Source organism: Heptranchias perlo, chromosome 4 (genome assembly GCF_035084215.1).
Source record: "Heptranchias perlo isolate sHepPer1 chromosome 4, sHepPer1.hap1, whole genome shotgun sequence".
In the NCBI taxonomy this organism is placed as follows: domain Eukaryota; kingdom Metazoa; phylum Chordata; class Chondrichthyes; order Hexanchiformes; family Hexanchidae; genus Heptranchias; species Heptranchias perlo.
The window spans coordinates 43,617,696-43,689,784 of record NC_090328.1 but is presented as its reverse complement, the minus strand read 5'-3'; the positions used below and the strand labels follow the sequence as shown (position 1 = coordinate 43,689,784).

The 72,089-nt window shown below is 42.2% G+C and overlaps 1 long non-coding RNA gene across 1 annotated transcript; it reads left to right on the top strand.

Annotated features, from left to right (window-relative positions):
- Positions 1-29,447: 29,447 nt before the first annotated feature.
- LOC137320480 (uncharacterized) lies at positions 29,448-59,909 on the top strand. Its single transcript, XR_010962544.1, has 3 exons — positions 29,448-29,554; positions 38,095-38,260; positions 58,448-59,909. It is a non-coding gene; the product is annotated as an uncharacterized lncRNA (long non-coding RNA).
- The last annotated feature ends 12,180 nt before the right edge of the window (positions 59,910-72,089 follow it).

The following is a 72,089-nucleotide window of genomic DNA, read 5'->3' as shown; positions in this document are numbered from 1 at the left end:
CTAACCTGGCATCTGAGCAGAAGATTCAAGTGCATTGCCCACTCCCAGGCCACCACCTATGCCTGCACTGGAAGATATTCGGTACTGGCCAGGCATGAAATTTCTCCCCTCCCCTCTGATTTTCCTCCCACCCTAATAGGCGGCACCACAGTCCCTCTTGGCCCTTTCCCACTTGTTGTGATTAACATTGGGAACCGAGCAGAGCATTGAAACCTACATGCATCCTGCTGCATCACACTATGTTTTATAAGATTTTTTAAATACATGGTTCAGTAAATCCCTAACGTACAGCCACAACTCTGCAGCTCACCCAAATTCAAAATGATAGCCCCTAGACGACAGCAGGCCTGTCACTGCTTTTGTCATTAATTAAATAATATATTTTAATTATATGCTAGTTTACCTCCCGTGGCATTGCCCATGGTACTTGAAGAGTGAGGCCTGCGTCAAGATCAGAGTTCCTGATAAAATTTGGATGCAAACTTGAAAAGGAAAAATTTGCAGGGCCGGGGGGGAAAGAGCAGGGAAGTGGGACTAAATGGATAGTTCCTTCAAAGAGCCGGCACAATGGGCCAAATGGCCTCCTCCTCTGCTGTAGGATTCTAATGATTTCATGAAAAATTAAATGGGAAAGTTGCAGAATGCAACTTAAAATCAGACAAAAAATTTGCATGAACTTCAAAGGGATAAGCTGCAACAGGACCGAGGACATTCACAGCGCTAAAATCTGTTAGGAGGTGGACAGAGGAGCTGCCACAATACCACCTATTGAATAGATGCCTGGATCATGACAGCCTATTGTTGACAGAGGTAGATAGGGAATTCTCATTACAGATGTTTACTTGAAATGTCGACAGAAAATGTTGTCATTAAGTGTTACTCAAAAACTTTGACAACCGAAAGCTAAATTAATGACAGCAAGTGCTCACATTAGAAATGTTTAATATAATATTGGTTGAAGGCATTGCACACTGAAGTCATGCCAATTGTAGTCTTCAGATGAAGGGGGCTCGAGGGCAGAGGATGACTGGACTAGGGTGTGCAGATGTAATTCAGTCCACATTTTGAAATCACACATTCTGTCTTTATTTTTATATTTCCATAATAAATTCCTATTTATAATAAAAACTGCCTTATGTAAATTTGTCAAGCTGTAATGACACCTTTTTGCCAGTGGTGGTGCTGCAGCACTTCTACTAGAGGGAGAGGGTAATTAAGTTTACATAGGCAGTTTCCATTTACTGTTGGCAGGAAGTGTGCGCAAACATAAGGGGGGGCCTAAAATCGGCAGCCCTTGCAGTGTGCTTCCACTGTAACTTCTCCAGGAATGTGCTGAGACTCAAAACAAGTTGTGAGGGAATTCCCCCTCTGCCCTGTAAGAAACAGAGCCTCTACCAACCCCTTAAAGGTCCAGTGGCGTATAAGGGAGTGGGGAGGGCAGAATCAGTGGCCAGCAGTAGACTGCCAACCAGCATAAATGGGCCTCACCTGGAAGTTCAGACCAGGATCTTGGCCTGAACCTCCAAAGGAAAAGTGGCCCAACTTTTATTTTAAATCATTAAAAGTGGCCTCTTTATCAAAAGGACCACAGGGGGCACTATAAACATCTGTGTGGGGAAGGAAGGGACCCAGTATACACTCCCTCCCCAGTAACCAGCAAGCTGCGCTGCTTTTCCTGGCCTCTCCACCATGGTGGGCACCTGAGATGTGCCCTAGTGGAGCGAACACTAGCTAAATAGGGAAAATCTACCAAGGTCAGCGGCGGATGTTCCCAGTGGCCATATCCTGCCACTTATGCAGGGGTGCACCAGTTTGTGAATTTTCGGCCTCAAGATTTTTAATATATTATAGGTATAGATGTTTTTAGTTGTTACATTGTTGATAGTAATATTATAAATTCTATTGCTATGAATTCTGATCAAGGTGCACTACTCTTTTGATTTGATATTTGTTCTTGGGATGTTGGTGATGCTGGAAAAGTTGCATTTATTGTCCATCCCTCCTTGCCCCGAGAAGGTCATAATGGGCCTTTTCCTTGAACCACTGAATTCCACGTGGTGATGGTGCTCCTACAATTGTGTTAGGTAGCGAATTCCAGATTATTTCCCCAGCAGCAATGAAGGAACAGCGATATATGTCCAACAGGATGGTGTATGACTTGAAGGGAAACTTGAATGTTCCCACAACATTATTGCTCTTTTAATGTTACTATGCTGATGCTAACAACCTCATCACACAGTCATAAAACTATCCTAATATACTATTAGCACCACATAATGATTAAGTCAAGTCATACCTCATATGACTGGACAAATTTCTTCTTCTATTTTGCTGTTTTTAGTGTGTGTGTCTGCGTTCCTGTAAGAGAGAGAGATGGCAGGAAAGAGGAAGAGAGAGATTCCTGGTCTAGTAAAGGTCAAATGGGAAACAGTTCACAAGGAACACTTAAAGATCAAGGGATCATATATGGTGTGAGGCAGCAGAAATGCGTAATCACTCCCTCTCCCCACAACAAACTCAGACATTTAAAGATCTTTTGAAGTTTGGAAGGAGGATCAGGCAGAGACTGTCCAAAACTCATTCTGAACAAATTGTGTTCCTCAAAAGTCAATCTGATGTATACAATCATATATTTCAAGACAGTATGAAAGCACGATTAGGCTGTAGGAGCTCCCTTGTGTAATGTACAAGGTGACTTTGTTCTCTCAGTCTAGGATGCGGTGTAATTCTGCATATACCAACTTTCCTCACATAGTTTAAAATCTTTAACAAAAACAAAGCCTCCCCACCATGTCGTTGCACAATTCACTGCACTGTCAGCTGCAAATGTTAAACAAAATAACATGCTTGAACAGCTTACTGTGATGTTGCCATTAATCTTTACACGGTGTGTCAGTTTTACTCATGATCGCAAGTCAACAGTGTTTACGTTTAGTAGAAGCAACATTTGGAGACATAAGCAATGAAAAAAAAAGACTTGGCCTGGACGTATTCTCTTTCTTCAACATAAATTACTTGAAGTAGATATTAAGAGATTATTGACCTGTATAGTGCTGTAAGACTGAGTGCATACACCATGGTTCTGAGGACCCAGTGTACTCTACTGATTAACCCTCTGAGAAGAGAATTTATTCGGCAGGTTCCACGCTATGTCTGTCAAAATTGTTTTCTGAGTATTATGCAGCACTATTAGAGGAACATGTTAAACCGCAGAATACTTGTTCACAGGTCCTCTGATTAAAGTGCCTATTCACCGGCATTGAGCAGTTTTCTGCAATTTTAATGCAAATGTTACGTAGAAAATGCACAGAATACAACTCGATGGCTATTCACAAAACTCCGACTGAAATCTCTGCAGATCCACAATGGTGTGGAAATGGAATATTAGGGGGCATGCCGATGAGAGTTCTACTCGTATTTAAAGATGTGTGGTGCACTTGCTTCAGCTGAAATCAGCAAAATTGTTACTGCTGAGTGCAGGAAAAAGCTTATATTTTTCAATCAGGAGCTAGATTTCCTTATTTCCTGGTAGCAAGCCATCAGTTCCAGCTTTTTGACTCTCCATAACTCAGGCAAAAATAAGACGTGGCCTCTTTATCAAGAGGGGAACAGTGGGCACTATAAACTTCTGTGTGGGGGGATGGGAACGCAGCATAACCCCTTCCCCAGGAACCGCTAAGTTGTGCTGTGCTTCCTGGCCTCTCCACCATGGTGGGCACCTGAGATGTGCCCTAGAGGGCCATGGGGAAGCCATAGAGCTTACCATGGTCTCCCAAGCAAAAGGTCGATCTTCAATACAAACACATAAGAACACACTTAGCCCATCAAGTCCGCTTTTTCTAATTTATGGAGAGTTCACATTAGTTCAAACAGTTGTGGACTCGCCCTAATGTATCAACCTTCCTGATATAAAAGAGAATTGCGTATTTCCTCCCTCACCACAAAGACAATAATATTAAAACTCCAATGTGGGCTCCACTGTTGCTTCAGTCGGTTCATGCACCATATGTTTGGTATGGAACTATACAGACCATAAAAGTCCCAAATCCAGATACTGATCTGTGCGGAGTTAGTTAATCGTAGTTGGGCTGTAATGGGGTCACTAAAATTGACCTCAGAAGGAGAAAATCATTTAGAATTCCCATTCCTGATCAATGCCCAGTCACACCTGTTGGAAGTTCCATGTACGAGGACATTGGGGGGGAAATTGGGAGATGTGTTTCTCCCCACGACAAAAAGGTTCACTAATGAAGAATGGTCATCTGGCTGAAGCAACAGAAGACTGTCAGTGCCTATGGAAATGTATCCCACATGGAGTCACTGCTTTTGGGGGCCAAAGAAAAAAAAATCTTGACTTGTTGCATTCCACAGATGGTATTGCTATGTGCAGAGTAGGATTTGCACTACTCATCCACAGAGTATTTGATGATCTGTGCTTACATTTATCCCTATAAACTTTAATTCCTTTCAAAGCCAAACAGTTGTCCAGTCATTATTTAAAGGAGTTAATTACCATAGCATTAGTTAGATTTGATGGAAGATTATTCCACACATTTATATCTCTGTAGGAAAAAAAATCTTCCACTTTCTAGCCATGCTGGAGGTTTGTCAATTGATTGTGTCTGGTCTTATAATTACAATTTAAGCTAAATTACTTACATATATCCATGTTACTCACCCATTGGAAAGACTTTGCATCATGTCCCTCTTAACTTTCTGTCAGTGAGAACATATCCTCCCAATTTAGAGTTTCAAAGGGTTAAAAGCACTTATTTCAAATTGTAACTAAATGTTCTCGAGATGTTTCCCAATACTTGGTTAGCCTCCCTGATATCAGCTTCATATTTACTGGAGACCTTTAGTGAATGATCAATAATCACACTCAAAACTTTTTTGTTTTTCCAGCATTCTTATGTTGGAAACATATTCGTTCATCCATTCACTGTGTGAATATTGTTCAAGTTCCAAAGTGCGTTACCTTGCATTTTTCATTTATAACACATTTACCAACCCTTAACCTGCTTAATTTGTCTTGATCCACTTAAGAGCTTTTAATTATCCAAATGCAAATTGTTTGTGTTAAAAGTATTAAATAAATGCAAGTTTGTTCAATAACTCCAAGGCAGGGAAACAGATGCTGAGCCAAAAGTATATTTTGAGAATGCTTTAATGGGGGAGAGAGGTGATGGAATGAGTGGTAAAGGAGCAGAATTTATGGCATCTCCCTAATCCCAAGTTGGAAGAAGTTGTGGCTCACTCATGATTTAATGTCAGTCAAGTGATCTGACAGCACTGAGGTGGTCACAGGGTCCAGAGAGATAGCGCTGGGTGTCACCATCATACATGTGGAAGATGAACCCATGCCAAGGGGCAACATTTAGATAAAGAAGAGGTGTGGGCCAAGGATAAAACCTGGAAGCAATCAGAGGTGACAGCGCAGGCCTGGGAAGAGAAGCTATTACTGTTGATGAGTTCAGATAGATACGAGCAGAGAGTTCTGGACAGCAGAGGAGAGGCATTGGAGGACACTGGAGAGAGGTCAAGAACGACAAGGAGGGTTAACAGTGGTCACCTGGCCAAATAATTTAGGGGGTACTTTCCTCTCGAGATAAAGTGGAATGAAAAATATAGATGTGAATAAACAGGTGAGAAAGGCCAGTAGAAATCATAAATGGACCAAAAACATTATTTCTAACGTTACTTTCTCTGATTGTAAAAAGTCTGAAAGGCAAGTTATAAAAAGAAAACTCATGATAATGGCTTGTTAAAGATCTGTGACAGTCTTGTGAATGACCAATAGAAAGAAATACGTACAGAATTCCAAGGATGGGGGGGGCGGGGGTGGTGGAATAGGGGGTGACAGTATAATAGAAAAGTAAGTCATAAAGCTTGCCTCCTGACCTGGCTTCTGGCTTGCCATTTGGACCGGGAAAGGACAACCTATTTTTCAGAAATATTCTCCAAGTTCTGGTCATTAAGATGGACTTTCAGAATATTTCCAGCAGAAGTTTTTAGGCATTTCAGTTTTCTTATCAAACTCGGATTGACTACATTATTGTCTTTTATAATAGTCAAGTGGCTTGTTTGCTGCTTGAGAAGTGTGAAATGAACATTATTTATACCTTGTGAATGGGCATCGACCACAGTAAAATCAAGTTCATCTGTCATTTTGACTGGAACCCCCTAAATGGACAAAAATAAGAGTTATGCCTTGATACAAAAAGGAGAAAAATATTCCTCTATGTGGCATCAGTGAACTCAAAAATATTACAAGAAATGCTGTTCTCCATATCATTTGTGAATACTGTAAACAGCAGGAGGCCCTGAACAGACTACTGTATAACTCCACTAATCACTGCCCCTCAGATAGAACCACATCTTTTTATCATCACCTTCTACCAAGTTGCACTGTAATTAATTTGTGTACTTTCTTTTCTTTGAAAAACCTTATGTGCAGAACTTTATTTAATATCGACTGAAAATCCATTGGATAGTCCCTGTCCACTAATTGAGTTACATTCACAAAGAATTCCAGTAGGTTTGTGAGGCATGGCCTATTGCTTCTAAATCAGGCTGACTTCCTCCATGTTCTTTAAATGAACATTGATATTCTGTAAGCATCCAGTAAAATGCCAAAGTAAGATCTTTAACTCTTTGCTTCGCACCCCCACTCCTTTTTTGAATTTTCAGAGTGCCCTGGTATGCACTCTCGGTGAGTGAGGCTCGCTCTGAGAAAGCAGAGTTATAAAATTACCTTAACATTTCCATTGCTCAGTGAATCAGTAACAAGGGGGCATAATTTTGGATTATTACTAAGAGCGTGAAGATGAGATTAGTCCCCACCCGCCTGATTTCTGCATGGAGGTAAAATCGTGGCTATTATTTAATTGCGCCAGATATTGCTGGAATGGGGCATCTCATGGCATATGCTGTTAGTTAGACTTTATTCTGCACCCTTCGGCTCGAATATTTTTTGTGCAGTAACTTGCTAGACGTGCGAGCTGATAATAGCATGGCAAAGGGGCAACTTTGACCTCAGTGAAAGGCGGGACCAACAGTGTATCTTCTTAACCAATGAGATTTAAGGATTAAGAAAGAAACAGCGGAAGAATGGACAAGGAGTGTGAGTTAGAGTCAAATCAGATACAGAAAGAAAAATAAAGAGAGGGAAAGAAAGATTGCATTAAGAGAGAGAGAGAAAAAAAAGACAGAAATGTAAAAATGTTAAACTTGACATTTTTAAAATCTCTATCAACAATTGACTACGTGCAGGAATGAGATTAAACTATTTTACTGATTGGCATTGCACCAACAATTATTACATCATTAAAAGGGTACTTATGCTCTTAATTACCTGACTTAACTTTCTGTGGTGAGTTTAATGGGCTATTAATGGGCAAATCCAGTAAATTCTTAAAAATAACAGGAAGGCTAAGGCATTTATGTGAAGCAAATGTCAGTAAATCGACCAGCAAGTTCTGGAGATCCACAACTCATGGCTTATCTCTTAATCCCCTGAATTTGCTGGCCCATTTACGCATTAATAATAGCATGTGTCGTTAGCACATGTTATTTTTCCAGCAAGTTCTGGCCCATTATCTTACATTTGTTAAATGGAACAGAAAAGTCAATCAATTAATGTTGATAATTGATTATTAGTACATTGATATATTTACTTTTTTCATTTTTTTAATCTATCCTCTCTTGGTGACTTCTCTTGGATATTGTTCTACAGGCATTGCCTACCGTCTGGTACCTGGCCCAAAGGGCAAATCATGTGGCAACCTGGACAATGACCGTCAGCAGGCTATTTGACTGAGGAAGCACTGAAGCTGAGCAATCGTGACCTCACCAGACACCCATGCATGTACGTTTTCCAATATGGGTCATTTGATAGTAATCAGATTGTAAGTGACCCTCCCTAACCTGAAGCCAAATGTAGTGTCTCCATCACTGTCCTGGGTAAAATCAGCCAACTCAGCACAGACTGGGGAGTGAACCTGGCATGATCTTGATCTATATGGCTCAGTATCACACATTATGGTTTCATTTGTCCACAGAAAAATCACAAAAGCTCTCATTGTTTTTTGTTTTTTTAAACTCACTTTTCCCTTCTTATTTCTCTGTTCTCGTTTTCTTTCAATAAGTTTCTCTGTTTTTGCTGTAAATGACATTATCATGCATTATTGTATCATTTACATTTTGTGGTTTTGTATAAGAAATAAAGGAAAACAAGAAAATGAAATAGTGTTATGACACAGGGACACAATCTGAAATCAGTCTTTTTTTTATTAACTAGCTCAGAATTTTAGCAGGCTTTAGTTTAATAGCTGCTTAAATAATATGTGTATCTCCTTTAATAACACTCTGGTGTGGGGTAACTGAGGCTATAGGATATGTAACCACAGTCTCACTGATCCACTTCAGTTTTCTACAGTACATCTACAAAGTGACCTACAAATGAACCACAGTGTATAAATGTAACAAATTTTCCTGTAAAATATTTCTTTTACCACTAAAGGATGTTGGAGATTAATGAACGTGTCTTATTGCCTGGTTTCTCTTGTGCAACCATACACATACTGATAAGATCGCGGTTTCTTTTCATCTTATTTCTCAGATAGCTTGCAACGTTAACACATGGGAGATTTTTGTTGTTCTTGTCTTCCAGTTGTGTATTTTTTCAAACAATCCCAAGGGGAGGAGAGGAATTTATATACTTCAGTTTCACTTTTTGCAGATTAAGCACTTTGGAAGTAATTATTTTTGGCATTAAGTGGAGGAAGAAAAACATTTCATTTAACTCATTACTAACGGAAAGAAATCCCTTTAAGCCCACAGGAAATTAATATTTGCCCTCTACAATCAAACCCTTTTACAAATGTTATACTAGCAGGGATGGAGTTCCTCCTCCTCCATCAAATAAGGCTGTTCTCTGCTCCTCCACAGTCATAATCCAATTGGTAATAGTGACTTGACTGATAACATTTTTATTCCCTGCTCCTAAATCCTACCTCCATCCCAGCTCTATTCTTTTTTTCTTCATCTGATATCATGATTAAAAAAGCAGCACTGTAGCTCCTTCCTTGGGAGTCCTCTTGCCAGCAGAAGTTATACCAATATTTTGATAACTCTCACGTTAAAGGGGCGCTGTCTTGATGCATAAGCGTTTGGTTTTTATAATCACTTTAAAACGAACACGGTTGCATTTCTTGCATGTGACATCATTGTGCTGTCTAAGTTATTCTCCCTCCAGGGTGACAAAATGCCCATCAATGTGGTATGAAGACAAGTACAAAAAATATTCCTGGTTATGTTTGTTGTCCAAGGGCTAACATGAGCATATTCTAGGGATTACTTTGCCTCCTATATTTGATGACAAAAGATTATGTTGTATCAAATTCATTTAGTGAACTATTTCAAAGTTATTGGATAAAAAGAACTTCCTAATTATCTTTTAATTTTATCTCCTGAGAACCTTGACCCTCTTTGGAAAAATCTAGCTTAAATCTAAAGGGACCGATTTTCTCCTTTGCTGGCATTAGCACTAACTCAGGCATAACATTTGGCACTAATTGTGGCCAAGTGTGAGTTTACAGTTTTTCCATGCTATTTAATATCATTGTTATAATTGGGAGATCTCTGTTGCTTTATTGTAGCTTCAGTGGTACTTTGGCTTTATTGTTAAAGCAGGATTAGATGTAGTTTGTAACATTAAAGTAAATCGTAATGCTCCCTTGTATTTACGTGAAATAAATCTCAGCGTTTAACAAACTGTTTCAGAAATACTTCCAGTGAAATATTGGAAAACGGTGGTCTCCATCAATAGACACCATTTTCTGCTATTTGCCACCTGTGCACAGAAGGGGAAAAAAACTCTGCGTAGGTCAAGGGGCTAATCGCTGGTAGTTAGGAATATTGAATCCATTTATTGCAGGCCAATTCTGATTGGATGTATTATCTTACCATCAGCAGAAACCTTGAACCACCACCACCATAATGTTTTGTGTCATTATGTTGAGCGATACAGGGAAGAATGGCAGATGTAAATTCACCTGCACAGCCTCTCCAGCTGCAATACCTGGACAATTCCCCACTGCTGATTTTGTAATTACAATTTTGGCACATCATTTCTTTAATTGATGTGTGCATGCAGTTGAGAACAATAATGTAAATCCATATGCCAAAAATTGATTACTGTCGAAAAAAAAACCTGCTTGATAAAAGTCTATTGGATTACTTCAGTGCCATTGACCTTCCCTCTGTCCTGATGGACAGATTGGGTGGCAAAGCACAAATGCCATTTACACTGACTGGCACAGTCTCTCCGTAGGGAAGCAGCACTGATTTCCTAGCACCAACTTTGGGAGGGGTTGAGGTAGGAATTCTTAAGTGTGCTGTGGCCCATGTAAATTCTCCATTCACCTTTGCAATTGTGGGAGGGGTGGGGGAGGGAGAGGTGGCAAATTCCTTAGCGATGAAGAGAAACTTTGTCTTCAAAGGGTACAATTACCTTGCTGTGAGGGAATCTCAAAAAACCACATCACATCCTCCAACAAAATTGGACTCATCTCATCCAGTTTATCTGATTTACCTGGAAAAGCCTTGAAACATTTTACTGTGCAATCACGTTCACATCTTTTGGACATGGACATTTAAATAAGCTTTGCCATCTGAACAACACTGGCTCTGAGTCCGCTCATATCGACTGGCCAAAATAAACTAACACCACAATTTATTTGTTTATAGCATGTTTTCAATATCAACTGGAAAATAACTGCAAGCTGCTCCAACTGGCACAAAGTAAGCAAGAAAAGACCCTGATGGCTAAGGACAAGGCCACAAATTGTGCAAAGAACGTACACAGACTTCTTCCTTGGGCAGGAATAAAAAAAATTAAAGCCATTTTTCTTTTCCTTCATTTTAACACTAATATTGTGCGTGGCTAAACTGGAGAATGTCCTCGGAACTGGAAAAGCTATTTAATAACAAAGTATATTAGACTCCTCTACACGTTCTCCAAACCCAGTGCTGCAGCTCGGGCTTCTAAATGTGGTTCCTCTAATTACGCGTATAACACATCCAAACCGTACTCTTCTAATTCCAGTTCATCCAAACGTTGCTTCTAAACTCAGCAAAAGGTTTGCACATCCAAAAAGGATTGGATGATTTTTTTGATCATTTTAAACAAACAAGATTTAACCCTTTGCCCTTTCTGAGCAACATTTCTCACCATAATTCCTATTGCATTCCATACGGGTAACTTAGGATACCGAAGGGTAAGGGTTAAGGTCCTTTCTAGGGCAATATGTATAGCGGTGAGTGTAATTCTGGCAATCCAAAAGAGAGCTCTTTAATGGCAGCTGTTTGCAAATTAAAAAACAAAGCCCTGTCATGTAATCTGCAATTTTTTTTATTATGAGCTTATATTGGATAAATTTCCAAAAGATATGCAACTTTTATTTGATTTTAAAAATTTCTTAATTTCTATGAGCCGTTGTGAACAATCAAAAAAACAATAAGAAAAAATAGAGACCGATAATAGCACCAAAGTATAAAAAGGAATGTCACGTATAATTTGGAAAACTTTTATCCTAGCCGTGCAAAAAATAAAAGCGGTCACAGTCCTCAAAGGGTTAATACTCTCAGCTACTCTTACTAAGCAGTCAAGTTCATCAAGTGATTGAGTCCACAGAGACACACGCAACACTCCATTACTCTCCAATTTTACTGATTTATTTTCAGAGGCGGAGAAAACTCAGCTTTTGACCTGGAAAACCAGCATGGCAATGTGCCCGCACCACCTTGCCACATTAGAGTTTCACCAGGTCCTGGCAACGAGACAGAAAGAGAGAGAGAGAGAGAGACAGAGCAGACAAACATCTTGGCATGGACTGTTCGAATAACCAGCAGCTGACTGTAAACCCTAGTAGAGCCTTCATGGATTATTCATGTGTAATTACAGATAGCTTTTGTGCAGGTTTAAATCATCCCCTTGGCCCATTACAGCCCATAACAACTGAAATAGCAATTGTCATAGTGTGGTTTGAGTGTGCGCTCTGATCAATAATGATGAATGGTGAAATTTAGCGACAAGCAGCACAAATTCTTCTTGGCTTGATCCATAAATCTGAACAAACACTGAGTGCTTCAAATGTGCATGGATTTCAAATGTGTTAAGACGCCCCCCCATCTTCATTGCAAAAAAAAAAGTCTAAGGGAAAAGCACAATTTGTCAATTCCAATAATCCCCATACTGTTAGCATTTTTTGTTTAAAAAAACAGGGTGAACCCTGGGTTGTTTTCAAGGTCAATTTCAGGTGAAAGGGAGGTCATCCAGAGGTCACTAGAGCTCCCATGCAGGTCAATAACGCCTCCTCGCTTGCATGGAAGACAAGATGCTCACACCCAATCAATCCGCTGAGGCTGAAGAACCGACCGTAATGAGCAGTGAACAAATGTACACTATCTGCACAAAACATGCTTTTTCCAGTATCTTTCCCCTTTTCATGTAAAATCATGTGCTGTCAAGTCCGACATTCATCCAGCTGGCAGCCAACAGCAAGAGCAAGAAATCAGGTTCTTGTTGGGGTTGGTGAAAGGTCACAGTTGACAGGCATGGAGGTTAAACTGCCGACAAAAAATACTGTTCTTTGCCGACTGCAGCCTTTTACCAAATTCACTTCTTTGTGTTACAGTCAAGCAGTACATCAATACGCTCCACCTTCCTTTTTATTATAAAATGATGCCATGGTTGATATAAAAAAAATACACACAGATCTTTTTGTGGGACTTTAATTATCTATTGGTTTCTTTAATTGAAGAGCTACATTGTAGCATTTTTATGACCATTAAAGTATAAATAAATGCTAAATTTGTTCAGAAAACAGACCATTCCAAAAGTGTCCTTGGTTTTAACCCTTTGCATCATTCAGCATTAGACTTTTACTAATTTGTTTTTTTTATAAATATATTGTCTGGCAAAGTGTAGGCTTAAAATCTGTACTTCATTTAGCATAAGATTTACTAGATCTCAGAGTTTATTTTTTGAGGTGTGCCTGTATAGTCCGCCAGCACTCAAAATGTAATTGCTGGATCCTTGGTCTGTGCTGAATCCACTGATCTCAACTGGGACAGTATTAGGGGCCCGACAGTTGGTCTTGGAGGAAAAATGCACCTGATCGTTCTGCAGCACCTCTTGACAGGAGTGTGCATTTGAGGCAGTTGCGTAAGGACAGGATCAGGCCCATCAGTGATGCCTTCATTAGTTGAGTTGCCTGCCAACAAGTATTGACTAAGTTCACATATGAAGAGTGGCCACTTCAGTGAGGAACAGTGACTACACTTCAAAAGTACTTAATTGGCTGTAAAGTGCTTTAGGACGTCCTGTGGTCATGAAAGGCGCTATATAAATACAAGTCTTTCTTTCTTTTCTTTACTAAAGGGCTGCTACTATCTGTGGAGCTATACCATGAAAAGGGTTAATGCCTTCAGGAGAGAGGAGAGAAAGATGAAGAAAGTTGGTGGAGAAGAGGCATCATTAAGATTCTTCAACAATGTGATACTTGCATAAAAAGTCAGTGTTTTGTTAATTCCCCCAGGACGATTGGATACATTTTAAATCTACAGTAAAACAGACTTTCAAAGAACGACACTAAAAATGCATTTCCACTTGCAGCTACTGTCCATGTTTACATTATCTAGCTCTTGCCTGGCTGGAACAGTGACGGTCTTACCCAGAAGAGAGCTGCGTGCTTGTCTGTATATTGGCAGGGACTGAGCTCCCTCTCAATAGTTAAACCATTTAAACGGCTGAGAAAGCTGGAAGTGGAGAATCCCTGCTCTCTTAACATTTAAATTGAAGATAGGTGGTATTACAAAGTGTTCATGGGTACTTTGTAAACCGAGATTGACACCACATTGGAATTACACTCCAGGCAGTGTCAAACTGAAGCACCGTATGACTACTCCCTCCAGGGAGTCTCACTCTGCTTTACTCCTGACCTGACTCTGGATTTACAATGCTAGTTTAATGTTGGTGTGAAGTTGAAATCACTTTGCACTGATGCTAAGCTTGCAGTGTAAATGCACCCTGAAAGGTTTCCAGCGTGATAGCATCATATTATACTGTATCACTGTCTCTGTGGGACAACATATTTTACTGGAAATGAAATGTTGTGCCATAAACCACAAGAGGCTGTGAACATTTATAGCAAAAAGGTGCCGGTAGTTTCAAGCCTATGAATGATTAGGTTTAACTAAAATATCTCCATTCTGTCTGGATAAGGTGCATAAATAATTCACTATAAATCCCTGTAGAGGGTACAACAGGAATTGTAAATTATCAACACACTGTCCCTAAACATTATCATTAGAGGCACTGAACCTCTCATAACAGACTTCGAGTGCTGCTCTTCATAAGAATTTCAGCTAATTCATTAACCCTTGAAGCACCAGTTCCCATCATTCCACAAGTTGTATTCTATGCATTATGCAGTAAACACTGTGTTCACTGCCTTCGTAGCAGTGAAATGTCATCCAACTTATATTCCAGCATCTTCTGGTTACTATTAATAGTTTGCCAAACCACAATATAATTGTGAAGACTTTCTGCTTTTGCATTACATATTGGCATTCCTCTGTATGCTACTATATTCATAATGTTTACAAGATACTTTTATTGGCGTGAGGTAGGTGGCTTCCAGAGGGTTGAGATTTGCCTTGAACATGAAAACAAAGCTACACAGTTGTTCCAGTTAAAAGACAGTAACAGCAATACCAAATAACTGTCTCACAGAGCACATAGAATATATTAAAAGCAGATTCAATAGGCCTAACATTATAACACATTCACTGTGATTAAGCTTAGCAATAACCTCACACATGCTTTGTGACTGTTTAGCACTGTTTGGTACCAGAGCTAAAGGTAGAAAGAAACCATGGTCTTGAAGAAAATTTACTGCCTCATATCACCGTCAGTGAGGACTTTTCATGATCAGTTCCTGGACACAGTATTGTTGTGGGACCTCGTTGACTGCTGTGACAAATGTGTTCCACATAAGACTCTATGTGAGCAATTTTATGAATTTCCACTCCCGATGTGGAGTCCAATCAGGAATTTGGACGCTTGCCCCCACAATTTGTTTTGTTCGAATTCCCGATATGCACTCCAGCCAGGTGAGGCTCCACTTTGGGAGTGCAGATTTGTTAAATATCCCGGTAGAGTCTCCTGTTGAACAAATGTGTCACAGCAGTCAATACGGACCCATAACAGCACAGTGTCCAGATATCGAGGCTGTCGCAAAATTACCCCTTACATCCAGTGCAGTGCAAACGTTTACAAGCTGTTCAAAGGTTCCAACTTATTCTTTATTAAAGCAAAGATTAAGGAACCTCCTGAGATGACTCAGTGGATAAGTGCACTGTGTGGTATGGTACTAAGCTTTTTGGACCAGGAGGTTTCGAGCCCTAATCTGTGCTGAGGAAACGGATATCAGGATTAGATTCACATCTGATAGCTACCACAGTTGATTAGCCAGCTAATATTCACTCTCCAGGCTTGCACATGAAGAACAATCAATGACTGAGATTCCAGAGAGCTATTTATTGTGTGTCAAATCATACCGAAGAATGAATTGTGTTCAGGATAAAGGGAAAATCAGAGAGAGGAAAATCAAATGAGATTAAAATAATAAATCTGTAGCACCAAATATGATTGGCACTATGAATGTCACATTTCCATTAGTGTCATCAATAATTCTACTTCTGTTTATAACATAGTCTGATATGACAATTTACCTCTTGACAATACTCCTTTAACTATGAATAGCCAGTTGTCAAAGTAATCCAATCTTTTACAGAACAATGATTGACACAATTTTAATGCCACAGTTATAGAGCAGAAAACTCAAAAACTAAAGATGAATGGTCAGAAATTGTAATTACAGAACCACCCCTTCTTAATATCCTGATAATGAAAGGCGTTGTGCACCCACCCCAAAATAATCACTCATCCTAAATTTCGTGCTGTGGGTTCCTTCAAGTCACCAAATTTCTCATTTCAGCCACATCACAGTGGGAATGCTCTGAGCAGAGTCCAGGGGGTAAATTTTAACTTCCAGCCAGGAAGGGAGTGGGGTGAGGGTCGCGATCTGTGATTGCAACCTTAATGAGGTCCATCAATGGCACTTACGGGTTTCACGCCCGGCAGACAGCCTGATTGACGGGGAGATGGGGGGGGGGGGGGACATGGACGACAATGGAGGGTCAGCCAGCATCTTGGATCAGGGGGGCGGGGGTCAGCAAGCATCGGTGTTCGGGGGGGGGGGGGGGAGAGGGCGGCCGATTGCAGGGGTCATGTCGGCCAGGTGAGCTTGTTGGGCCTGGATGAAGCACTACTGGTCCTCCAGGCCCACAAGTAGTGAAATAAAAGCACCCACTTCATGGAACCAGCCCTTCCCGTCTGCTTTCATCTGATGTGATTCGGAGGCGATGGGAAACCCGAACAGGTAAGCTTAAATGCATTGTAATTGTCCAATACACAAAATATTAACTACCCCAAGTATCTCAATGAGGTACATTGCCCCTTTAAGTATCAGCCGGCCAGCTTTAAGTGGGGGCGGGACTTCCTGGTGTCTGCTCTCCACACACAAACAAATCTGCCTGAGTTAAACCCAGAAGTGGGCATGTTGGAGCCGGGATGCGGTCCCACTCTGAAAACGTAGTATTTTCACTGTCCACCCGCCCCCAAACCACCCGTTCTTTGGGGTTAAAATTTACCCCCAGGTGTCTGTCTGGAGGGAGGCACATGATCAGCATAGCATTAGCATAATCCTCAGAGCAAGTCATCCAAACTATGACAATGTTCCATTTCTCCATTTCTCTCCCCTCCACTCCATTCTAAAATCCGTTAACTCACACTGGGGTACAGCTCCATGGGTAATGGAAGTTCCCTTTTACCTTGCCTAATCGGCTATTTTTCATGTAACTCTAGAAAGTGGGTGTCAATAGGTTCTTTGCCCATGGGGTCATTACCTCTAAGTCTGATCCTGCTTTCATCTGATAGCCACAAATACACACTTTCAATCTTGAATAGCTGGACACCAATAACGAATGGGATCCCAGGCTTACTTTTCTGCTGCATAATCCAGGACATTGAGGTCTCCTGTAACACTTCAATTAATGACCTGACTGAGATCAGCTAATTCAGAACAGACCAAGGATCCAACTTGTGACTTTCTTGGTTTGTATAGTAGATGATGTGTCTACCAAGCCACTGGAGGACGAAGAGTGCCTCTTTACGTTGCCTTTGCATATAGACACACGGTGGATCTTAAATCCAGCACTAATTGCAGCCCTATATACAGTGGCCACTTAGCAGCCGGAGATGCAGGTGCATCTGGACAAGCTGAGGAACTGCCTGTTCGCATCTCCCCACACTCAATGGGAAATGTTATCCTCCGTTCGTCAAAAGTAAAAACTGAAGCACAGTAATTTGATGTGAAAGCTAAGCGTACTTTTACAGCAAGCTAATTTAATAAATGAATTATTTTAGAAAAGATGAAAACATATAGTGCTGTTGTACCAACGCTCCTGTGTTGTAGCCAGTAAGTACAGATTAAGGTTAAATAAAAAGATGACAGGAAAGAAAAACCTGACTTAGGTTTGATTGATGCACTCTAATATTTGAAGTTCACTCACAGCTTTGTACTAGAAGGCCCGGGGTCACTACAGCCAGCACTCTAATGAGACCATGTGTGAATACTTCAGATTTATATGACTCACTTTAATCAGAATGGGAAAGCTCGTCTGACTGATAGGCTCAGAATTCAGATCTAAACAGAAAATAACATGCTCGATTTGCCCTGCAAAGGTGGGTTGAGCAAATCTCTGTGATATATTGGAGCATTTGCTGACTGAAAGTACACATGGTGTGGTTTCCTATTAACGTTGGCGAAAAAGAGTTTTGTGCTTAGCGGGCACAGTCACAGCTAACTTGTATAAGGCCAAGAAGCAATAATTAAACTTCAGCTGCACTCAGCACTCAGATTATTGCACTGCGGACTGCCAAGCATAAGATCCGTGTAAAATGTTGTTGACACCGTGGTTTTAATTACTATACCTCTCAGTATATTTTTACAGATAATAGGAAAAACATGACTATGATTTTTGTAGGATTTCTCAAAGGCGCAGCTATTTACAGTATACCAGTCAATCTCCCACAACGTTGCACACAGGGAGTAGTCTTCAGGTGAAGTAGGTTTAAAGGGTGGGGATAATTGGATCTGGGCATGTAGAAGGTGTTCAGTTTCCATTTTAAGGTCATACATTCTGTCCTTAGTTTTATGTAAGAATTTGATTTGTATTAAATAGCTAAACATACAGCAAATTTGGAAACAGGGAAGCAGAAATGGTTGGAGCATTGACGTTTCTATGCAGTACAGGCTGAGGAGCTGGGAGATGCAAAACTAATGTGCCATTGTGCCACCACTAATAGGAGGGTGTAATCACAGTGTGATTAGTTTACACAGGCAGTTTCCATTCTAAGTGTGGATATAAAAATTTATAATGGTAAAAATAATTGACAGGAAGTGTGCATAGACATAGAATCATTAATATTTATATATCTAGAAAACTTGTTAGTGGATGTGCAAGAGGTGAAACCATGGTCTGAATTCTGTTACATTTGCTTCATAGCATTGGATTTCCCAACTACAATTTGCAATTACACAAGAAAGTTCCTTATTCTGCTCCCATTTGCCACTATGCATTTATTTTATGATATACAACGAAGGAAGGGATAGGGGCTGATTGAATTCAGTGATCAGGCTCTTCCACAGCACCTTTCATTCCTTTAAAGCAGCTCATTGACCACCAATACAGTACTTCAATGATAAGTCTACTCATTATTGGCTACTGGAAGTGCCTAGTAACTTTTTTAATATACCCTGTAAAAATGTAGAACTCAGGAAATACTCCTTTCTTTATTTTAATCCATTTTTCCCCTGTAAAATCCTGTTCCCATTTTTTTGTTCAGCTCGGGTAAGATGTGGCTCCAGTATTTGTGGGTTTGGCAACCAAGATCATCTCAACCTCATTGTGCATCAGAATTCCAGATGAACAGGCACAAAATGTGCCCGTGCTAATTTGTATTGGCAACGTATATTTATGTTAACATTAACATATAAACCTTCGGGAGCACCATGTGCATCATCAGGGCTAGAAAAATTTACCAAATGTGATTTTTTTTCTTGTACTTAGATGGTTAAATCATGATAAGGGAGCTCTTATAATAATGTGCAAAGAAAGTAGCAGATGGTGTAGGGGTGTGTCTGTATCTCTGTTGATCTATTGCCCATTGCTGTGCAGAGGACTGGCTATTTCAGAATGTATTTGCTAGTATCCACACTCATCTTAATACTACTTAATGTCCTCAATCTTCACACCCTGCAGTCTCCTGCACTTTGGCTTGTCCACAAGACAAGCTCAATGGGAGAGGGTGAGGGTGGAGCTGCTCTGTGATAGAGGGATGCCTATGTTCCCCTCCCCAGCAGTCTCTTTGGTGATCATAATGGTAACTTAAGGCACTTTCTACACTTTTCCTGCAGTCCGTGTACTCGGTTGATATACTGATGATTAGCTGTAAGTGCACAGTCATTTATTTATTTGTCTACCCTACAATGAAAATGAATTAAAAAATAAAATACCAGCAATAATTATTAAATTGTTTTAATAAAAGTGTTTCAGATTTGGGCAACTAAAAACATTGTAAAAATACAATATGATTGCGATTCTTCCATACTCTCTACATAGAGAAGCAGATGGTGGGGCTCCAGGTTTGCTACACCAGCACTGGTGCTTAGATCTTCCAGCAGGAGCATATCACTGCAGCATAATCTGGATGAAGTGTGTAGTTTTCCCTGGTGGAATACTCCACCTAATGACCTGGCTGAGAACTGATGAAAGCAAACACAAACCGGCGTTTAGGTTTTGACTACTGACCTCCGCACCACTTAGAACTACAAGCAGAGCCTTAACAGCCACTGCTGTTGGACTGACAAAATCTTCCCTGGCTCTAGTTCGGTGTAAAGCACTGTCATATTACAGGGAAACACTTGACCTCGATGCCACTGGTTTTAGCCAATCAATCCAATGTTCTGTAAACTACCCTGGCTGTCTGCACAGCTCAAAATATTATTGTGATGTTTACACTGTTTGTAGAACTAAACAAAGCGATGTTTTATAAAATGACTCAGACACAGAGAAAAGCATCATAAAGATGATCAGACTCATTAGATCAAAACGAGCAGCAGAGTTTGAACTAGGACAGCATTTGTTTTACTTTTATACCACAATTCTGACCTCTAACCCCATAGACATGATTTTTTAGAAAACGTAATTGCTTCAAATGAAATCTTCCATTGTGAATTTTACCAAAAAAAAGGTTTAGAAGCGCACTTAGAATCGTAGAATCATAGAATCTTACAGCACAGATGGGGACCATTCGGCCTGTCGTGCCTGTGCTGGCTCTTTGAAAGAGCTATCCAATTTAGTCCCACACCCCAGTTTTATTCCCATAACCCTGCAAATTAATCCTCTTCAAGTACATGTCCAATTGCTTTTTGAAAGTTCCTATGGAATCTGATTCCACCACCCTTTTTTATTCTATGTCCCTATTTACAAAGTCAAGAATTCCATGCACTTTCTTAACTGACTTATCAACTTGCCCTGCCACCTTTAAAGATTTGTGAATATGCACCCTCAGGTTCCTTCGCTCTTGCATCCCACTCAAAATATTACCATTTAGATTATACTGCCTCTCCATGTTGTTTCTCCCAAAGTGCATCACTTCACACTTATCCCCATTAAATTGCATCTGCCCATTTCATCAGTCTATCTATGCCCTCCTGAAGTCTGCTACTATCCTCTTCACTATTTACTACATTGCCAAGTTTCGTATCATCCACAAACTTCAAAATTGTACTCCCTATACCCTAGTGCAGGTCATTTATACATAACAAGAAAAGCGATGGTTCTAATGCCAACCCCTGGGGGACCCCACTGCATACTTCTCTTCAGTCAGAAAAACATCCATTTACCACTACTCTCTACCCCCTATCCCTTAGCCAATTATGTACCCAAGTTACCACCTTTAATCCTATGTGCTTCTATTTTCTGAATAAGTCTGTTATATGGAACTTTATCAAATGCCTTTTGAAAATCCATATATACAACATCTACTTCCTTCGTCAACCCTCTCTGATACTTCAAGAACTTCTGGAAGAATTGACCACCATTTCCATTGTTATTCATCGTGATTATGTCATGCGCAAGTTGGGCGATGTGTTTTTGTGTCTGGATGACATAGTTAGCATTTATGATAATAAACAGAGCTCTGATTTTCTGCCTGACAGCTTCTTATGGATTGTGGTCTTTCAATCAGTATCGATACTGGAAATCATAAGGAAGTGATTTGATTTGGACAGTTCTGGTGATTGATATTAAAATGTAACTAAAAAGTTCTTTGTTAGATCCTTCATTATCTTTCAAAAACAGGATTTATTTTTGAAGGGTGTATTCTATTTGTTTTTTTTCCTTAATTTTATTTTGATTGGTCCTGGACCAAATACATATGGGCAGTCTCTAACAATGCAAGTTTGAATCCAGCTGCTTGGAGATGTGCAGGAGAGGCTTGACAACAATTTTCTCCCCTTATCCTTGGTAAATTAGGAAAAACTTAAGATAGTGGGACAAATTCCATTGGATGAGAGAAGGCTAAGAGGAGATTTAATGGTGATTTAAAAAACTATGTAGAATGTTTAATAGAGTGAATAGGGAAAAGCTATTTCCTCTTGTTTGGGGAGTCAGTAACAAAGAGTAATCAATTTAAAATTATCACCAAGAAAGTAAGGAGAGAGGTTAGGAGAAATTTCTTTACCCAGAGGGTTGGTGGAGCATGGAATGTTTTGCCACAGGGAGTGGTTGGAGCAGAGACCATTGCATCTTCTAAGGGAAAACTGGTTTAAATATTTAAAACAAAGAAAGATACAAGGCTATGAAAAGAGCCTGGGGCAGTGGGATTACTTTTGGATTGCTCTAGCAAAGAGCCTGCACAGATTCAATGGGCCAAATGACCCCCTTCTGTGCTGTAAACTTCTACGGTTCTATGATCTCTGGTTTATGGTGCACAACATAAGCAACAAAGTTCCTTGTATGTTATTCAGTTGATTCACCTGTTCCACAAAAGTTATATCCAATAGGAACACACCATATATTCTCTACATAAAGTGTGTTTCCGATTTCTTCTTTCTGGGTCATTCACTGCCATCTCCCACAGCCACATATCCCCCTTCACCTTGGAGGCCAGATGATCGGAATCACCGACTCCTCCATAGCTGTCATTAATCAGTAGTAGGATGTGAGATCATGCACAGAAGGAGGGATCCTGAAACTCCTTCTTGACTGTGTTATGCTGTGTTTAGCTCCATTAAGTGGCCTGGAAGGGAACTAACAAAACTCAGACAGGCTTGAATGTCAGTGAAGGTTAGGGTTCTAACTCATGACCTGTTGGCTGAAAATCCAATCCACCATGTTGTTTTTAAGTGATTTTCCCTCCAGTTTTCACCCCTCCCCCATTTTAGATGAACAAACCCTATTTTATAAGATTTTCATTTTCTTAAATGATTACATATTGTCTTATGAGAACACTTTTTAAGTATGAAAATTCCATAAAGTAGAGCTATATTTGTTCAAACGCTGCTTTACATGTGGAAACTAAAAGAAACAATTTAAAGGGATCCACAGGCTTAAATCCTTAAAGAGACATACCAAATCTCTTGCTTAATCCTATTGAAGAATAAATGTCATTGGTTATGTGATTTTGATGAAATGCAGGCAAATGTGCATATGCCTCAATTCAGATGTTTATGTCGTCTCCTCATACATTTTTATTCAGTAATTACAGCAATTAATTGTGGACTTAATAGCATCTAAAATTAATTATAAGTTTCACATCGTATTTAAAAAGATCAGAGAATGGGTCTTTTTTCCCTAATGGATTTGTGAAGACTTTACTATAGTTTATCCATTTAAAAAAAATACTCAAGTAGCACACAGAGCAAACCCGATAATCCTACTCTTCACCTTGAATAACTTCCAAAGGGGCTTAATAATAATACTCCACATCCCAATGTAGCAGAGGCAAACTTCTCAATTCCACTCATGATTTCCTAACTCGTTCTGAAAAACAGTAATAAATTGGCTCTCAACTCTTCTTGACCCTTTGACTTTTCAACCACTGCTACCCAACCACTAACTTTTGCTCATTTAAGCCAGAAGCCATATGATCATGCTGATCCTCTCCCAGTGGGGCAGAAGGTTGAACTCCTCTGAACGGTTTAGCTCCCCCTCTAGTGTTCATTGTTCTTCACATTATTCCACTGGAGAGGTTTTTTTTAAGCATGTGAGATGGCACTTTTCAACTCTCAAAGGAGCTTTCAGCTCAATGGCTGAAAATTCAAAATATAAAACATACTGCTCTACCTCCACAATGTCACAAAATAATGTGTTACACCCAAGACTTGTCCCTAAAGGCCTACAATGCCCATCCTCCATGAGACAGTAGTCACTAAGAAAACAAATATTAACATTTACTAACTCACTAACATTGTCACTTTTTCTACCCTTGAACGAAAAGCCTCCCAGTCCATATTGTCCTATTTATTATTGCAGTTAATTCCAGCACCAGAGCTGCATGTTAACTCCAAAGTCCCATAAAGGAGTATTAGGCTCAGACACAATGCACAGTACCAAAATACATGGTTCGGTGCATTTAACATATGAGAGGTTAAACGCTTTTCTTACAAGTGCATGCACAGAAAAAATACTGCTTCCAAAAAGCCTGCCCTAAGAGTCTGTCATTTTTATTCTTTTATCAGCTTATAAACTTGCAGCTCCAAAGCCCAAGCAATATGAGAGAGAGAGAGAGAGAGAGATGCAATCTTGACCTGTGTACGCTTTAAAACGGGGTTCAGAAAATCACAAATCATTAACCCTCAACACCCCCAAGATTTATGTTGGACAGATGAATAAATATTGTTCAATATAGACTAAAACATAAGAAGAAAAATTGAAAAGGGCCTTCACCCTCTCGTGTTTGAAACACTTCTGGCTGTCTTGTTCCATTTTCTTCATCAAGCTTACAATGTGAATTTTCCACACTGTGAAACACAATCTTATAACCGTTTTGTACCAGGTTACTTATACGGAATGAAATGTGTTGTTTTAGCTGTGGTATGGACTTATTAAATACTGATGTGAAAAAATACTATTAAATAGTATCCGTAATAATAATTGACATCTGTTGTTAAATCCTTAAGGCAAAATGAGAATTGGAGCCATAAGGCAGGGATTGCCTGGACAGGGATTCACTTAAACAATTTAAGTTACTGAAGAAAATGAAATGTTCCTTTACCTTTTCTCGACTGCATGAGTAACTCTACTAAAGACAAAATAAAGAAAATGGCCTATTTCAGGCCCTATTGCCAAATCAATGACCACAGCATGTGCCATATGTGCTATGGTCAGTTTCTTCCTTAAAGGGACCACTGGAGGCTGCCACTCGAAAGGCAAGTTTTAAGTTTTTTTTTTACTTACCTTATTGTGAACCCAGGAGGAAGAGGAATGAAGCCCTCAGCTGGCATTCGAGCCGGCCAATCTTGCTGCCCATCTCATTGGTACTATCCTAATGAGACCTGGGGAACCAATTTGCCTTGGTCCTGCCGCCATCCTAATTAGGCAAGTGTGGCATGTGCTGCACCGGGATCACTCCCTGATTCAGCCCATTTGTTAAGGAGTGATCGCACAAATTATTTTCCACACATCTCTCAGTGGCTCAGTCAAGAGCAAGTCAGCAGAATCTTAGTAGGATGTCTCCCAGCAATCCCCTAACCTACAGAATGGGGCGGGGTGGAGAAATCGCTAGCAGGAAGGGGAAATAACTTTGAAAATTAAAGTGTTCAGCATACCACACTAGGCTTTCCTGAAGAGGTGCACAAAAGCTGCTAGGATTGACTCTCCTGCTTATCTATCTTCTCTCTCCCTGGGGAAGATTTCTACCTGTGCTTAGTACCTGCTTGACCAAGGAGCCTGAAATCCTCCAGGACCTCGTGGCAGTGCAACCAAGGCAACAGTTAAAATGCAAAGTATGGCTGGGTGAATAACTTGTTGCAATATAAATAAAGATAAGGACATTTCTATTTCTCCTTATTCTGGATTTCAGTTGGATTTAAGAATTTTCACAACTATTTCAAAAAATTTCAAAACCATTCAATGAGTTAATTATATCAGAATTTAACAGTTCCCAGGATGCAATGTTTATTCAGTTGTGAGCAGCAACATACAGGTAAACAAAGCAGCACCTCATATTGAGCATATAGATCATCCATGGGCATGTAGTGTAAAGGATATATTGCAAAACAGTCAGAGATGGTAGTCACTTTGGATAGCGAACATTGATAAACTGAGTGAGAATTGAGATAACTGGGCATGTGATGCAATGAATTCCAGTCAGGGCACTAACAGGATACATCATGAAGTGATAAGGTAAGCCACTTCCCACAGGGTCCTTCATGCAATAATCTCCCACTCCCAGCCTGACTGGTGTGGAAGAGGAGGCATGGAGGCAGGGTTGTGGAGTTTCATCTAGTGGAAGAGGAATCACGGAGTAAGTTGATTCTTGCTTATTTTGCAAGAGATGCCACTTGAAATCAGGTCACAGTCAGGGAATGGAACTTGGTGAAGGGGGCGGGTGGTATAAAAGTAGTTTTTAATATTGGTTTTGTGTTGTGACTGTACGGCTGTCTCCCAAACCATGATTCCCATGCAGCCTGAGGCAACTCCAAAGTAAACTTGTTGGATTTGCTAAGGCTGGACACCAAGACAACCTACTTTTTTCTTAAAACTGAGCCATCAGCACTAGCACAGCACAAAACTAATATAAAGACAGCTAAAGAAATGGAAATATGATCTTATTCCCCCATCCATCATTTCATAAACAAAGTTTGAATTCTGATTTATAATTAGACAAAATAATGCAAAGATCCATCCAAATTCCTAACTTATTAAGATTTCAGCACATTTTTGTGTGTTTAACACCTTGCCCTACTTATATTAGATTGTACATTCCTGTGGCCTCACACTAGTCTGGTTTAGTCAATAAGCTGCAGCTCAACTAAGGAAGTGTCCAGCAGTCTTTCAAAGATAAATCACAGGATAACCCTTTGAGGACTGTAATAACATTTTTTTTTGCAGCAGTTTAAAAATAATTCAAGTTTCTGATGTTTCCATTTCTTCAGAGCGATTGATTTTGAAACTACTCGTGTTATTTAATAGTCAGTGCTATGATTGGCATTTTAGGTGTGATTGCAGTGGCCTGGTAGCTTGCTCAATGCTCAAAACCATGAAATAGAAATGGCTACAGATTTGAGTCCTGTTCCATTCAGCGCCTGATCCGAACTATATCTACCATGAAGATGTTGAGCAGGTGTTGTAACATCTCCTAGTGGGGGTTGGGGAAATGTAAGGGGGGGGAGGCAAAAAGCATCACGATTATATGGCCGCATCTACGGAAGGCATAAATTGTGGTCTCTTGCTTGTTAAGCAGATGACGTAAAAGGGATAAAAATACAAAAAAAAAGGAAACTTTCCAAACCATGAGAAATAATGCAAAAAAAAATGTACACTTTAAGGGTGAAATATCCAAAGGCAAAGCTGCATATTTCTTTGATTTAAAAAAAAGTTGTTTGGTCCTAAAAGTGTCTGCAGCCAGCTCCAACGAATCGACAGGAGTTTATTCGGCAGTAACTCCCCACCGTCCTGTCACTTTTACTGACAGCACTGGTGAGGTCTCAATGCTACTTTCGGTCTTCAGTAGTGCAGTCAAGTACTGACCCAACCTACATTTACTTTAGTAGGACAGGGGCACTGCTTCTCGATCGCAGATCATTACCAGGTACACGATGCACCAACACAGCACGCCTTCCCACAGGTCCAACAAAAACCTGAGTGCAGAGCATCAGTTATTTTCACTCATATTTCAATATGTTGTAGGGCATTGGTGCTTCGTGCGAGGCATGACACAGAAATAATGTTTGCATCCCACAGAAACAAATTCATTCCCAAAGTGGCAATGGAAGGTAAAAATACCAGCATGAATTAATCAGCGGTGTCACCAAGAAGGACAGGACTGAGGGCAGTGTCTATAATATCTAATCTACTAGCTTTGTTCCAGTTGTCCTTTCATGAAGGCAATACTTACAGAATCCCTTTTGTTCATGTACACAGGGGCATGCCAAAACTTTACAAATAAAATATATATAGTGACCCATTTAACTTGCTCCAGCCTTCTTTCACAGGATCTCACAGCAATTACAGACTAGAGCAGAGAGTGCTGCAGCAGCTCACTATCCCTTGATTCAGGGCTTACCTAGAACAATATGAATCAAAAGTATACATTGAGAGGGTTGGGTACAATAAGGGAAATTAATCTATTTTAAAAATGTGTCAGTTTCAAGGGAGTGTACTTTCCAAAAAATCAAGCCCTTTAAGTTACTAAAAAACAGTTGCTTGGCTCTCCTTAACTGTTTCACAGAGGAAAAGGCAGCTAGTGCTATTTTACAATGATAAAATTCTCATATCTTAAGAAAAACAGTACTTTTACAATTTCTGTATTCTTTTTAATGTTTTCTGATAAATGTTTGACTGTTTTAGTTCTAAGCAGTAATGGTCCAATCACTGATAGTTCAGTCTATAATAACAGTCAACATGAATTGAGCTACAATATGATTTGTGGGAGGGGGGAATTTTTGTTTTTAGAAGACTCAGCGTGTGACTCCTCCATGTCTGAAATGCAAAAGTGTATCATACCTCAGCTCAAGCACTTTGCTCGTTAATCTAACTTTAAATTCTAACATTTCAGATGCATGCAAACAATAAATAAAGCTCTTGAGATTCCAACTATTTTATCCAGTAGATAACTAGAAAGGCAACAATGTCTTCAATAAAACATTGACACTTTAAAGTTATATCTTCTTGTATTTAACATTAATTGTTGCAACAATAGTTCTTTTGGCCCTATCAGATTTGCATATGCAAAAGTAACGACACAGAGACTCGAGAACTCTTTTAAGACCTTTTTATTTACTGGTAAAGCAACTTCTTGTGGCAATTCAGTACTGGTTTGAAATAAATTCTGACTAATAGGGAACGTAAGCTGAGCTGCAAAGCCTAAAGGAATACAAATTGCTTGTTTTAATTACCCAGTAACTTTCACTTATGTATAATCTCCCTACAGGCCACTTTTAGGTAGGTGTGGAAAAATGATGTAGAAACAAACCAATAATCTCTTATTTGCTCCTAAATGAGGGCTGTGCTATGGTTCTAATGTAGACAAGTCATTTTGTACAAGCCACTAAACCCGCAGGGAACAGGGGCCTGTGTCGTAGGCTGTTCAATTCAAAGATCTTTGGCAATCAGTCACACAATAGAGCCCCTCATTTTATGCTGCTACATCATAAAAGTGCTCCTTTTGTTACATTTCCATCCTTAAAAGGGTCTTAATCCCTTTCTTTTCAGCTCAGTCTATGGTAAATTCCATAGGGACATCCCATTCGCCGCGAGGACTGAAATGACCCACTCAGAAAGCAGCATGTGAAGCTTTGAGCCTTTCTTTCTCCGCTACTCTCTTAAGAACATTAAATCGTACTTTTCATTCCCCTCACCATAGGGGTAACCCCTTTAATGATGCTGGAAAAAAAAATTCCTTCACTCTTTCCTATGATACCATTCTGCTGTCAAGCAGGCAGCTCCCTGGTTAGAAAATCAAACATGGCTTCCAGCAGGTGGATAGTGCAGAAGGTCAGACACTGCAAGGAGTTCGGATACAGATCAGAGGAAACCCAGGTTCCCACAGCAAATTAAGTCATCTGCAAAACCTTTATATTTATCTACTAAATTACTGCATTATTTACGATCTATGATGGCCTGTTCTCATCCTGTCTGCTTCTACTTTTTTGAAAAAGCTGATATAGAATGTTCAAAACAGAAACCCTCCAAATTTGTTAAATTTTTGAAGATAAATGCATTTAGTTCATCAAAATTTATATTTCTGATGTAGCCCTGAGAACGATTTTATTAGAATTTAATATATTCAACAGGGACTTTTTTTTAAACTGTGACCTACTTTCCTGGAATTCATTTCCAGGATTGCTCAATACTTTTATGAAATTTTATTTAAAAAGACACAGTATTCTGACGTAGCAGGATAACTGCAGCAATAGAGCGTGGGCTACTGTTTTCAAGGGTTCAGTTGGCATCAAATTCCACTGCTTGAGTATGATTTACAGGCTCTTGGCTGGGCCGCTAAACAGAACATCTTTTGGTAGCAGAATGTTCCATCAGAGGAGGCACAGCAGTGAGACGTGTATCTCATCAACAGAGCAAATGGTTTCTTATCATTCAGCTTGCGGTACCTAGGCAGCAAATTGTTCTACGTGCGGTAAGTGTAGAAATTCGCAGGGTTTGTCGTGCTATTGCACTGCGACAAATCACTAGCTCTCTTTATCGTAAAGCATACATTCTGCAAGCTGCTAGAGAACAGCTTCAGTGGCAGTTGTGGGGACTGCACGTCCATTCTTAGCTAAGGAGTGGTGCAGAATCTGGAAGTCAGATATAAGTGGGTAAATTTTCCATTCCTGCACATGAAATTTAAAATAATGCTCTGAAGGTCTATGTTAATTATTTACACTTTAATTTGCTGCTTTGTCAATTGTTTTGCTATTGTAATTACAAAGTGAATTAAAGTAACTTACACTCTAAGTCAACAAAGAAAACCCTTATTATATGACTTTAAAAGATGTTGCTCTGGGCCCATTTTTTACCACCGCCCGAATTGAGAGGCTCAAAGATCATTGGAAATTCATCGATCAATACTTCATCACTACATAAATTCATTACTCGGCGGGAGCTTCTGGCATTGGTTGTGCCTGCACAGGTGCCAGCAGCAGCCCTCGGGTAAGTCCGGGGGAGGGGGGTGGGGATTGATCGTCACTCCTGTGAAGTCGGGGGAGAACTCCTGCCTCTCTGGCTCAATAGGAAGGTGTTTTTTTTAAAGAAAATGTCACCTACCTTTCGTTGGCGGCCACGGGGGCTCTGAAGAATCCTGAGCGGGGCAGGTCTGGCGTCCGGCCTGCTCATCGGCAACAAATTTCTTGATGGCTTCTTTCAAAAGGTGTTAGGTGATTAATTTACATATTTAAGGTGTCTAACACCTGCTTTAGACATTCGCCCATGACATCTAAAATAAAGGGCCCCCCCAATTTAGCAAATGAGACCAACGCCTGTGCAGATTGGACACAGACTGTCTTAGTGGTATGCTATGCGCCTATTTTACGCATGAAAAACGGGTGAAAAGCATACCAATTTCCAACCCTTTGACATGGGAGCATAGTACCAGCGAAAATTTTCACAATCATTAATAGACTCCTGAACATTGCAAAACTTGAGGTTAATCACCTGAATATATGAATATTTGAAAGAAAATGGAAAAGAGCCTGTGGGTACGAACCACCCACTAGACTCTCCCAGTCATGTAGATAACAAACCTGTGTAAAATTTAGGTATCATTAGTGACCTTCACAAATTTCTGATCTTCATCTCACAGAGTGAGCTCATATTACATGCTGTACTTTGTGAACTGGGCTGCTCTGAAAGTGATATTTCTAATTCTGAATGATGTATTGATGACTGACATTTCAAACATATCAGAGGCAGCTAACACCCTCTCACCAAATGTAGCACAGCCCTATCAGAGCTAAATATTTTCTGCCAGTTACAGTACCCCCTTGTTAACAATTTTCATAGTAAAATTTGCTTGCATTTTTTTTTGTAGACGTCTTTTATTTCTACAACATAATAACGACAAAATGATTAGCGCAATGTAAAAAGGCTGATGTAGTATTCAAACAAATTAATTAAAATGCAAAATATGATGCAATATAATATAAAGAAACAAAAGCTGTTATTAACTTCTAGTTAATTTGTGGGCACACTCATATTATATTCACACTATAGTGAGTATGGTAAATCTATTGGTCTTTAGAACATCTTTGTTGTCCCAATAGCCATTTGCTGGCTGATGCTTTCTAACACCGTCTGACCTATGACATTCGTGACAAATTAGACACCAAAGTGCTAGATATGGCCGGTTAAAATGAGGCCTAAGGCCTGCCAAATCTCAGCCTTCCACTCAGTGAAGGTGTGAGGCAAATAAGAGAGAAGCAGCCGGACAGAAAACAGACATTGCAGTAAAAAGGAAATGAAATACTAATCCTTTAACCCTTGGCTTTTGTGGCTTGCTGCACAGCAACGTGCTTTCAACCATGTAACTACTTTAACCTTCTAAGGTGCTAAATCTACTCAGGTTTGACTGAAAATATGTAAAACTTTGTGTGTGATGAACTCAGTTCCTTTTGTAGCTTGCAACACAGAAATTGGTTTGTGCTGTATTTTGATCACATATTTGTGTACATTTGCACTAATTGTTGCTGGCACAAAGAGGTCTTGAATAGAAAAGACTTGTGTTAAAAATCATGGCCAATGTGAACTCTTGAGCTATGGAGTGCGATTGAATATTTAAATTGACCATGATGATGAGATAAAACTTTAATTTTACTGGACAACAGGGTGATCTTAAACAGTGACTTTAATCTTATTAGGCAAGAAACTGCAGAGAAAAATAATAGGGTGAAAAAAAAATCCCAACAGCATTTAACTTCAGTGGGTTCAGGTTTATTATACAAACTAAAAATTCTAATCCCTCATTAGCTACGTAGTGAATTAAAAATATCTGTTTGATCAGAAATTAGGTAGCTTTCTTTTAGTTGGTATCAAAATATATCATGCATGAATTAATTTGTCCATTGTTAGGCTGAGTAAACCTGTAACTAGTTGCCAATAAATGGTTAATACGTAATAGAGCATAGCGTCCAGTCTTTTATTTGCAGTTGATTCCACTTCAGTTTTGGACTAAAGGGTTGTAGAGAGAGTAGTGTCACAGTGCACAGGATGGAGCCTCATATCCCCAATGGTTCAAAGGTCAAAATAAGCATTTCTTACAGGGCCACAAAGATGACAGTTAAGCATGTCATGCTATTGATATTTTAAGCACAGTGTTCAGAGTAAATCAATAGGGTTAGATGAATTATTTAACAAAAAATAGTTCTAAGTGACGAAAATAAATAAAGAGGGATGGAATAACTATATAATTTCATGTAATGCACATTGTATTCCTGCAGTCAGAATTGTCCAGTTAATACTGTCTGTGGCAGCATGTGTCCAATATTAGTGTTCTGTGTTGTCAGCAGCAACATGTGCACAACCCATGGAATAACAGAGGTACTTACACAAGCAATTAATTTCTAATGTTTTCACAGAACACTGTCACAGCAGACAGAGCCAGCATTATGATGTGTAGACATCTCCTTCACACTCCAGCCTGCCAAACATTGTCATCTCGTGTATGACCCTTTAATACCCTCAATGAGAGATGATTTTCACTACTAATATTTGGACTGCACGTAACACCACACTTCTTACAGTAGAAAGCTTTTAAAAGAAACTCTTATCTGGCAACGCTTTAAAGGGGCAATATCTGGTTCAGGTACAGTTTGAAGATAAAAATGTAATAGCTATGAAGTCATAAAAGTCCAGTAACTTAAGTAACACCACAGAGAGTTTTATACAATAACACAACAGCAACAAGAATTTTAACATAGAAAAACGGCCTATGGTCCTTCACAGAGGTGCGAGGAAAATGGACGCCGTGGCAAAGAAGAGGAGATTGAGAGGTGGCCAAAGCTTGGTCAAAGTGGGTTTCAAGGAGGATCTTAAATGTGGAGAGAGAGGTGGCTGAAGGCAGAACTGCAAATGGCAGGGCGAAGGATGGAAGGAAGGCTCAAGAGGCTGCAGTCAGAGGAATGGAGAGTTTGTCGGGGTGGGATGTAGGGCTGGAGGGAGTTACAAAGATAAAGAAGAGCAAGGCAATGGAGGGATTTAAATACAAGGATGAGAATATTAAATTTGAGATCTTGCGGGACCCGGAGCCAATGTAGGTCAGTGAGGACAGGAGCAATGGGTGAGCAGGATTTGGTACAGAGTAGGATATCAGTAGCAAAGTTTTGAATGAGCTGCAGTTCGTGGAGGGCAGAGGACAGAAAGCCGACAAAGAGAGCATTGGGGTAAGTTGAATGTGGAGGTGACAAAGGTAGATATTGTGGATGTGTTTAGGTAGAGGTAGAAGTGGACAATTATGGAAGTAGGATTTCTTTTTGGTGGAGAGAATATGGGATTGAAAACTCAGCCTGAGTTGAACAGAATAATGAGGTTGGTTCAGCCTGAGACAGTGGCCAGGGAGGAGGATGGAGTCAGTGGCAGGGGTTGAAGACTGTTGCTTTGGTCTTCTCAATGTTAAGCTGGAGTAATTTCAAGATTCATCAGACAATAAGCCTGACAGAACAGAAGCAGTAGAGGGACCCTGAAAAGATCAGGAGGTCAACAGAGCAGCTCATGTAAGCATCAGGGAAATGTTAAGAGCACACCAAGCAATAAAGAGTTAACCTTAAGGAAGACTTCAAGGCTTAAAAGTCCTAAAAAAGAATGAAGACTTTCTTCCAGCTTCACCCAACTGCAATTTATGATCCCTTTAAGTAGCATTGCAAATGGCCACCTCCCGACCTGTACTATCCCATAATTTGTGAACAGGTTGAGAAAGCAGCAGTGATAGTAACTTCCAACCCAGTAAGCACTGTCCATATCAGCTATTATGCACATTTGAGGGTTACAAATTGGCATTAATAGGAGTGCTAGGTAGTGCACAGTTCCCAACCATTAATCGCATACTGGCAAATAGCTATTCAGGGGAAGGGGTTTCTGTGCACCATTGCAGTAAAGACATGCCTTAGGGTAGTTAAGTGTATAGAATTATGTGGTACGATTTTGTTGGGGGGGGGGGCGGTGGTTGGGTGGGGGGATGTTCCTGATGGGAAACCTGGAAGTATGGGTTTCTCGGGCATCCTCGCGATTTTGACGTAGGGACGTTTTATTTGTACGTTTCCCGCCCGACAGGCCAACCTGATTGACAGGCTGGCCTCAGTCAGACGGGAGAAGAGGAAGGAAGAAGACGTGAGCAGGTAAGTGTTAGATCGCAGGGCGGTGGGGGGGGGCATCCATCGCGGGGCGGCCATCGCCGGGCCGGGGGGCCGGGGGGGGGGGGAGGGGCGGCCATCAGGGGGCGGGGGGGGCCATCCATCGCCGAGCGGGGGGAGCAGACATTGCGAGGCGCGAGGGTCGGACTTCGCAGGGCGGGGACGGTCGGACATCGCAGGGCGGGCACGGTTGGAGATCGTGGAGCGGAGGGATCGGAGATCGTGGAGCGGAGGGGTCGGAGATCGTGGGGGAGTGGGGGGGAATCATGGGGGAGTTACTGCAGGTAGGCTTGTAGGGCCTCGGGGAAGCACATCTGCTCCTCCTGGTCCACAAGCTGTGCTATAAAGGCACTTACCTGCAGTTTCGGGCCTTCTCGCCTTCTCTCACGTGGCGTGAAGGAGAAGGCTCGGGAATCCCAGCCCTAGGGGTTTAAAAACAAAAAACCTGTCAAAATGGAAGCTCACAGCCTCCTTGAAAGCTTTTAATGACCGACCCGTCTCCTGAGAGCAGGTTGGTTGCCCGCCCCTCATCCCGCCTCCGTTTAAACCGGAAGTGGGCGAGTTGGGGGCAGGTTTTAGATTTTTAAAATTTTTAGTGCCCCCCCCACCCCACCTGTTTTTCCCATTTAAAATCATGCCCATGGTCTCCCAGCTTTCACTCATACTAAACTCTGCTGCAGGTTTGGCCGCTCACGCCTGGTACAAATGGGCAAGAGGTGTGCATCGCAATCGGGGTCCTATTTATGTCATATGGTGCTGATTTGCATATTACAAGTGGCCTTCCGTCTGAAACAGGTGGCCACACCGGCCGCCCATCTCAGGACCCTATTCGAGATTCCGGCAACCAGCATGCCAGAGTAGATAGGTCGGTAAGTGAGCTGATGCCACTTTTGGACCATTGCTGAGTTAAAATTGGACCTACCTTCTCTATGACATAACCAACGTCCATCGAGATTACCATGGAGTAGAAATTGGTCATTGTTGCGCCCGTTTTCCGGATAAATAGGGTTGGCAAAAATGACCAATTTGGCAGGGCTATGCCCTGCACCGCAAGGATGCCTGGAAAACCAGGATTTCTCAGGAAATCTAAGCGTAACTCACTGATGAGAAAATTTCATCGTTACTCTGTTTCAGGAAATCAGGGGCCCTGAATTTGAACCGCAGAGGTTTATCGCAATTAAAAGATGATTTTTATTGAAATTGGCGTTGGATGATTTTCAGGTGTCTCGGGCAGACACCTAAATTAGGCATTAGGCCCCTTTGCATATGCTAATGAGGGGCCTAACCCTGGTTTTAAAACCCCTCAGGGAAATTCAGCTGCCCTGAATAGAGCAGGCGTTGGGCTCAGGTTTTCCAGGTGTGGATGGAGCCTAAAGTGGCCTCAACAGAAAAAGTATATTCAATTTTATTTTAAATTCACCTGGGGCTAGGAGCAAAAGTTTGCATCCCCACGTTCCTTAATTTCTATGTCTGGATTTAAACTGTCAGCGGGTTTCTGTGAAATTATCTGCTGAAGCTACATCATTGAATAAATTTAAAACAGAAATAGACAGTTTCCTAGAAGTAAAGGGAATTAGGGGTTACGGGGAGGGGCAGGAAATTGGACATGAATTTAGATTTGAGGTTAGAATCAGATCAGCCATGATCTTATTGAATGGCGGAGCAGGCTCGAGGGGCCGATTGGCCTACTCCTGCTCCTATTTCTTATGTTCTTATGTAGCAGGCATCCAGTAAGGAAGATGAATATGTTAAGCACTAATTCAAGGGCTTCGAAATTGGTTCCCTGCTGACATCGTTCCCTGCGCAAGAACAGGTAGTCCCAAGGCCCACCAGATATTGGGCCTTGGGCCTCATTTAAATGAGACCGGCGAACTGCAGACTCATGCTGGGTGTCCCCAGGCAGCTCGCTGGCAGATTGGCAATGGATTTCGGGCTGCTCTTGTTGCTGACAGCGACCATCGGGTAGGTCCTTTAAAGGAGGGGTGGGTGGGGAAAAGGTGATCAGAATGAACGGAAACGATTGGGAGAGAGGTGGTCAATTGGGACAGGAAGGGAAGTGATCGAGAGGGAGGAAACCGGCAATGGTCTTCAGCACCGCAAGCAAGCTGGGAGGAGCCTCCCGGCTCCAATTAACAGGTAAGTATTTTTTTAAAACAAACTTACCTTTTTGGTGGCGGCTTCCAGCGGTCACTTTAAGGACCGCTGGTTAGGCTGCATGTAGACCGTGTTTTCCTGAACGCAGCCGGCAAAAGAGCGAGAAAGTTTGGGCGTACGTTACCTGCCCCTTTTTATGCTACGGCCGAATTTCCTTGATCTTTTACATTTCTTCCACGAAACCTCTGCCTCTCATTAACATAGCTCTGTCCCCATGCAAAAAATAGCTCATTCGAATTTGCGCCAGTTCTGAATGGACTGTAAAATTACGCCTCAAACTTTAGGTGCAACTGGATCCAGTCTTATTTCTGGTGTTTCATGATTTTTTTCAGAAATATTTTAATATTTCTCCTCACTGAGACTTAAAATGTATTTTCTGTATCTTTGAATGCATCTTTATATTATAAGAATGATTTGTATTAAAAATTGAATAACATCCACCATTGCATTTTCTAACACACGTGTGTCTATTGTGTGTAAATGATGCATTGATGGCTTTAAACTTTAATTTTCATGCATAAAGAGGGACTTAAAGAAGGAATATGGCATTAATTCGGCACTTTCTTCAGGCCCTGATTATTTACGCTGATCTCCATTTGTTTCACACCAGCTTTTAAGTTTTGGCATATGGTGATGAGATTCTCAGGAAATCTCGGCATTATTCGGAAAATTTCGCCATTAAACTGTTTCAGGAAATCATGGGCCCATGAGTTTGAACCACAGATCTTTTTTATTGAGAAACTGAGGTGGAGGTGAAGGATACCTGTTTATGGGGCCCATAGTGGCCTAATGGCATAAGAGGGAATTTTCAGCTCCCAGTGCTGAAACGATGGGACTGGAGCACAACATTCTTAACACTTGCAAACACTGAGCTGAACTGAACTTGTGGGATTTCTCAAGTTCAGTCCTAATTAGCCATGCATAATGAGCTGCTGCCCAGGTTAGATTTTGCTCTGGCAGAAAGGGGTAATTGCTTAAATGATTAGCCTTTAAAGGGCTGCAGGCAATATTTAAAGAGTTGTAGCTACTTAAAGGTAAGTGATCATGTAGGAGACATCATTGTCTCAGCCTTTCTAAAGGCTGACAATATTTTAAATGTATTTTTCAGCTTTTTCAAAGGGGAGGAAAAAAAACAAAGGAGAGACAAAATAAATGTAAATCTAGGAAAGAGAGTCTCTGAGCAATTGATAAAGCTGTACAGCATCCAAACGCTCTATATGATGGCTGGTGAAGTGGAGATGCTGCTCCATAAGTGTGAAATGGGCTGAACGATGAACACATCTATCATTATGTATGTTATTCTTCAACTTACAGAATCTTAGGGCTATTCATCTGCTTGCATGACAAGATGGCACATAATACAAGGAAGCCTGCCTGAATGCTCAGAAATTATAGGCCTCGACTCCATTGGAGTAGGCCACCCTAAACATCGTTGCAGATTAAGCCTGGAGGGAATAGGGGAAGGTGAAGCAGTAACGTTCCTCCAAGCTCAGAGCAAGTATCATCCACCTCTTGTATCTAATCCCCCCCTCCCAATCAATCACACTCACAGGCAGATACACAAACACACAATCATCACAAACAGTTAGTATCTTGTGATACAAGCTCAGTTTGAAGGCATATCTTGGCATCGGTAGTTCTTTTGTTCTTTTTTCATTTGTTCTTTTTTTTATCATTGTAGGCCTGGAAGAACAGCTTTACAGCACCGTCAGAAGCCCAGAACAAGATAGCACCTCACCGGCAACCCTCTCATCAAAGTTTGCAAGCGCAAGAAGAGCTACACACATCCTGTGTATGTGGATGTGAGGGAGCTTGAGGAGATAGCACCAGTGAGTTAAAAGGCACAGGTGAGATGGAGCAAGTGGTGATGCTATAGGAGGAGTGGTAAGGATCGCCAGACAGTTGCCATCAATCACCCCTCTGCATAAGTAAATGTAGCAGTGCAGTGACATTGGGTAGCTGTGTAATGCTGTTGTTGTTCAATGGGAAAGGCAAAGAATGCACTGACAATGCATCAGTTTTATATCTGTGTGGACATCACATTGGCTGATATAATGCTTGCTTGGAAGGAGGCAGAAATGTCGAGGAAAGAGGTGACCTTGACTGCTATTGGCAGTTATATCCCTATGCTGCAGGTTAGTTGCAGATGTCCTTGCATCAGATGGCACAGATCTGCAACTGGCTTCCCTGTGCCTCAGTTTGCAGAGTCAGTTCCCCTTCGTCAATGCCAGGTAGATGGGTCATGGCCTGTAGATGTGGTTGCTCACATAACAGCAGGTGTGGGCAATAAAGTTCTGGTACTTTCTGATCTCCCTAGCAGACCTCCTTTCATCTCATAATGACCAACCATGAAATATCATATTTGGAGTGCTTCAAAACCAAGCCCCATCATTAATTTAAACTTGACTTGCTGACTCTGTAGCTTGTGCTTAGATGCCTTGTCATTGGCTGAATTCCTGTGAACGTTTCTATTGTAAGAGACCAATTTACATGCCCAATTTTTTTTCAGTTCTGTTGTAGCCTTGTTGTAGTTTGAATTATAGTCAGCTTTCCAGTAAACTGGAAAATTGTTATTTTATGTTCCACATAAATATAGCCTACTGTTATGACAAAATTTAAAAGTAATTATAAAAATGGTCAAAATGTTATCAAAAAACAGCACTAAAAACTGGATATTAAAAATAATGCCCTGTTACGAGCATCGCCACACATGAAGCTTCCTTTAAGTCCAGTCCAAATGGGTGAAAGATGCACACAGTTCAATCCTGTGCTAAGCCAGCAGAAAATTTCACCAAGCTTAATTTAAATATATTTAAATAAGATTTTACTCAATTTAAGTGAAACATCTAAAATGCCAACCTGAAGATTGCACATCGGCATAAAAGTAGTATAATGGATCTCTGCCTGATATTACAGCCAGAATCACCTGTTCTGCTCTAGTGCCACCAGCTATTGCAATATGCTCCCATAATGCCAGCTCCTATTCTGTTTTTGACTAATAGCTATTCCTTTTCCCAGGTGATGTCAGCTATTAGAAGGTCATAGAATTACATAGAATGTTCAGCCCAGAAACAGACTATTTGGCCCAATAGGTCCATGCCGGTATTTATGCTCCATACGAGCCTCCTCCCTCCCTGCTTCATCAAACCCAATCAGCATATTGGGTCAATAATTCCCTTCTCCCTCATGTGTTTATCTAGCCTCCCCTTCAATGCATCTATGCTAGTCCCCTCAACTACTCCTTGTGGTAGTGAGTTACACATTCTAACCACTCTCTGGGTAAGAAGTTTCTCCTGAATTCCCTATTGGATTTATTAGTGACTATCTTATATTTATGGCCCCTAGTTCTGGTATCCCCTGCAAGTGGAAACATCTTCTCTACGCCTACCCTATCAAACCCTTTCATTATTTTAAAGACTTTATCAGTTCTCCTCTCAGCCTTCTCTTTTCTAGAGAAAAGAGCCCCAGCCTGTTTAGTCTTTCCTGATAAGTATATCCTCTCAGTTCTCGTATCATCCTAGTAAATCTTTTTTGCACCTTCTCCAGTGCCTCCATATCCTTTTTATAACATGGAGACCAGAACTGTTCACAGTACTCCAAGCTTCTACACAAGTTTAACATAACTTCTCTGCTTTTCAATTCTATCCCTCTAGAAATAAACCCCAGTGCTTGGTTTGCTTTTTTTATGGCCTTATTAATCTGTGTTGCTATTTTAAGCGATTTATGTATCTGTACCCCCAGATCCTTCTGCTTCTTTACCCCATTTAGACTATTATCCAAGCAATATGTGGCCCTCTCATTCTTCCTACCAAAATGTAATACCTCACAATTATCTATATTGAAATTCATTTGACAATTACATGCCCATTCTGCAAGTTTATTAACATCTTCCTGTATGTTGTCACAGTCCTCCTCAGTATTAACTATACCCCTCAACTTGGTGTTGTCTGCAAATTTTGAAATTGTACTTCTGATTCCCGAGTTCAAATCATTTATGTAAACGGTGAAGAATAGTGGTCCCAGCACCAATCCCTGTGGAACATCACTTCCCACCTTCTGCCAGTCTGAATAACTACCTTTAACCCCTACTCTCTGTTTCCTGTTTTGTAGCCAGCTTGCTATCCATTCTGTTACCTGTCCCCTGACTCCACATCCACTGACCTTAGTCATGAGTCTACAATGCGGTACCTTATCGAACGTCTTTGAAAATCCAAACATATTACATCTACTACATTACCCTTGTCTACCCTTTCTATTACTTCTTCAAAGAATTCAACAAGGTTGGTCAAGTATGACCTTCCCTTTTGAAATCCGTGCTGACTATTCTTTAGTATCTTTTTGGTTTGTAGATGTTTTTCTATTACATCTTTGAGTAAGGATTCCATTATCTTTCCTACCACCAACATTAAGCTAATTGGTCTCTAGTTCCCTGGACTTGTTCTATCTCCCTTTCTAAATATAGGAATAACATTAGCTGTCCTCCAGTCCTCTGGCACCATTCCCTTTTCTAATGAACTTTTATATATATATCTAATAATGTCTCTGCTATCTCTTCCCTAACTTCTTTTAATATGCGTGGATGCAATCCATCCAGACCAGGGGTTTTATCCTCTCTATGTTTGATTAGTTCATCAATTATCTCTCCCCTTTCTATCTTAAATATCTTTATAGATCTCTTCCAATGTCATGCGCACCATGTTAGTCTCCCTGATAAATACTGAGGCAAAGTAATTATTGAATATTTCTACCATTTCGCTGTCATTACCTGTGAGTTTATCTTGTGCATCCTTTAGTGGCCCTATCCTGATTTTTCTTTTACTATTTATATGCCTTTTATATTCTTTGATAATTTAATTTTGTAGTTTCTCTTTGCCTTCCTAATAGTTTTTTTTAATAAACTTCTTTCCTAACATTTTCATATTCCATTTTGACATTGTTTCCTTTGTTGTTTATGTACTTAGTGAATGCCTTTCTCTTTAGTTTCAATTTTGCCCTTATTTCTGTTTTCATCCATGGTGTATTATTACTGGCTAGTTTCTTCTTGGTTTTTAGTGGGATAAATTTCTCCTGGACTTTATTGATCACCGTTTCCCACTGCTGTTCTATTTCTTTGTTTATCAGTGCATTTTTTCAGTTTATTTTCCCCAGTTCCATTCTCATCCCCTGAAAATCAGCTTTTTTCCCAATTTATTACTTTGGCCTTTGTCTTACTTATATCCTTCTCAATCTTTATCTTAAACCTTGTGATCGCTATTGCCTAGATGTTCCCTGATGCTTACTTCTCTTATCTGTTCTAGTTCATTTCCCATTACTAAATCCAGCAGTGCTTCCTGTCTTGTTGGGCTTTTTACATACTGGGTAAGAAAGGAGTCCTGCACACATTGTAAAATTTCCATTCCCTGTACCCCATTACCTACCTCTTCTTGCCAGTTTATTTGGGGATAGTTAAAATCTCCCATGATTATTATTCTATGTCCTTTATTCATTTCACATATTTGCTTACATATTTCTTCCTCCATCTCCTTTCCACTATTAGGTAATCTGTAGTATACCCTTATTAGTGTGATCGATCCCTTATCTTTTATTCCAATCCATATGGATTCTGTTTCTTTCCTTCTGTTAGTTATGTCCCCTTTTTTTACTGCCATTATGTTATCTCTAATTAGTACAGCTACTCCACCCCTCTTCTTCATTCCCTATCCTTTCTGATTATCGTGTGGCCTGCAATATTTAGTTGCCAGTCCTGTTCTTCATGTAGCCATGTTTCAGTTATTCCTAATACATCTCATTCCTGGCTATGGATTATTGCCTCCGGTTCCCCCATTTTATTTTGGATGCTGTGTACATTGCTGTACAGGCAGTTTAATTAATCTTTAATAGCTGTTCCTTTTATTTTATTTTTTAACAGTCCTTTCATACTTCTGCTTTATAACTGTATTTGTTTTTTGATTGTTTGTTATCTTTATTCCTTACCCTGATCTGACCTTTACACTCGTCTCCTGTTTCTTTTATCTTTAAGCTTTTGTTATTGCTACCAGATCCTTGCCCCCATCTTGTTAGTTTAAAGCCTTATCCACCACCCTATTTATCCTTTCCGCTCGGACTCTGGTCCCATTCCAGTTCAGGTGGAACCCATCCCAGTGGTACAGCTCCTTCCTGTCCCATTTCTGGTGCCAGTGTCCCATGAAATGGAACCCCTCCCTCCCACACCACTCTTCCAGCCACGCATTCATCTTTCTGAGCTGCCTATCCCTATGCCAATTAATACCTGGCATGGGTAGTAATCCTGAGATTACCACCAGTGAGGTCCTGCTTTTTAATTTAGCTCCTAGCTTCTGATATTCCCTTAGCTGGACCTCCTCCTTGTTCTTCCTTATGTCATTGGGGCTGACATGGACCACGACAACTGGATCCATCCTCTCCCTTTCCAAGTTCCTCTCCAGTTGCTCCGAGATATCCTTTACCTTTGCACCAGGTAGGCAACACACCCTTCTGGACTCTCGGTCGGGACTGCAGAGGACGCTATCTATCCCCGATTATAGAATCCCCTATGATTATAACCGTTTGATTCTAATACTTCCCCCCACCACCCCCCCCCATCCCCTTGGACTGCCCCATGCTCCATGGTGCCATGGTTAGCATTCTGGGCCTCCTCCTTGCAGCCTTCATCCTTATCCTCACAGGTATCAAGTACCTCGTACCTGTTGGATAAGAGCAGTGTACTTTATGTGTCGGAGTGTCTCTAACTCACACTCCAGCTCAAAGACTCTGAGCTGGAGTGTCTCAAGCCAGAGACATTATCTGCAGATGTGGCAATCTGGGACAGTCTCACTGTCCACAAACTCCCACATATTACAATCCGGACACACAGCCTGTACTGCCATCTCTAGTTTTATTTATTTAATCAGTAGTTTATTTCTAGGACTAATAGAATCACTTGAGATCTAGATTATATTTAGTAAATGGATTTAGCTTCTCTGCAGTGCTTTGCCGAGATTACTTTTGGCCTTAATCGCTTTCTTTTTCTGTTACGCTGCCATTTCAATGCTTGAAGCAGTGGATCTTGAATCCTGAGTATGTCAACTGGCTAATTAAGGTGCTTCATTAGTTTTATTATTGACAGTTGCTTTGTTCTTTCTTTGTTCTGTTTGTAACTTTACCTGTGCAGCTGATTGAGAATCTTGCAAAGATATCTGTAGTCAAATTTCTTCTCTGTAGTATTTGTCATTGGCCAAGTTTCAGTGCTGTGTAGTAGGGCAGATAAGACATTGTGATTTTATAGTCTGATCTTTGTTTTCAGGGATAGTTTAGTATTTCTGTATATGTTCTCCAGTTTGCTAAAAACACTAAATTATTTGTAAATTCCAGCAGATCACTCTTTTCCAGAAGTAGCAATGCTTCATATTATGGGGCTGAAAATCCAGTGGCAATTCTGGGTAAGCGGCAGGTGCAGGAGGGCTGACTGAGACAAGATTTCTGGCAGGTACTGAGGACACCAGGTCTCTGCTCCATATTGTGCTTGAACTCAGTTAATATAAGGACCTGGGTGGGTGGTTAATTTATGTTGTGATGTTACTATGAAACTAAATTTGATTCCCAAAGAGTTAACTCCCAGAAACCTTTAGATAAGGGTATCAAGGGATATTGAACAAAGGATAAATGGAGTTGAGGTACAGATCGGCCATAATCTAATTGAATGGTGGAACAGGCTCGAGCAGCTGAATGGCCTACTTCTGTTCCTAAACACACAAGTTATTCCAGGATGCTGATTAGGTCCATCAGCTGAGGTACCAGACAAAGTAGCTAACAGGATTCTGTATACTCAGAACCATATCAGTTTGAGATAAAAGGGGTGTCATTAGCATTGTCCAGAGAGGTTCACACCTATAATATTGGATTGGTTTCATTCATTTAGCACAGCAGAAGGCCTAGCTAAACATGCAATGCATTTGCCATGAGTCTCCCACCAAGAGGGGTGGGGCGTCCTGTTTTAGGATGGTAGCTGTGATTGGCAAACCAAACCTCAATGCAGCAAGTTTGAGAGGGGGCAAAGGTTACCTTTTTTGAATTTGGAACAGTTAGAGATAGAAATAGAGACTTTACTTTCTAAGTTAGTGTCAATCAGCCTAGCAACGCTGACTTGTAACGGAGCTAGCCCCATATCAAAAAGCCAATGTTTCTCATGTTTTGTTTTTCATGTTATGTGGATTGGAAGGTAGAAAACAAAACCCCGCTATTCAAGAAAGGAGGGAGAGAGAAAACAGGGACCTATAAGCCAGTTAGCTTGACATCAGTAGTAGGGAAAATGCTAGAATCTATTAATAAGGATGGAGTAACAGGGCACTTAGAAAAACATAATATGACTAGGCAGAGTCAACACAATTTTAAAAAAGGGAAATCGTGTTTAACCAATCTATTAGAGTTTTTTGAGGGTGCAACTCGCAGGGTAGATAAGGGGGAACCAGTGGATGAAGTATATTTGGATTTTCAAAAGGTATACAATAAGATGCCATGTAAGTGGTTGTTAGACAAGATTATGGCTCATGGGATTGGGGGTAATATATTAGCATGGATTGAGGATTGGTTAATGGACAGAAACAGAGAGTAGGAATAAACAGGTGATTTTAGGGTTGGCAGGTTATAACTAGTGGGGTGTGGCAAGTATCAGTGCTTGGGCCTCAGCCGCTTACAATCGATATCAATGACTTGGATGAGGAGACAGAGTGCAATGTATCCAAGTTTGCTGATAATACAAAGTTAGGTGGGAAAGTAAGCTGTGAGGAGGACGCAAAGAATCTGCAAAGGGACATAGACAGTGGGCGAGAAGGTGGTAGATGGAATATAATGTAAGGAAATGTGAAATTATTCTCTTTGGTAGGCAGAATAGAAAAGCAGAATATTTTTTAAAAGGTGAGAGACTAAGAAATGTTGGTAAACGAGGGATTTGGGTGTCCTTGTACACAAATCACAGAAAGTTAACATGCAGGTACAGCAAGCAATTAGGAAGGTAAATGGAATGCTAGCCTTTATTGCATGAGGGTTGGAGTATAAGAGTAAGAAAGTCTTGCTGCAATTATATAGGGCTCTGGTGAGACCACACCTGGAGTACTGTGTACAGTTTTGGTCTCCTTATCTAAGGAAGGATACACTTGCCTTGGAGTGGGTGCAACAAAGGTTCACTAGATTGATACTTGGGATGAAAGGGTTGTCCTATGAGAGATTGGGTAGAATGGGCCTATATTCTCTGAAGTTTAGAAGAATGAGAGGTGATCTTTTTGAAAGATATAAGATTCTTAGAGGGCTTGACAGGGTAGATGCTGAGAGGCTGTTTCCCCTAGTTGGAGAGTCTAGAACTAGGGGTCATAGTCTCAAGATAAGGGGTCGGCCATTTCGGACAGAGATGAGGAAAAATTTCTTCACTCAGAGGATTGTGAATCTTTGGTATTCCCTACCCCAGAGGGCTGTGGATGCTCAGTCGTTGATTATATTCAAGATTAAGATTGATAGATTTTTGGATATTAAGGGAATCAAGGTATAGGGCAAAAAAGTGGAGATGAGGTAGAAGATCAGCCATGATTTTATTGAATGGCGGAGCAGGTTCAAGGGGCCATATGGCCTACTCCTGCTCCTATTTCCCACGTTCTTATGAAGAGCAATAGACAACAGGTAAATTTCACTGTGAAAACTGTGTTCTGTTCATTCATGTAGTCTGTTTTTCTTTGCATTTCTTCCTGTGTTACTGCCAATACTGCAATGGAGGCACAGGGTACAACCAAGATTGTGAACAGTAGCACAGAAGGCAATTTAAATCAAACGTAGTGGTTAAGTGTTATCAACCTTGGGTTTTAAAAGTCTGCAGATTGTAGGAGGAAGGTTAGACTAAGATAGGCAAAAAGTTCTGCAAATTTGCGGTCCTATGCTACAGTATGTCAGAGTAGGAGGCAGTGCAATAAATCTTGATATCAACAGCAGGAATGAAAAGACTGTATATAGTGTCTCTCAGGAGCATGCCAAAGTGTTTCACATGAATTTCACTGAAGTGTTGTTCACTGTTGTTATGCAGGCAAATGTGGCAGTCATTTTGTGCACAGCAATAACATGAATAATCAATTTATTTATCTCTTGGTGATGGTGGTTGAGAGAGGAGTGTTGGCCAGGGTATCTTGTGATGCATGTTGAGACTGCAGGGAGGAGGAAGAGCATGTAGGATGGCTTATTTGGAGCTTAGGAGGAATAAGGGTTCAAAGGAGAGATAACAAAATGAAGACCAGGAAACTTATGAGGAAGAAAAAGAAGCTAGGAATAATTGAAGGATCACATATCAGTTGATTCCTTATGTCTTGTCCAAGAGTCTGAGACATCCTATAAATTATAATTAATGATTAGATAAACCTATACTTTGCCATTAAAAGGATTTATTTTCATTCACAATTTTTCCCACCCAAAACAACAAGCACAGTACTGCATCACAAGAAATGGAATCAGTACAGAAGATGAATTTTTACCATAACTACAAGTTATGCAGAGTATAAATGTTCCAACATTTGTATTGGGTATATAAGCTACACCTGTATTGGTGTGCCGCCAGGAAAACTTAATTGTAACATATTTATTGAATCATAGGCCTAGTTTGTGCCTTTTCATCCTTGTTAAATATCTAATTTACCATCAATTTATAAATGAATCAAATGAGATAGTTCTCTCTTTGATGCTATAATCAATTGTCATCGTAATAAAAGAAATTTTAACTGCATGTAGTACAAATATATCAGAAATGACAGAGGTTCAATAATCACAGGAGAAAGCCATAATAATCTCCCTGGGATCAAAGATGATATCAGCAGCAACTAACCACCCAAATCCTAGCAGGTATGAACAGGATCACCCTCAGTAAATAGGATAAATTTTCAGCGCAGTGCGCATCAATAGACCTTAATGTATAAAACAAACAGCGTGATAAAATGTAATAAAGTTACACAATGGTTCCAAAATATGAACACAGTGGCTGAAATATAAGGCTTCAGCGTTCAGAATCTGGACATTTGGCAAGGCATAATAGGGGTGAAATTAGTCTTCTCCAGTATTGTGAAATAGCCGCTAGCAAATTGGCAGTCCGCTTTACACCACGCCCAAATCTCTTTTCAATTGATTTCATAAATCGGGCTGCTGATTTGCTATTGCCCGTTTCACACTATTGGAGAAGATCAATTTCACCCTGAATACATATTGAGGATACAAACATTGAGTTCTCCAGATAGTCTGAATAGTCTCTATTTGAATTTCACCCAGAGCTCTTAAGTGCTGACTGAATGTGATAAAGGACAGTTTATTTTCTTAAAATGAAGAAGTAGAAAGCAACATCAGGGAAGTATACAAGATGTAACTGTTAAACTATTCAAATTACAAGCAGAAGCAAGAATGAAACTCAAAGAAATGTAATAAATGTTTCTATATACTTCTCTTCTACTTGTTGGCACCTGTTCTTGATTGCAATTAATTGATACTTCGAATTGGTTGAACTCATTTCTGGCTCACTAGCCTTCAAACTAACCAACTACTTAAAGTTCATTGGATAGATATAATGGGCCCCCCAAGACTTCTGACTCACTTTTCTTGGAAACTGTTGGTCTGTTGGGATTGTATTATACAGGAGCTTTGTGCAATTGAGAAAAAAAGGGGAGGACCATTAAATCCCTTTCTTCCATTATCTGCCAAATCAGGAAGGATCTAAAACCACCTGCCACTGAAATATTCTGTTAATTCCCTTTCCCCCTCCAATTAGTACCTAATCTGATTTGATGGTTTAAAAATTATTAATATTAGAGGTTCCTGTGCAACAATTGATGAACTTCTCCCAGTCTGGACACTCGGGCTGAACTTTCAACTTCAACGGCAGCATAAAATGGGTGGTAGTGGATCGGCGGCCCGTTACACACCTTGCCCGATTTTTCTTTCCATTGAATTGCCTCCCTAATCCTCTCCACTTTTCAGGCACTCCTTAAAACCCACCTCTTTGACCAAGCTTTTCGTCATCCCTCCTAATATCGCTTGCTTTGACTTGGCATCTATTTTTGGCTGATTATACCTCTGTGAAGCAAATTGGCACATGTTTCTATGTTAAAAGGTGCTATATAAATGTACATTTTTGTTGTTGTTCATTAATATATTAGTGTTTGTTTCAGCATCACAGCCAGTCATTTCTCTGGTTCAGCCCACTTATGGTCAACAGAACAAGCCAGCTGTCATTTTCTCCTACTTTCATGGTAGTTGTTGAGTAATTGGCTGGTATCTGTGAATGCTGCTCTAGCTACAAAAATAGATGTAATTATTTAACACTATTAATTCAATCCTTAATAGTTTTGTTGGCAGAGGATTTGGAGACTCATTGGTGTTACATATGCGTTTTATTCCTGGTAGTCTAGTGGGCAAAGAGATTTGTAGCTTTGTGGTGTGTATGCATCTGTCCATTCTCAAGTAGTCTACTAAATAGAGTAAATATTGTGGCTTCAAAGTGGTGATATCCTTTGATTGATTGAAGAGCATTTTTATGTTTCATGGAGAGACAATTACGTAGCCTTGTGGCGATGGTACACCCTTCTGAACCCAGGTAGTCTAATGGGAAAAGAGGTTTGTGACATTGTGGTAGGGTTGTTTCATAGAATCATTGAATGATACAGTACAGAAGGAGGCCATTTGCCCCATAGTGCCTGTGCTGGCTGTTTTAAAGAGCTATCCAATTAGTCCCACTCCCCTGACCTTTCTCTCTCCATAGCCCTGCAAATATTTCCCCTTCAAATATTTATTAAATTTCCTTTTGAAAGTTATTATTGAATCTGCTTCCACCTCCCTTTCAGGCAATGCATTCCAGATCATAACAACTCATTGCGTAAAAGAATTTCTGTTTAATCGATAGGTTTCGAACGGAAAAAGGAATATGAACAGACTTAAGCCCCAATCTTAATTCAGGGCGGTAATCGGGGGTGCATAGCCAAAGCAAGCAGCGATCCAACCGGCCCCCCTCAGAGTGTGAGATCCGAGAGATTTTAACTCCCGGGCTTCAGTTACATTTCCTGACATCAACTCCTGCCGGAAGCTAGAAGCGATGATGTGGAGGCCAGTGGGAAATTGAGTGGCTGCAGATCGTCGCTGGGGACTGAAAGAAATGATCCCTAACAAGATAAATCAGGCAGGAGGGGTGTCTGGGATGATTGTGTCTGGAAGTGGAGGGGGAAGCCTAAGGCAGAGGAGGCCTAAGGAGTCTTGGTTAGGCCAAGAGGAGCACTCCTACCCCACAAGGAATCTTTCAAAAATTTAAAAATTCATTACATATCTGGGTTCTCTTCTGGCCCCATGCTGCTTACTGCCATCTATTGCTGGCAGCTTGGAGAATGTGTGTGATTCACGCATCTCTGAGTTAAAATTACATTAGTCAGAATGACCTCATCGGACCCCGATATTTCAATATTTATGAGGCCCCCAGCAGCGTGCGGTGGGCGGCCTCTGCACACCGAAAAGCCAGGAGTTAAAATGGTGGTGGGAGCGGAATGCCGCAGCAATGCAGAGGCTTCTGCCTGGCCGCCATTTTAAAACCCCATCTGCACCATTCCCACCGGGCGGGCTGGGTGAAAATCGAGGCTTTATGGGAGTGATGTGCTTACATGAGCTATACTGCATGCCACAAAGTGTTGCCTGTTAATTTTTTTTAAATCACACTTACTGCTTGCCCATGGCAAACCTTCACACAGACTGATAGTTGTTTCATTGCACCTCATGTATGCCCACACCTCAGTAGGGCACACCTTTGTGATAGTGTACAATTGAAAGCTTTGTTACACATACATCTTCCAAGTCATCGTAACATAACCTAGATGCATGATGCATAGGAACTTACTGACACCCAACTTGGCCTGTCTGTCACCGTGAGTTTGCTCCTTCAAGTTCCAGCATCTCACGTCCATTTTCCTGTTTTGTAGAACAAGATAGCACACTGAGGGCACAACCCTGATCCAGGGAAAAATCTCCTTGGTGAAGCACAGGTGGCGAAGGCACATCTCCTCTGACAGATCCAAGAAACTCTGGTGGGGTCTGGGTCCCAGTGGGTAAAAAAGATAAAAATGGAGAGAAAAAGATTAACAGAGAAGCACTCATAATTTACCACATGGTCGTGATAAGAAGTTGAGATCCATATTGCTTCAGACCACACAATTTTTGAGTCAGAAAGAATGGGTTCAAACTCCAATCCAAAAATTGAGCACATAGCTAATCACAGTGCTAAATGGGATAGATTCAGAACAGATCTAGTAGCTCAAAACTGGGCATCCATGAGGCGCTGTGGGTCATCAGCAGCAGAAGAATTGTATTCCAGCACAATTTGTAACTTCATGGTCCGGCATATTCCTCACTCTACCATTACTAATAAGCCAGGGGATCAACCCTGGTTCAATGAGGAGTGTAGAAGAGCATGCCAGGAGCAGCACCAGGTGTACCTAAAATGAGGTGCCAAACTGGTGAAGCTACAACTCAGGACTACATGCATGCTAAACAGTGGAAGCAACATGCTATAGACAGAGCTAAGCGATTCCGCAAACAACGGATCAGATCAAAGCTCTGCAGTCCTGCCACATCCAGTCGTGAATGGTGGTGGACAATGAAACAACTAACGGGAGGAGGAAGCTCTGTAAACATCCCCATCCTCAATGATGGCGGAGTCCAGCACGTGAGTGCAAAAGACAAGGCTGAAGCGTTTGCAACCATCTTCAGCCAGAAGTGCTGAGTGGATGATCCATCTCGGCCTCCTCCCGATATCCCCACCATCACAGAAGCCAGTCTTCGGCCAATTCGATTCACTCCACATGATATCAAGAAACGGCTGAGTGCACTGGATACACCAAAGGCTATGGGGCCCGACAACATCACAGCTGTAGTGTTGAAAACTTGTGCTCCAGAACTAGCTGCGCCTCAAGCCAAGCTGTTCCAGTACAGCTACAACACTGGCATCTACCCGACAATGTGGAAAATTACCCAGGTATGTTCTGTCCACAAAAAGCAGGACAAATCCAATCTGGCCAATTACCGCCCCATCAGTCTACTCTCAATCATCAGCAAAGTGATGGAAGGTGTCGTCGACAGTGCTATCAAGCGGCACTTACTCACCAATAACCTGCTTACCGATGCTCAGTTTGGGTTCCGCCAGGACCACTCGGCTCCAGACCTCATTACAGCGTTGGTCCAAACATGGACAAAAGAGCTGAATTCCAGAGGTGAGGTGAGAGAGTGACTGCCCTTGACATCAAGGCAGCATTTGACCGAGTGTGGCACCAAGAAGCCGTAGTAAAATTGAAGTCAATTGGAATCAGGGGGAAAACTCTCCAGTGGCTGGAGTCATACGTAGCACAAAGGAAGATGGTAGTGGTTGTTGGAGGCCAGTCATCTCAGCCCCAGGGCATTGCTGCAGGAGTTCCTCAGGGCAGTGTCCTAGGCTCAAACATCTTCAGCTGCTTCATCAATGACCTTCCCTCCATCACAAGGTCAGAAATGGGGATGTTCTCTGATGATTGCAGTGTTCAGTTCCATTCGCAAGATAATGAAGTAGTCTGTGCCCGCAAGCAGCAAGACCTGGACAACATCCAGGCTTGGGCTGATAAGTGGCAAGTGACATTCGCATCAGACAAGTGTCAGGCAATGACCATCTCCAACAAGAGAGAGTCTAACCACCTCCCCTTGACATTCAACAGCATTACCATCGCCGAATCCCCCACCATCAACATCCTGGGGGTCACCATTGACCAGAAACTTAACTGGACCAGCCTTATAAATACTGTGGCTAGAAGAGCAGGTCAGAGGCTGGGTATTCTGCGGCGAGTGACTCACCTCCTGACTCCCCAAAGCCTTTCCACCATCTACAAGGCACAAGTCAGGAGTGTGATCGAATACTCTCCACTTGCTTGGATGAGTGCAGCTCCAACAACATTCAAGAAGCTCGAAACCATCGAGGACAAAGCAGCCCGCTTGATTGGCACCTCATCGACCACTCTAAACATTCACTTCCTTCACCACCGGCGCACAGTGGCTGCAGTGTGTACCATCCACAGGATGCACTGCAGCAACTCGCCAAGGCTTCTTCGACAGCACCTCCCAAACCTGTGACCTCCACCACCTAGAAGGACAAGAGCAGCAGGCACATGGGAAGAACACCACCTGCACGTTCCCCTCCAAGTCACACACCATCCCGACTTGGAAATATATCGCCGTTCCTTCATCGTCGCTGGGTCAAAATCCTGGAACTCCCTTCCTAACAGCACTGCGGGAGAACCGTCACCACACGGACTGCAGCGGTTCAAGAAGGCGGCTCACCCCCACCTTCTCAAGGGCAATTAGGGATGGGCAATAAATGCCGGCCTTGCCAGCGACGCCCACATCCCATGAACGAATAAAAAAAAACTTCAGCACAATACTGACGGAATGCTGCATTGTTAGATGTGCCGTATTTTGGATGAGATAGTAAATCAGGGCCCATCTGCCTGTTCAGATATATTGGTCATGTATATATGGCGGCCAGGCAGAAGCCTCTGCATTGCTGCGGCATTCCACGCCAACCACCGCTATTTGCTGTTTGTGTGATTTTGGTGTGTGGTAATTGACTGCTGCATTTGTCTGCATAACAATAATGATTGTACTTCAAAAATAATTGTTTGGATATGAAATGCTTTTGGATGTCCTCGGGATGGAGGGGATCGCGGAAGGTGGTGGTACCGATCGGGGTGGGGGGCAGGGAAGGGTTGTTGAGGCCGTGATCGTAGGGAGTCGAGGTTGTGATCGGGGGCGGGGGGTGTTTGTGGGTGGAGAGCGGTAGCCGGCAGTGGCCCACATGGCACCGGCTGTGTCCAGGGCAACCAATATAGCATAGGGGGCCTCAAACAGGCATTAGGCCCTTTCTTTCATATGTAAAGAGCCTAATGCCTGTTTCAGGCACGGTCCCTGGACACCTATTATTTTGCCTGTACCAATATGGCATGATGTGGAGATGCCGGTGATGGACTGGGGTGGACAAATGTAAGGAGTCTTACAACACCAGGTTATAGCTTTATTTGAAATCACAAGCTTTCGGAGCTTTCCTCCTTCGTCAGGTGAGTGCAGGGTTCCATAAAGGCACAGCATATATAGTCGGAGAACAATGCCTGGTGATTACAGATAATCTTTCCAACTGCCCGTTATCACACCTCGGCAGAGAGATAGTCACAGCAATCAAAGGAGTGGATGGTGTTCAGACAGAGAAACATTACATCCCAGACTACTGAATACACAAGCGGTCAGAACACAAAGACAGAGAGAGAGAGAGAGAATGAGCAACACCCGAAAGGCAGAGAGAGAGAGAGAGAGAGAGAATGACCAGTTGTATTAAAAACAGATAACTTTTCTTTCGCTGGTGGGATTACATGTAACGTGACATGAACCCTAGATCCCGGCTGAGGCCATCCTCATGGGTGCGGAAGTTGGCTATCAATTTCTGCTCCACGATTTTGCATTGTCGTGTGTCTCGAAGGCCGCCTTGGAGAACGCTTACCTGAAGATCGGAGGCTGAATGTCCTTGACTGCTGAAGTGTTCCCCGACTGGGAGAGAACCCTCCTGTCTGGTGATTGTTGTGCGGTGTCCGTTCATCCGTTGTCGCAGTGTTTGCATGGTCTCCCAGTCGGGGAACACTTCAGCAGTCAAGGACATTCAGCCTCCAATCTTCGGGTAAGCTTCTCCAAGACGGCCTTCGAGACACACGACAATGCAAAATCGTCGAGCAGAAATTGATAGCCAAGTTCCGCACCCATGAGGACGGCCTCAACCGGGATCTTGGGTTCATGTCACGCTACATGTAAACCCACCAGCGAAAAAAAAAGTTATCTGTTTTTAATACAACTGGTCATTTTCTCTCTCTCTCTCTCTCTCTCTCTGTCTTTGTGATCTGACCGCTTGTGTATTCAGTAGTCTGGGTTGTAATGTTTCTCTGTCTGAACACCATCCACTCCTTTGATTGCTGTGACTATCTCTCTGCCGAGGTGTGATAACGGGCAGTTGGAAGGATTATCTGTAATCACCAGGCATTGTTCTCTGACTATATATGCTGTGCCTTTATGGAACCCTGCACTCACCTGACGAAGGAGGAAAGCACCGAAAGCTTGTGATTTCAAATAAAGCTGTTGGACTATAACCTGGTGTTGTAAGACTCCAATATGGCAGGCAGTGCACTTCCAGCTTGTAATGAGTGTGAGCTTCCTGCCCGCCATACTGGAGGCCTAGGCACCCATTTAGTACCCTAAAAGCAGGTGCGGCACCATCGAATTTCTAGGCCAATGTGTGGAAAGTAGGATAGGCAAGCCTGAAGGAGAAGGGCTTGCACTGCTTTTGCAATTCCTTAAATCACTAGCCATTGTTGAAATCTCTTGTATTCCCAGTCTCATAGCCCTGTAGGACCAAATGAATGGGAAAAGGAAAAAGGCAAGGCAACATATGGGCCCAAGGCATAAAACTATGATAGAAACTAAGAATGATACACACCCTTAACCTGGTCTGGAATGTGCTGAGGAAAAGCATTGTATCCTATCTGATTTGAAATGTCCAATTTCAACAGCTTTTATGAGAACCCAGTCTCTGTGGTCTATTTCATAGAAATGTTTTTGGAGCAGAAGCAAGCTACCTATTTTGACTCAGCCCCTGTTAGATTGGAAATTAGCTCTGCAACGTGGGTGGCTTTATCCAAGTCAGAGATTAAACAGCCAATGAGGTCAACTTAATGTTAAGCCGTACTAAGATTTATTTTTTACCAAAAGAGCTAAAGAACCACAGAGGAAAATAATTAAAACTTTGCAAAACAAATAGAAGTATTTGAGGAATAAACAACAAGGAGTAGCAAGCAGTCATTCTGCTGTTAGTTCTTGTGACAGGTCCATGAATCTATCCATTGTCCTAAGAAAATCTTTTTATTTTTTTCCCCTCCATTTTCCTTTCTTTGCAACTTTAAAGATAGTTAACACTCAAAGTTGGAATTCATTTTATTCTGATAGGTTCATTATGATTTCCCTTAGCATAAGAGAAACAACTGTTTCTGGATAGAATTAAAAACTTTTTTAAGATGGTCTTTTTGAAGAGCTTGACCTATATAAAATTTTAATAATGTATGGCATATTTAAAAGACTACCAGCATAAAAGAGCTATTCATCATATTAGGCATACAGCTGTAATCAAAACTGACTAATATAATTATACCTGTAAATGTATCTCTGTATTGGTAAAAGACAAAAATTACTTCCTGGACCTTTAATTTAACTCTTGCATTGCACAATTCTGTACTAAAATTGTAAGGTTAAAACCAGTATAGGTTTCTTTATCTGCTGCAGGCACTGAAAGGACTAGCGAAGCCAAGGGAAAAATGTGTTTCTATGAATACTTGGGGAAAATAACTCATCACACTATTAGCAACAACACACCTGGAATTGAAAATAGTGCAGCTTCTTATCTTCCTCAGTCAATGATCCTCCTTAAATCTAAAGGCTTTTGAAACTACTTCTTGATTTACACTATGGGCCTTGATCTTCTCAATTTACCGTGTATTCATATTACAACTGTAACGTCATTGCAAAAGATGCTTTGCACTAGTCTCATTCTGCTTTGCTTTGGAGTCAGTTTAAGCCTTGGCGTCCAATTTATGCTCCAAGTTTATCACTGGTATGAAATGGTTTTGACTATGCAGTGACGCTAAACTTCTGAGGGAGGATATAAATTTCATCTGCCTGGTAAAAAACGGACGGAACAGGAGTTAAATGAGAGCAGTCTGTTTTTGTCGCATGGCTTTTAAAAAAAAAACGCTGTTGTTTTCCTGGGTGGTTGAGGTACTTGCTGGACTCAGGCAGGCACCTCATAAGTAGATGTAAATTGGAGTCCTATCACTTAGGTGGGACTCCAAAGACATTTTACTGGACTACTGAGCAGACCATTAGGTGTAGATGCCCTGCTCAGTAGAAGCGGAGTTCTCCTCCATGCCCCACAAAGAAAGTCTGGGCCGCAGCTATCCAGGGCTCCTCCCCATCCTCGTTCCAGTACTCTCCCGAACCCTCCCCCACCCCTCCTCGATCATTTATCTGACTGCAGACCCAGCGGCCTCTGGGCTGCCCGATATTCAGCAGCCAGAAGCTGGCGAGCTGCCTCTAGATGCCCGCTTCGGTAGGGCAGCTAGCCAGCTGCATTTAAACGTGGCCTGGCTGTCAAAATGGACTGGGCCTCTTGCTGCACCTCCCGGGCTCTCGGCCTGCATATTTTACTGGCTTTCCATCCAGGAGTTAAAATTCCTCTGGAGTGTGAATGCACCCCTAGAGAAAATTTTAATTAATGTTTTCCATAACTTTAATAATGACGGACCGCATTGTTTGCCCTTGATACATAGTATGTTGATGCTAGAAGTTAAAGTGGAATATTCCACTGGCACAAATTGTACCATTATTCTAAGGGAAATTGAGCACACTGATTCCAGCATTTTGTTCACTCCAAATATTTTCTTCAGCTATTTATTCTAATTAGCATGACATTAAATGGTAGGCTATTACAGCAAATATTCATTTCTGAAAATAAAAATCGGAGTGCTGCATGAGAGAGAAATTGTGTGATGTTTTGAATATTAACAAAAATCGTTTGCCATTTTCTATAATTTTAGATATTGGAATTGTGATACCCAGATTACCATCAGCTATGAAATGTCAGGTTTGATTCTCCCGGGGCCCATAGAAATAAGTGCTATGCAAGGACAGCGCACTGAAAGAGTGCTGTGCCTGATGTCACTCCTTTGCACCCTGATTTCCTCTCAAAGGTAATTTTGATACCATAAGTGTTATGTGGGAAGGCGTTAAGGCCTCCTAGCGGGAATGATGATAAGGACACAGGGAATTGAATTGACAGCTAAAAGAAGCTGGGACATCTTGGGGCCTTGGCAGAGCATGTGGAGGAAACAGGTAAGACTAAAGCTGGGTGAGCCGTTTGGAAGCCTCCAACTTGCAACCAAATATCCCGCAGTGCTTCTGTGAATTGATTGTTACCAGGTAATAATCGTTAGAGTCACAATGCAAAGGAGCAAAATTTTGCACTTGGAGTAGAAAAAAATGACTCCAGCAGCATGGCAGTAAAGAGCACTGGTCACACGAGGGCAGCCTATTTTGATGACAAGGCTATTGAACAGCTGTTATAAGAGGTAGAGCAGAGGAGGCGTGCTCTATTTTCCCTGGAAGGAAGACCATGAAGGTCATAGCACGCAGGTCATGGCAAGATGTGGCCGAGGCCATCAACAGCAACAGCATTGTGCCAGGGACATGGGAGCAGTGCTGAAAAATGTATAATGATTTCACCAGGAGGAGGAAAGTATGAGCCTTTATGCAGATTTAAAAGTGTCTCTGAGGCTTGTGGCAACTACCTAGTATTTCCCACTACTCAGTGTAGTGAGCTAATTAAATAGCATCATGTTAGGACGGTGCCGTCTCCTACACACTAAGGATTGACTCACTAGTCACACTAGATCTGCAACAATCTAATACATGAAACTAAAGCAGCACCACTTTCACAGTGACTGCAACTACTTCTGAATACAAAGGGGGAAAAGGCACTGTGAATGTTGCTCGGGATCATGATGCTGTAGTAGTAAGTCATGGGGAGTCTTAAATGTCACCTTCCCCTACAGAGACATATAACAGAAGGCAGGCCACAGTTATTGGAGGAGGGTCTGCTGTAGTTCAGGAAGTTACCCCCTTTGAGGAAAGGGCAATGGAGCACCAGCAATGCAACTTGAGAGAGGTAGCATGAGATGGTGAAGCGGAGGGAGCTGTCGCCACTGAAGGTGCATTGTTCTCCTTCCTTCCTTCCCTCCTAATTCTGACCAATGTGTCCGAAAATGCCAAATTTCAAGACCTTCCCATGCAGATGACAGTCAAGATGAAGCCCATTAGTACACATTCATTTAACTGTTAATTTGCCTTGATGTTTGTCCCTATTTCTATCTTCACAGGAACGGTATGAAAAGCAGAAACTGGACCTGCAAGAAGCAACTTATTAGGCATCCCATCACAATTCCAAGATTTGGCATGCAGCAGCCCAGCTACATGCGCTCTGGAGGACATAGATCAAGTATGAGGGGAGCACTGAGGTAGAATCACGGAGCAGAGGAACAGGAAGTGCAGGAGTAGAAAAAAGAGGAGGCCTCTTTTTGGAAGAGGAGAGGGTCTCCTCCAGCAGCTGCCCAAGTTGTGGATCCAGATCTCCATAGCCCATGTTTCTAAAGAAAATTGCTTTCAGAGCACAATAGACAATTGTAGTCAATGAATGATGTACCTAGCAGCTTCCTTAACATGGTGACAAGGGTGGAGCAGTCCACATCCCACACACGTGAGGTGCTGATGCATGATATTGAAAGCACGGAGTGAGTGACAGCTCCAGGGCCATCTGACGCTTTGTTGCCAATGTTAGGTTCTCTCATGAATGCACAGACTGTTGCAATACAGGCCCTTGGCTACACTGCAGCAGCCTCCATGGACAAGCTTGCAGAAGATGTTGCTCAGACAAGGAGGGAAATAATGTCCACCATGCACTCTGCCAATCCTGTCATGGGATCTAATAACCTTCAGATCTACAGGCAGAGTGGCAAAGAGGCCAGGAGAAGGTTGAAATAGACCGTGGATGTTGGTGCTCTTTCTCTCTTGAAGGCTCCATCTCCAACGCTATCAGTCTCCCTCCCTCTCCTTGACTGCACAGGCGCTTGAAAGCAGGCTAAGCCATGCTGTCCCAAAACAGTAATTGAGATGCAGGCTGAAACTGGCCCATCTGGTGTGTCGAGTTCACAGAGATTGACAGCCACCTAGGGTCCTGGAGCCTGACAGTGACATACAACTGCCATCATCCTGCCCTGTTCTTTTCTCAGGAGAACCACTTAGACGGAGCACCAGACTAGTTAGCCATGCACAAAAGACAGTTCCTGTTAAAAAGGGGATGGATGCACTGTGGTGGAAAGAATTAGGTTGACAGTTACAATTGGATGTATGTGCAATAAAAGTACTGGCTGCAGATTATGTTTTGTGCCAAGTCCTTTTGATGTTACTGGGAGGTGAGATTTTTATAATAGTCCCTCTCACCATCATTCAACCTATGATGGATGCAAAGTATGTTGTCCAAAGATGTCTTTATTGCAGAGGAAGGTGAAGATGGAGGCATGGAATAAAGAGGTCATTCTGGATGACACTGTCTAAAGCTATGACAGTTGTTTTCACTGTAGGCCAAACTTTTGGGACACAATATCCTTTTTAAGTGCAATATAGAAGCAAAGCAATGATGTTTTCTGTAAAAAGAAAGTTCCTACTCTCAGACTACTTGCTGACTCAGGCCTCACAGCACTCATAAAACTTTTGGTTTTTAGTAGCGCCCTCTTTTTATGTGCAGAGCTTGCATAAGGCAGGAAATCGCATTGCAAGTTGTTCTTATATCACAAACGCAAAACAAAGTATTGGTTTGCATAGCCATGCCTCCTTCAAGGCCCTTTTAGGAGCAGCACAAGAAGTTTGTGGGCAGTGCGATTTGAGTGGCGACGTAATGTTGTGGGTCTCCGCCATATTTCTGATTGACTACAACTCCCATTCAGGTGCTCCTGGGACGTTATACCCAGAAAAATCGCCCCAGTCTTACCATCAGCATTTAAAAAACAATGACACACAAATAAGCAGTGTCGCAAGTGGTACAAACAATATGACAATAACGAGTGACTGCTTTGCCAGCCATTACAGAGAGGTTACAGAGAGAATAAATAAGAGCCTGGAAACAGAAAATAGGAAAAATTAGCAGAATGAAATGTGTGTTCCATATAAATGCAGCAGTTTAACTTACAAAATCACAGAAGAAAATAGAAAGATAAAAACAATGCTATCCTAACTATAGAATTGTTCATGACTCTCAGAATCACGCAATTGCAGTTACTGGAAAATTGCATCAGTAAACTTCACTGCACTTAGGCATCCAACAGCAGGTTATGCATATTACTTGCAGCGAATGGAAAAGGGAGATATGAAGAGATGGGAAGCAAATAGCTAACCTCGACAAAAGTTTTCTTAATAAAAAGTAAAGCAGTAAAACAGTTTCAACTGAGATAGTCATACTTTTGGGAATAGCAATTAGTTTATTATTTAAAAAACACAACTGTTTTCTTTCTATGAACTTCCTGCTTCATTAATGTAGGTGATTATGGAATTCCCACATTATCCACAAAGCTGGATAAGCATCTCAAAGTAACAAATGCAAACTTTTGGAAGTAGATGTAAATGTATGAAGCTGCAATCTGTAATGAACATTGTGTTTGTCACATCCTCAGGACATCCAACCTCACCAATATATACAAACAGGATGCATTAAAATTCCAATAATAACATTAATTCAATTTAATTTTTGACGTAGGGTTTGATGAAAGTTTCATGACACAAGAAATCCTTTGCACATCATCATGCAAAGTACATAAATAGCTAATGTATTTATCAACACCTTCCATGAAGAATGAGGTGGAGATGCCGGTGATGGACTGGGGTTGACAATTGTAAACAATTTTACAACACCAAGTTATAGTCCAACAATTTTATTTTAAAATCCACAAGCTTTCGGAGGCTTCCTCCTTCCTCAGGTGAATGTGGAAATGAAATCCTCGAACCTATCGCATTCATAAATCACAGAACAATGGCTAGTGATTACAGATAGTCTTTTCAACTGCCCGTTGCCAAGGCAACCAAAGTGTTCAGACAGATAGGTGTTACCTACAGGGCCACTGAATACACAAACGGCCAGAACTAAAAAAACAGATGATGTGGAGATGCCAATTAAAAAAACAGAGCGAGAGAGGCAGAAACATAGAAACATCCGAAAGGGAAAGACAGCAATTGACCCGTTATATTAAAAACAGATAACATTTGTTCGCTGGTGGGGTAACGTGTAGCGTGACATGAACCCAAGATCCCGGTTGAGGCTGTCCTCGTGGGTGCGGAACTTGGCTATCAATTTCTGCTCAACGATTTTGCGTTGTCGAGTGTCTCGAAGGCCGCCTTGGAGTACGCTTACCCGAAGGTCGGTGGCTGAATGTCCTTGACTGCTGAAGTGTTCCCCGACTGGGAGGGAACCCTCCTGTCTGGCGATTGTTGCGCGGTGTCCGTTCATCCGTTGTCGCAGCGTTTGCATGGTCTCGCCAATGTACCATGCTCTGGGGCATCCTTTCCTGCAACGTATGAGGTAGACAACATTGGCCGATTCACAGGAGTATGAACCATGCACCTGGTGGGTGGTGTCCTCTCGTGTGATGGTGGTATCTGTGTCGATGATCTGGCATGTCTTGCAGAGGTTACCGTGGCAGGGTTGTGTGGTGTCATGGACGCTGTTCTCCTGAAAGCTGGGTAATTTGCTACGAACGATGGTCTGTTTGAGGTTGGGTGGCTGTTTAAAGGCGAGTAGTGGAGGTGTGGGGATGGCCATAGTGAGGTGTTCGTCGTCATTGATGACATGTTGAAGGCTGCGGAGAACATGGCGTAGTTTCTCCGCTCCGGGGAAGTACTGGACGACGAAGGGTACTCTGTTGGTTGCGTCCTGTGTTAGTCTTCTGAGGAGGTCTATGCGATTTTTCGCTGTGGCCCGTCGGAACTGTCGATCGATGAGTCGAGCGTCATATCCCGTTCTTACCAGGGCGTCTTTCAGCGTCTGTAGGTGTCCATCGCGTTCCTCCTCGTCTGAGCAGACCCTGTGTATTCGCAGGGCCGTTCCATAGGGGATGGGCTCTTTGACGTGGTTCGGGTGGAAGCTGGAAAAGTGGAGCATCGTGAGGTTGTCCGTGGGCTTGCGGTAGAGTGAGGTGCTGAGGTGCCCGTCTTTGATGGAGATTCGTGTCCAAGAAAGAAACTGATTCTGAGGAGTAGTCCATGGTGAGCTTGATGGTGGGATGGAACTTGTTAATGTTATCGTGTAGTCTCTTTAGTGATTCTTCGCAGTGGGTCCATAGAAAGAAAATGTTGTTGATGTATCTGGTGTATAGTGTTGGTTGGAGGTCCTGTGCAGTGAAGAAGTCCGGCTCGAACTTGTGCATGAAAATGTTGGTGTATTGGGGTGCGAATTTGGTCCCCATGGCTGTTCCGTGTGTTTGGGTAAAGAACTGGTTATCGAAGGTGAAGACATTGTGATCCAGGATGAAGCGGATGAGTTGTAGGATGGCGTCTGGAGATTGGCTGTTGTCGGTGTTGAGTATTGATGCTGTCGCAGCGATGCCGTCATCGTGGGGGATACTGGTGTATCCCCTGCGAATACACAGGGTCTGCTCAGACGAGGAGGAACGCGATGGACACCTACAGACGCTGAAAGACGCCCTCGTAAGAACGGGATATGACACTCGACTCATCGATCGACAGTTCCGACGGGCCACAGCGAAAAATCGCATAGACCTCCTCAGAAGACTAACACAGGACGCAACCAACAGAGTACCCTTCGTCGTCCAGTACTTCCCCGGAGCGGAGAAACTAGGCCATGTTCTCCACAGCCTTCAACATGTCATCAATGACGACGAACACCTCGCTATGGCCATCCCCACACCTCCACTACTCGCCTTTAAACAGCCACCCAACCTCAAACAGACCATCGTTCGCAGCAAATTACCCAGCTTTCAGGAGAACAGCGTCCACGACACCACACAACCCTGCCACGGTAACCTCTGCAAGACATGCCAGATCATCGACACAGATACCACCATCACACGAGAGGACACCACCCACCAGGTGCATGGTTCATACTCCTGTGAATCGGCCAACGTTGTCTACCTCATACGTTGCAGGAAAGGATGCCCCAGAGCATGGTACATTGGCGAGACCATGCAAACGCTGCGACAACGGATGAACGGACACCGCGCAACAATTGCCAGACAGGAGGGTTCCCTCCCAGTCGGGGAACACTTCAGCAGTCAAGGACATTCAGCCACCGACCTTCGGGTAAGCGTACTCCAAGGCGGCCTTCGAGACACTCGACAACGCAAAATCGTCGGGCAGAAATTGATAGCCAAGTTCCGCACCCATGAGGACGGCCTCAACCGGGATCTTGGGTTCATGTCACGCTACACGTTACCCCACCAGCGAACAAATGTTATCTGTTTTTAATATAACGGGTCAATTGCTGTCTTTTCCTTCCGGATGTTTCTATGTTTCTGCCTCTCTCGCTCTGTTTTTTTAATTGGCATCTCCACATCATCTGTTTTTTTAGTTCTGGCCGTTTGTATATTCGGTGGTCCTGTAGGTAACACCTATCTGTCTGAACACTTTGGTTGCCTTGGCAACGGGCAGTTGAAAAGACTATCTGTAATCACCAGGCATTGTTCTGTGATTTATAAATGCGATAGGTTCGAGGATTTCATTTCCACATTCACCTGAGGAAGGAGGAAGCCTCCGAAAGCTTGTGGATTTTAAAATAAAATTGTTGGACTATAACTTGGTGTTGTAAAATTGTTTACAAATGAAGAATGAGAACAGCGTACAGTATCTCTACTAACAGTTTGCTTTAAATAATTGACAACTGTACTTATAAACTTTACTTTCATTGGATGCCAGATATGATGTAGCATTCCTTAAAGAGAAGCTATCATATTATACATTATGTGGTAAAATAAATATTCAAACAAAAAACAAAAATTGTTTTGTGTCGTGATGAGTTTACAGTGAACAGAAGGGTCGCTCATCGAGAGAGAGCTGTGAACATATGTACCCGACTCCTTTCATAAACAGATTGGAAATGGGTGTTGCATTCTTAGTAAATCTTGATTTTTCTCAATTTTCATGAAACCATTGCATACAAATTGAATATTCTACAGCAGGATGAATGAACTTTTCAACAGTTCCACTGGTTAAGTTTCCAGTGGTTGGTGAGTCAGTAACTAGAGGACATAAATTTAAGATTAACACCAAAAATACTGAGAGAAAAGTTAGAAGTTTTATTACTCAGAGGGTTGTTGTGACATGGACTGTCCTCAGAGGTGATAGCGGAATCCACAATGGTTTTCAAAAGCAAAGTGGACAAATATTTGAATTTTTTTTTAAAGGATGTACGGAAAGGCTAGGCAAATGGCACTAAATGAAAAGCTCTTTCAGGGAGCTGACACTGGCATGATGTCCTCCCTCCTGTATTGTAAAATTCTATTCTATAAGTTAGCTGCTTGAGAATTGTGAAAGGATCCTAATGACAGATGAATCATAATTGGCTCATTTTGTCATTCCCTTTAATGAAATTACAGTCTCAGGCAGCGCATATTTCAAAACCATGTGATCCTGCAAATTTGTTCATGTTCTGAAAATAACAAAGATACTAGGGGGATTAAATTCAATAACCCCCAAAGTTCGGCGCGGGCATGTGGTGCGTGACTAACCCGTGCTTCCGATGCAGACAGCACGTGAGATTTGTGCTGCCTGGTCATTAACATGATTTGTACATGCAGCCAGCGCTACTCGCACTGTTGAGAGGCTGCACGCACAAGCAGGAGACCCGAAATGGGGTGTGGCCAGTACTAGTTAAAGGCAGCCTGCACCTCTTAAAGGGGAGGTGCACAGTCAATGAGAGCAGTGCAGGATGGCAGGCGGGATTGCTGGACCGGCAAGAGAGCTTCCACCAAGGTACTTGGACGACGCGCTAGAGGCTCTGGTGGAGAAAGTGGATGAAAGGAGGGCCCTCCTGTACCCACTGTAGTCGGAGACCCTCCAGACACCAGCTGCTCAGGCAGTGGGAGGGAAAGGCCTAGGTGGTGAACGCCAGGAGCACTGCACCGCGCACGTGGGAGCAATGCCGAAAAAAGTTCAGTGATTTGACACGCGTGGTCAAGGTGAGTGAATGCAAGTGTCAAGTGGCACATCCTATCAAGCTGCAACACTGCTCCACGCACGACACCCCTCGTCACCCACCCACCAACAAACTCTGCCCATCTGTACGCAACGCTGCACTTTGCATGCTGCATCTCACCCTCATATAGTACCACTCTTGCAGGCCACACAACCACCACTCAGAAGTCACACACATTGGCAGCTATTCAACCATAACAGGCACATCACCTAGACACCCGGCAGGATACTCACTGACACACTTCCCTCTGTCCTGCAGGAGAAGGTGGTGCACAACAGCCGGCAGCAGGAGAGACCCGAGGGAGGACAAGCAAACCTACACATCCTCACCCCCCCCAAAGGAGAGAGTGTTGTGCATCATTGGGCAGGCCGTCGCTGCGGACGTAGCCACTGGCAGCACTGGAGGTCCCAACGAAGGGGGTCTCTGCATATCTAATGTTCCTTCTCATTTCCCACATCTCCCTTATCCCACAATCTTTTCTGACTCACGTGCTGCAGATGGTGTCAGCACACATGTCTTACTTGCTCCTCTCCCCGCTCCACAACTCAACCAGTTTCCCTTTGTCATTGCAGATACCCGAGAACTGGAGTCGGCACCGTCCGAGGTGGACACTGACACTGAAGCCGCAGCGTATCTCGACCTGAAACTCGCATCCACCAGCTCAGAGACCGACACTGCACGTCCTAGTTTCCTAGAAGTAAAGGGAATTAGGGGATACGGGGAGCGGGCAGAAAATTGGACATGAATTTAGATTTGAGATTAGGATCAGATCAGCCATGATCTTATTGAATGGCGGAGCAGGCTCGAGGGGCCGATTGGCCTACTCCTGCTCCTATTTCTTATGTTCTTATGTTCTTATGACTTCTACGGGCCAGGCTACAGAAGACGGCTGATGGACGTACACCACTAAATGCTTGGAGCACTGGAAAGCCTGTGCACAATGTCAAGGGGCATGGAGGAGTCCACCTTGAACTTGGCACAGGGCCTTGCACAGAGCTTGGAGCCCATCCTTACCCACATGGAATGGGTGGTCACCTCCATCAGCACACCTGAGGAACCCACCATGATGCAGTGCCTGATGGACGATGTCGGGGCTTCCACTGCAGCATAAATAGCAGTCATTGCAGCACAAACCAATGTGATCAAAGGTCTGCAAGTTTCAGCTGAAGCTCAGACTGCTGTTATGGCAGCTCAGGCTATTGCAATGGAAGCGCAGACTACTGCTATCGTGGATCTGGGGACCACTGTGGAACGGGGCTTCCAGGGCATCACAGCACTCCAGCAATCCGTTCTCCAGCTGATCACCAGGATTGCTGAGGCGCCGTCCCATGCGAGTGGCAGTGGCGCCATGGCAGTCAAACCTGCTATCCTCTGTCCGGACGACAGCATTTCTGCTCCCATCCCTGCCAATCCTCCAGTGCCCTTGCTGTTGCCTGTCAGCCAAACAAGCCAAACTGCTGCAGCCCAGGCCGAGATGTTGCAGTCTGAAGACGGGCCCTCCTGGCCCAGAGCTGCTCAAGGTCGTCCTCCAAGGCCATATGATACTCCTCCATTGAAGGCCAGCAGCCTTCCACCACCCATGTTCCAACCACTGGGGATGCACCTCATAGGAGCACTAGGATAGGTAAAGGCACACGAACAACAGGCACAAGGTTGAATAGTCTCATTTTGTTTGCATCACTTCATCTGTTAATTTATAAATGTGAATTTGAATTTGCATTTGGTGGTGGTTTTTATTTCTGCGATGAGCTGAAGGAGGAAGCAATATGGAGGGCGATTTGATGGTCATGTGGAAGAGGATGGGTAGGGAGTGTAGGACTGTTGGTGAGTTAGGAGATGTCTTCCATGTTATTGATGTCGCTCACAGATGAGGTGAGCACGCAGAGCCCTGGCAGACTGGGCCAGTGCCCCTTGTTGCTCCCTTGCATCTTCCTCCACTTCCCCCTCTGTCTCCTCCTCCTCATCCTCAGCCTCTTCCTCCTCCTCCTCCTCAGCCTCTTCCTCTGTTGCAGGGTCTTGCCGGATAATCAATGGCAAGGGCTGTACCCTCTTAATGGCGAGGTTGTGCAGTATGCAGCAACCACGACGAACCTTGACACCCACTCAGCTGAGTACTGCAGGGTCCAGGCATCGGAAGCGTTGCTTTAGAATGCCACGGGATGCTCAATGAGATTGCATGCGGCAGCATGGCTCTCGTTGTAGGCCCACTCTGTACATGTGCGGGTATGCGTTCCTGACCGGGGTCATAAGCCACCTCATGTTGGGATAGCCCTTGTCACCCAGTAGCCAGCCTTTCTCTTGCTGAGCCAGTTCAAAGATAGCTGACGCGTTGGACTGCTGCATAGTGAAGGCTTCTTGAGTGCTCCCAGGATAGCGGGCATTGACCTGCATGATGCGCTGCCTGCGGTCGCACACCAGCTGCATATTGAGGGAGTGGAACCCCTTTTGGTTCATGAAGATGGCAGAGTTGACATGTGAAGAACGCATGGTAACATCCATGCAGTCAATGGCGCCCTGCACCATGGGGAAGCCTGCAAGGTGAGCAAACCCTCATGTTCACTCGTTCTGCTTCTCTCTTTCAAGAGGGAATGTGATGAACCTGTTGTGCATCTCGTATAATGCCTCCATGACCTCCCTTATGCAGCAGTGCACTGCACACTGTGAGATTTTGCACAGCTCGCCAGCAGAGGCCTGAAAGGATCCAGAGCCATAGAAGTTCAGTGCCACGGTTACCTTCACAGCTACAGGCAAATGCTGTCCTTGCCCTGCTCTGAGGCTGTAGTTGTGGCTGCAGCAGGTGACAGATCTCTGTCACGACCTCTTTGGTGATCCTCAGCCATCGGATGCACTGATCCTCGCTCATCTGGAGGTAGGAATGGTGTTCTCTGAAGGCCCTCATGGGATATGGCCTCCTGCTCAGTGCCCTGCCCTGCCTCCTCCTCCTCCCACTCCTCGCAGCTTGACCTGCTCTGCGTGGCCTCTCTGCATGCTCCCAGTCATGTTCTGTGCCCAGCAGGACCCCTAAAAGACCATCCATTGATGCCAGGAATCTTGTTCAAGCACTGTTGTAAATTATACCAACCATAAGGCAGTACCTGCCAAGCCACTCTCAAATATGCAAGAGCAACTCTCTGTAAGTATAGGAAGCTTCAACAAACACGTCCTATTCTACCAGCAGCCAGAAGCAATAATCCAGCAACTAACCTGCAACACCTGCATGATCCCTTTAAATAGCGCTGGTGAAGAGTCCTCCAGGCACTCTAAGACATGTTCAGGTGTTCGTGGTTAAGACAATGCGTTGAATGGAGCATTAAGTGCCAAAATGGCGTCTATCACTTTAAATCAGCGTTGGACACTGATCTAATGCATATTCTTCCGACTTTACATGCTGCCGGCGTTTGTTACCTGCGCGTGCACGAAACCCTTTACCAAGATGGCGTCCTGTGCACATAACGCTAGAAGCCTGCGCGTGCATTCCGGATGCCATTTTGGAACTTCAGGTGGCTGCATAGCACCGAAACAATGGGCGCTACACGGTCCAATTTCTAACCCTAGGCTTTTTCTCCTAATTCTTTTTCTTAGCTACATACAAGCGAAGTAAAATTCAGATCATAACAATAGAACCAGTGAAGCTTGTAGCATGTAACAATTAAATTGCTTTTACCAGGGGATGAAATGGAAAAGGTAACCCGATTTTTTCAGATATAAATCATCCCTAACCACCTTGTCCCAAAGGGTTAGTAACACTGATTGCAACATTTGTCAGGTGATGCCCTTTGGACCAATGTGAGGAAAGGGCACCAAAAACAGAACAGAAATACTAAGAAGCAATATTGTAGAAATAAAAAGAAACCTCTCGTACAATTGTAAAGTGCAGCATACAGCATTCGGAGACAAATGTCCAGTCAGGTAACGCGAGGAATAGACAAAATATCATTTGTGCCTTGTATAAACAGTTGATATTCTGTGTACCAATCCAGCATTCAGACTCAAATGATTATACTACACATTCATCTTGAATCAGTGAAAGACATGAATTCACAAGTCTGACACATAAACCTACTATGCACTGTGGAGCAAGAAGTGAGTGGCGATTCAGATTAGACTGTTAGAAGTAAGACAGGAGACTATGGTTTTTATTCTGAATTGACGCTAGATTGTGTTCAATTGCTCTCTTTAGATTGTGAATTTTTAATCCGAATGGCTGTAAATCTGGAATAAATTTAGATTTACAGCTGTAGTGTAAACGAGGCCTGAGGCAACCAATACATCTTGTGATAAAGCCTTTGCCATCGCTACAGAAAGTAGTGCTGTTAAGTGAACCAGTTCCACCTGGAAAAGAGGTGCTATCCAGTACACTCCTTTGCTTTTGAATCGTCCAATAAAATATCATAGGATACTAGTGCAAATTTATGTTGAAAAAATTGCCAATCAAAATATTGTCAGAAAGCCAATTTTGCCATCTATAAAATATGGACATAATGCACTGTATTTATAATGTTTGGAGTTTCCAAAGTACTATATCATTTTGTTTGAAAGAGAAACTTGTCATTCATTTGTTTTATCTTGCCACTTAAATTGTCAATCAGAAAATGTACCTTGATTTGTGTGACGGATTTTTACGAGCTTGCTATTAAAAATAAGTGGGTTACCTGACTCAGTGGAAACTTAAACTTTTTTTTCCAGCAAGTGCATTCTAACTGAACTGATTTTGTTTTGTTCTAAGTTTACCAAACCCTTGTGTCAAATCCCTAGAGAAGTTCTATGATACATTATACTTCTTATGAGGACCATTAGTAAAATATGTCTTACTGGTATGAAAAGTTTCAGTTACAGGAAATCACATTGCAAACCAGATGGAGCTAAAAGCATAAACCATTTCAAGTGTTTGAACTGTTAGGTATAGTATCATCTGTCTTCCTAATTGTAAGCTTTGTATTCTATGGTGAAGTTTGTGCATACAAACATGTATTAATACCACATATTGCAATGTAATTTATATCAGTGCTAAAAATAGCAAATGTGATTACACAGCAAGGATGTATCATTAAAGAAGATGGAGCAGAAGAAAAGCCTGGATGTGATAATTGACCAAATATTAAAATGTGTCACATTGTGTAAGAATAATTGACAAAAACTGCTGGGGTATACAATGAAAGAAAGTGACACTAATACTCTGCATTAATATATAAAATAATGAAAGGGCTGGATTGCTATTGATAGATTATTTCAGTTTGACAGATTGGGGAGGACCGGGGACATGCATTTAAACTACACGAAAATAGGAATAGCCTAGATGCTCGGGGGTTCTTCTTTTCCTAGAGAGTAGTGAGCCTCTGGAATGCGTTGCTGGTTTGTGTGATCTCTGCCTTTCAAGAGGGAGCTGGACCGGCTCTTGACTGAGGCTGAGATCGCATCATATAGAAGGTAAGTCGATTAACAGTTAACATATGCATGGCAAATGAGATCTCCCGGACTGGATTTGATCGTCTGAGGAGGTCGGAGGGGAATTTTCCAGCGTTTTGTTTGCCTTAATGGCCCTGGGTATATTTTCTGTTTTTTTGTCTCTCCTTGGAGATTACATGGCTGTGGAGGTGGTGGTGAGGGGGTGGGGTAGGCAGTGTCTAGTCATGATATTCCATTTCCTGCCCATCATTTTTATATGTTCGTAATGAGACCACATTTAGCACACTGTATACAGTTGTAGTCATGGTTCCTATGGAAAGAGTTTCTGTATTGAAAGGGGTTCAAAGAAGGGCTACCAGGAAGTTTTGGCTCTTACATCATTGAGCAATGAAGAAAGATTTAAGGTCTCAGCTTGATGGCACTGGAAAAAAAAAGGTGATTATAGTTTCTAAAAATAACAAAGCAAATTTACAAAAACAGATGCAAGGATATGTGAAATCAGAAGATGGACAAAAATGAATTACAAGGGCTGTGACCCCTGCAGTTACCCAGGGATCACACCTGCCGGTGGCCTCTGATGCTGACATTGCTGGAGTGTGCAGGGTCAGTGGGAGGGCATCTCATTTGCATGGGACTCACAGTACTTGTGCCATGATGGAAAATTTCAGTTGCTCGCCCCACCCATTCTGCTGGAAACTCTTATGCCCCGGGGGAGGGGGGTGGTGTGGCAAAGGGGGGTGGGGGGGGATGTGCCTGGCTCTCCCCAGAGAAATGATTTTCTCAGACCCCTTAGTAAGGGGGCCAAATACTAAAAAATTATTTTCTTTGGGGTTCCAGGCTACTTCCCTGGTCAGAATCCCCCCTCCTTTCAGGTAGAGCCCAGTTGCCCTGTTCTGGAAGCCAGTATGCCTCAAGTCAACGGGCCTACAAGCCTCATGCCTAATAAAGTTCCACTGAGGTCGGGGAATTCCCAGCAAAGGGAGACTTTGCCCAGAAGCTCCGTCCCCTGTTTATCACAGGTCTTGGTAGAGGTAGGTGGAGGCTGTGTCACTAACAAGGCAGAGCAAGAATTCCTAGCGTAGGCTGGGACCTGGAGTTGCAGTGGGAGTGCACCAGAAGGGCTGGGCAATTTTGGCCCCATTATCTGATGTATTTGTATTAACCTTATGGATTAATGACAGTGTTAAAATAGTGGAGATAGCAAGTTAATATGAACACATTAACTAGTCTGCTACAAAGTGTGTGTGGAAGGAATTAAACTAAAGTACTCTTTTGCACTTATGGGTCTAATTTTCACAGCACAATGAGTGTATTGTAGAAGAGCTGATTTTTTTTCTTCCCTTTTTCAACACACTCGCAAA